This window comes from Protomyctophum parallelum (genome assembly GCF_964188405.1).
Source record: "Protomyctophum parallelum genome assembly, chromosome: 23".
In the NCBI taxonomy this organism is placed as follows: Eukaryota; Metazoa; Chordata; class Actinopteri; order Myctophiformes; family Myctophidae; genus Protomyctophum; species Protomyctophum parallelum.
The window spans coordinates 5,064,914-5,137,002 of NC_139715.1; the positions used below are offsets into that span (position 1 = coordinate 5,064,914).

Sequence of the window (72,089 nt, forward strand, 5' to 3'; positions counted from 1 at the left end):
TCAATATATATATTTACCCAATTAACATGGTTTGGACATCAATCATCAACCTGCTTATAGATATTAGCTGCTCAAACGTGTGTTAATGTTGGCATTAATTTTCTAATAGCCCATGGAGACAGAAAAGGTTTGCCATATTGCAATGAGAGAGCAGCCAATATAATAAAAAATATTTTTGATCGATTTGACATTAAATTGGCCCACTACAAATTGTATCAGGAACGATACCGGTACATTTATTGTGGATATGTATTCCAGTGAAAAACATCTTGTCGGGTGAGTTATGATTCACATGCCAATAAGTGGTGCAGGTGCTTTATATTGTGAATGTGCATGTCCACCGTGGCATCTGTATGAAAATACTAATTTCCTGTTATCTCACTTGAGAAAGCCCATATGGGTCGAAACGTTGCTGTGTTCGTGAATAAAGTCACCTGGAGCATTAACAAATGGGAGGCTGCGAGCCCTTGTTTTCGATTATGATCTGTTTGGCTCAGCACCAACACCGGAGGATGTGCGTTATATTATCGTATTCTCCACCGTGGCACCAACCATGCCTTTGTACCGAATATGATGAATAATGAATTAATAAATCAATCATTGTGTCCGGCTGCCTCAACACAGCTCATCCCTTACAGACACATTTGAAAGAACACAGTATTTACACCAGATTTCAAATTATCCCATATCGGAAAACAACAGTTGTAATGAAAGAATAGACACACGTAGCTGCCAGCCAATTCAAGTTTATTGAAATGTTATTGTAAAATGTACAGCTGGACACAGACAGAAAAATGACCAGCGGACTGAACTGTGTGTGTGTGTGTGTGTGTGTGTGTGTGTGAAACGTTTGTGTGTGGGCCTGTGGGGAGGGGGGACCTCCATAATCCATCCACCGAGTCTCCAAGCTTGTCTACCCGCAGATAGCAACTAATCGTCGGCTTGGTGCCTCAGTCAGAGTCCCGCTCTAAGCCTGGAGCGGAGTGAAGACACGCCCCTCGCGACTGCAGCTGCAGAGATCTATATAGCCACCTATGCTAGCTCTGTTTCACTATGGATATTGCAAAAACGGTCTGATCAATTATTAAGAAAACATAACGTGTGATGGCCGAAATATCGCCGGTCATGGTCGTTAAGAAAGTTATGTATTTACTCCCTTCGTAGAGTGTTTAATATGGTAATTCCCACAGCCACTTTTCAATGTAATCCTATGGGGGCCCGAGAATAACCCCCCTTGATGACGCGCCATATTGACTCGTGACTTTCCGAGGTGAATGGGCGGTGCTTCGGGAGTTGTTACCTCCTTCTTCTGACAGCTCCCAAAGTACACACAATGACACTATAGTTGTATTAACCATTGTGTTCACAATTATTACACAATTAAATTGGAGAAAGTAGTGCCAAAAATGTTACCTACTCTTTAATATGTTGAACATCCCAATTGTAGCTACAAAAAAAAAACCATTACATCGGCATCTGATTAGGTATCACAAAACATGTCAGTATACTACTGAAAAATGAGTGCAAGAGTCAGTGCAAGTGGTTTCCATGACTGAAATACATACAGCCAACTGGGTTTGACATTTTCAGTGACTGAAGCAATTTAAGTCCAATAAGCAAGGCTGGCAAGCTACCATGTATCTGGAATTCAGGATCTAGGACCCAAATAATTTATGGGCCATCCAAATGAATTTGGACTTAAGCCTATATGCCAGGCTTAGTCCGTGGACCAAAGTGTCCTCCTTGCCCTCAACAGGACATCAAAGGAGGCACACACCAACAAATTGTGCTTTTTGCCAATCAAAGGCAACACACCACAGCCAAATGACAAACTGAATCCAACCCCCAGCGCATGCAACCTGAAAAGCACCGCCTGGGTCACCCACAACACATGCAACCTGAAAAGCACTGTTTGGGCCATGTTGTCATTGAACATTTTATTCATATGTTCACAATAAATCCCTGAATTCCCCAAATGCTCACCAGTCCAGTTTTAAACTTATGGAAGACGTTTGTCAGACACTTAAATTGCATAGCCATGTTCAAAATACACAACCCAGTCATAAAACTTGCACCACTCTTATTCCCCCATTCACCAGCACTCCCAGAATCCTCCATGTTAGCCTGTATGATACTCTTCATTCTCTTACAAATGCTTGGGTACTGAATAAAATCTTGTTCAACAATTCAATAGACGGTGACTTAAACTTTGTACAATGGCAGTAATTTGTATTATGCAGATTACCAAAAAGATAGTGTTGGGGCTATAAGGTACAAGGCAAGTGTGGGGCAGTAAGGCAGTTTAAGCAAAAAGTGGAACAAACCCCACCCTAATCTACCTAATGATCCTATATACTACCTACATAACTTCATCCTACGGTCGGCCACTGAGCATGAGGATTTCTCCCCTCCAGCCACCCATTGTGACCCTCAGAATCCGCCGCTACACAAAAACCACACTACGGGTAAAATAAAGAACAAAACAAAAAAACTGATACCCTATCGGCACCAGTCTCTTGGGGTTTGTTCACAAAAAAAAACATACCCCAACCTACCCCTGTAACCCGCAAGTCCCAACACTTACCTCTGGGGCCAAATGCTGTTCCAATTCCAGCTCCTAAAAGGAATTCAAAACCAAAACCAAACTTGTGTGTGCAACTCCCAACAAAACAAGGTACAAACCAATTTCAATCAAAAAACGAAATTTGTTTTACAATCAAACTGACCTTAAGGACGAGCCCCCATTTGTTTTACAATCAAACCGACAAAACCATTTGTCATGCACTCTAGGGCAATACATGACAAAAAGGGAGTCCACACACAAGGCAAACCTTTTATATTATATTTATTATTCTAAGTTAAAATAAGTAAGCAATAATCAAATAAACTGGTATGAGATGTGACAATGTCAGTAATCAATCATGTATGCAGTGTATGGATGTATGGAGTGTGCTGTGTGTGAGTGTTGTAAAAGGTGTGCAACTGCTTGAAAGGAAGGTAAGATAGCTGGCTTGAGAGCATGGAAGGAGAGGCCCTTATATACTCTCCCAGAGACCACACCCCACTCAGGTGTACACAGTTGGCCTGACGGCCTGCTCCACTCTGCCCTAATCACCCAGGCTGCCAGATAGCCTACTGAGCAGAGGCAGAGGGGGCAGGGCCGTCACACCCCCCTCCATAAGAATGTGGTTCCACCACATTATCTACAGAAAACAAACCACAAATTAGCAAACAATAATATAACAAACACTTGTCCTAATAAAAATCAATTAGCCACCTCGTCATCTTTAACTTTATAACAATGCAACAAGGCTTACCAAACAAATGTACACCTGTATGCTATAACCATAAATACCTGCCTCCCCACTTTGCCACACCATCCTGCCCCCAGCCTCAGCAACCTAGTGCACAGGAGCGATTTAAGAGAGCCGGAGACAGGATAGTCTATTGAGGAAAACAAGAAACAAGATATGTAAGCAAAACAGGTTACACATTATTCTAGGGTAACCTTTAATATGTTGAACATCCCAATTGTAGCTACAAAAAAAAAACATTACATCGGCATCTGATTAGGTATCACAAAACATGTCAGTATACTACTGAAAAATGAGTGCAAGAGTCAGTGCAAGTGGTTTCCATGACTGAAATACATACAGCCAACTGGGTTTGACATTTTCAGTGACTGAAGCAATTTAAGTCCAATAAGCAAGGCTGGCAAGCTACCATGTATCTGGAATTCAGGATCTAGGACCCAAATAATTTATGGGCCATCCAAATGAATTTGGACTTAAGCCTATATGCCAGGCTTAGTCCGTGGACCAAAGTGTCCTCCTTGCCCTCAACAGGACATCAAAGGAGGCACACACCAACAAATTGTGCTTTTTGCCAATCAAAGGCAACACACCACAGCCAAATGACAAACTGAATCCAACCCCCAGCGCATGCAACCTGAAAAGCACCGCCTGGGTCACCCACAACACATGCAACCTGAAAAGCACTGTTTGGGCCATGTTGTCATTGAACATTTTATTCATATGTTCACAATAAATCCCTGAATTCCCCAAATGCTCACCAGTCCAGTTTTAAACTTATGGAAGACGTTTGTCAGACACTTAAATTGCATAGCCATGTTCAAAATACACAACCCAGTCATAAAACTTGCACCACTCTTATTCCCCCATTCACCAGCACTCCCAGAATCCTCCATGTTAGCCTGTATGATACTCTTCATTCTCTTACAAATGCTTGGGTACTGAATAAAATCTTGTTCAACAATTCAATAGACGGTGACTTAAACTTTGTACAATGGCAGTAATTTGTATTATGCAGATTACCAAAAAGATAGTGTTGGGGCTATAAGGTACAAGGCAAGTGTGGGGCAGTAAGGCAGTTTAAGCAAAAAGTGGAACAAACCCCACCCTAATCTACCTAATGATCCTATATACTACCTACATAACTTCATCCTACGGTCGGCCACTGAGCATGAGGATTTCTCCCCTCCAGCCACCCATTGTGACCCTCAGAATCCGCCGCTACACAAAAACCACACTACGGGTAAAATAAAGAACAAAACAAAAAAACTGATACCCTATCGGCACCAGTCTCTTGGGGTTTGTTCACACAAAAAACATACCCCAACCTACCCCTGTAACCCGCAAGTCCCAACACTTACCTCTGGGGCCAAATGCTGCTCTAATTCCAGCTCCTAAAAGGAATTCAAAACCAAAACCAAACTTGTGTGTGCAACTCCCAACAAAACAAGGTACAAACCAATTTCAATCAAAAAACGAATTTTGTTTTACAATCAAACTGACCTTAAGGACGAGCCCCCATTTGTCATGCACTCTAGGGCAATACATGACAAAAAGGGAGTCCACACACAAGGCAAACCTTTTATATTATATTTATTATTCTAAGTTAAAATAAGTAAGCAATAATCAAATAAACTGGTATGAGATGTGACAATGTCAGTAATCAATCATGTATGCAGTGTATGGATGTATGGAGTGTGCTGTGTGTGAGTGTTGTAAAAGGTGTGCAACTGCTTGAAAGGAAGGTAAGATAGCTGGCTTGAGAGCATGGAAGGAGAGGCCCTTATATACTCTCCCAGAGACCACACCCCACTCAGGTGTACACAGTTGGCCTGACGGCCTGCTCCACTCTGCCCTAATCACCCAGGCTGCCAGATAGCCTACTGAGCAGAGGCAGAGGGGGCAGGGCCGTCACACTGCCATCCTCAGGTTTTGCAGGACATCTTTTATTGTGTCGCCACAGATCTCGCCGGAGAAAGAAACCTCTACAAAATGCGCAACTAATATAAAGCTTTGGTGTCATATCCTTTTTTTGATTTGCGTTTTACTTTCAGTGATCCAGTTCCCTCCAATAAAACTTCTGCATTGTGTTTTTCGTTGCCTTTGTTCCTTAATTCGTCAAGCAGTCTCTTCCTTCCTTTATCTTTAAGTGGCAGGGCCAAGACTCTGGCTATATCTGCGTTGGTCTTTTCATGTACTTTCAAATGTCTTGTGAATTTGGATTGTGGCATTTCGCAAACAGGGCAATAGTTACGACTTGAAGACGATACCTCTGGAAACTTGCAAGGGTCTTCTCCTGGATCTTGTGGCAGCCTGAGATGGGACAGGGCTGTTCTCTAGGGGATCATCAGATGGGACAGGGCTGTCTTCTGGGCGGGGATCATCAGATGGGACAGGGCGTGATCCTATGGCAGACTGAGATGGGACAGGGCGTGATCCTATGGCAGACTGAGATGGGACAGGGCTGTCTATGGCATAGTTTGATTCTCCCGAGACATCACTGCAAGAACTTGGTATGTAGTCTTCATCCTCTTTATCCGAAAGCTCTTCACTTGACGTATCCTAAAAGAAACAGTGTTTAGTACATTTTATCAAAACGTATACATAGCTTTAATGATCTATTCACATTCGCAATTACCGGTGATGAGGGTTGAAGGACAGCTTTCCCATAGCAGCTACTGTGCCAGGTCCCAGAGCAAACTAGATGAGACATTTATCATAAAGTTACATATAAATCTAGATGCATCTAAAATAATTAACCCTATAATGCAGAACAATAAAGTAAAAAAAAAAGAAAACATTCACACAGGGCTGTAATAACTAGATTGATAGAAGGAAGTTAGACAATAGATAGCATACTCACTTTTACAGACAACTCCAATCCACTTTAAAGCCGAAAAGGGTCCAGCAAATGTCACATTTAACCATGCTGGATAGATCTGCAGCTGCAACATCATGTCTGCAGGTGACTTAAAAAAAAATTAAGAAACTACTCCAGGGGCTTCCTACCAGTCTTTGCCATGAGGGCGTTTCGACGTGTTTTGAAAGCCCTGAATGTCCTCACACCAAACATGTTTTTATGGCACCTCTTCTGGTAAACCTTGTAGGCAATGCCTACGTGTCCCACAACGGGTATCAGGGCTTCCTCGTCCTCTGTCCACCTCTGCTTGCTCCCAACTGGCAACATGAAGGGCCTGTCTCTTAGGTTCAGAACCTCCTCATTGGGGTTGAGGAGCTGTGGGTCCTCAACCTCAACCCCAATAGCTTCTGACCCCTCAATGTCCCTGACCCTAACCCTAACCCTAACCCTAATTTCTCCATTTTTCAAACTTGGGTTAAGTGGCCCTTGGCTTTTGTCCTAATTTCTCCATTTTTCTTTTCTTTCTTTCTTTCAAGAAAAAAAAAGGCATTTAGTGGCGAAGCCCTTGGCTTTTTGAAAAACAAATTATGGAGACTTACGAAGAAGTGGCTGTGATAAACAACACAAACTTGACAAACATGTCCGCTCCTTTTGAAGGAAGCGTGGAGGCCTTCCTCCACAGGCCTGACACTGGGGCAGCCGTGGCCATACACTCCGTCTGTGTCGACGGGACCGTCTGCGAGGACGATCTCCTGTTTGAGTTCGACACAGACGGAGTGGTGGTCGAGGTCACAAAACTCAGTGCAATACAAGCACGTATTCATTACATCTTCATCCCTGACCGTGTCAAGACTGGGCCAATTTCCCACTGGCCTTTCCTTAAGAAACATTTGCCGCTCAAGTTGATAACACCAGCAGTACAGCGAGAGTGGGCAAATGTTAATGGGTCCACCATAGGGTATGCGGATGGAGGGTGGCAGGTTCACCTGACCCTTGCCCCCTCCTCCCATACCCTACCAAGTGGACAATTAAAAACGGCCCTGCAGGGAAAAACAATGTTTCTCCATTTCCAAAAGGCCCTGGCACTGGAGTTCAAACGAAAATTGGCTAAATTATCAATGGCAGACATGGAGAGGCCATCCATACAGAAGAACTGTCTTGTCGACACAGCCAAATTTAATGTTCTTTGGCAGGACCAGTTCTTCCTGTTGGACGTCCTGGACCAGGCCATCAAAGAGGTGTCGACCCCAGCCGGGATCAGAGTGATGCTCACTCTGATCCGGCTGGGCGACAAAAGCCCATGCCCCTTTGTTCTCCATGACCTAATATTTCCTGACCTCCTGCCAAGTGTGACTGCTATTTCTGTCCACGCAGCCGTCAACATACAGTCACTCGATGGGAAGGTCGACCTATTGTGGTCGAGGTATGGGCTGCACCGGGTAATTGGCAGCCAAAGCAAGGTGTACACAGCGTACACCTTGCATGAGGCTGCCAATGCCCAAACCCCTCTCGACCACAATGGGGTTTCAGGCTTGTCACCAAGCTTGTTGGGTGTTTTCAGGGCGGCTGATGTCGGTGCCGTAGAGTTAAACTTCGTTCAACTGTATTGCGATGGGCCGCACCGACATCAGTCGCCATTCTACCGGCACCCAATTACCTCACTGATCCTGTCCATGGGGCTGGTAAAGGTAGAAGTGGCCAGGGCAATGCACAGGAGGGCCCGTGCTTATCTTACCCACTTCCAGGAAATAACCATGAAGATGGGCGTCCTACTGTGCGCCAGGCTGGAAGGGGTGCTAAGAATTGAGAACAAACCAGACCACGAGCCTGTGTCCACTGCCCCAGAGGACCTCATAAACCTTCCCGAGCTCAAGGCTCTGCTGGCAGAGTACCCTCTCCTCGTCCCAGTGGGGAATGCTGCTGGCAAGGGTCTGTCCCCACAGGTCCGTGACGTGGGGACACACCTTTGCCAGCAGCTGGAAACCCTGCTGGAGACGAGGAAGGAGCTTGGGGGGTACGATGCCGCATGGGGGGCCTTCCAGGCCGAATTGGCGTTGGAAGAACTTTTCCACGGACAGCCCAGGGAAAATGCTGACCACTTCTTCAGCATATCCCTGGGCTGCTCCAGTGTAGGGCATTAACATAATAATCGAATAGTCGACTAGTTGACTAGCAAAACACTAGTCGACACTGTTAATTGACATCCGATTATTCGCTAATATTATTATTATTATTATTATTATTATTATTATTTTTTTTTTTTGCTTTTCTACAGCAGACATGCAGGCATGCAGCTGTGAGCTCGGTTGTTTTGTTGGTAGTTCGCCAACTTCAGTACTAATCCATTCTTGGCTGATTGTTTTCATATCATATACAAGCCTACTGTACGTGGGTTTTGCCGTCACCCTCACTCGTGTAGGTGCGGTGGGCGGCGGTGGCACTATAGCAGCATTCAAGACAGATTTTCTTTGGGAAAAGCATATGCGATATGCCTCATAGGCTCATAAGATCAATGGGGACAACTACAGTGTGTAAATACTTTTACTATTGGTGAGTTTATTACTGTAGTTTGTTCAACAAGTTAGATTGGAGACGTGTCGTCGTGTCGTCCGGTACAGTAAAGTATAGCAGGAGTTCCTCCTCGCTCTGCCCAATATTATCCAGTTTGGTGACAGTCAAACTACAGTAGCTCTTGCCGTGATTTCATGTTTCTTCATGCTTATCCAACAAAAGTCCAGGCGTGCCGTGTGTGGCATTATTAAAAACAAACGGCTATGCCGCACGATCATAGTTCTAATAGTCGCAAAAGACTCGCGATGGAGTTAAGTAGTTGATCATCTGATTCATAGCCTGGCAGCCTGCTAGCTAGCAAACCTCCTCCTAACTTGTAGCTCCTTCTAAAAACCAAAGGAACTGTGGTTGTAACTTATTGTTGAACATTTAGGGTTGTATGAAAAACATCGCATGGTTCATTCCTTCTCCTCCTCCCCGCTCCAGTCTCCAGTCACCAAAACATTGTGAACAACGTAACATGCTATGCTGCTCCGTAGAACGGTCTTGCGCATCAAAAATAGCAGATCTACAAGCTCACAACGCGTCCATCCGTGAGTCATTGTGGACTTGCAACTTTGACTTGAAACAGCTGAGCTAATTTCGGCTAATCAGAGCGGCATTCAGCGTAATCTAGTAAGAGTGGCGACACTCGCGTTGACTCCCACTGTAACAATGGAATGCGGAAGTGCTCATTCTATCTCAATGGGATAGTTCCAATGTTTGGAACTATAGCCCATAGGAAGTGTGTCGCCACTCTCTTAGTACTATTCCACACGGCCTGCATTGAGTGCATTCACCGGCTCTGTTTTGCTTCACTCGCTGGCTGTTTCAGAACACGATGTTTTAATGCTTGATTGGATGGAATAAATATCATATTTTACCGCCGACTAATCGACTATAAATCGATTTTGATGGTATTCGAGTCGACTATCAAAAATCACGTTTGGTTAATGCCCTACTCCAGTGTGGCGGCGAGGAGCCTCACGCGGGAAATGGGCTTCCTCGCGCTGGCACCGTTGACCTCGGCCAGTGCGGGGGAGCTCCCCCCCCCCCCATGCGTTTCGGCAACTCTGGCACCAAGGACATGGTCCTGCGGATGTGGCGCCTGGTAGACAGCGTCGAAGCCCAGGACCATGTCCTTGGTCACAGTGCTCTTGGAAGACCTGTACAGTGGCAGCGGCACCGGTCAGGAGAGGCCGTACGACATCGATGCCCTGAGGAATCCTTCGACAAAATATGCTAAGAAGGATGTGAAGGGGTCCCTGACCTTCCAAGCCCTGGCGAAGGAGGTTCTCCAACACAAGAAGCACTTCCGTTTTGTGTTGGGGAACACCTTCGCCAGGGCTTGTGACATCCTTGTCACGCACGGCAAGGATCCTATGAACATTCTAATGGCAGGGTTGATGGAGCACAGGCTGGTCTGGTTCCCAAAAATCAAATACTGGGGCAACAAAAACCGGTATGACGCCTATTGGGACGCACCGGACATGGTGGTCCTGCACCAGTTGGGAACCAGACCAGCGGTCGAGGTGACCCAAACGACCTCCCTCTCCACCGAGGTCCTCGACAACCTGGTGTGGAAGGGAATTGTATTTGAATCCAAGGTGTCCCTCTACCGGGAGAGGGGGATGCCTTGGATGGCACAGGTACTGGACCGCATCCCACAACAAAACATAAACAATACCGATGGAGAGGCCATCTGTACAAAAACATTGTCTTTTCGACACCGCCAAATTCAACATACTTTGGCAGGACCAATTCTTCATGTTGGACCTCCTGGACCAGGCCATCAAGGAGGTGTCGACCCCAGCCGGGATCAGAGTGATGCTCACTCTGACCCGGCTGGGCGACAAAAGCCCATGCCCCTTTGTTCTCCACGACCTAATCTATCCTCACCTCCTGCCAAGTGTGACTGCTATTTCCGTGCACGCAGCAGTTAACATACAGTCCCTGGATGGGAAAGTCGACCTATTGTGGTCGAGGTATGGGCTGCACCAGGTAATTGGCAGCCAAAGCAAGGTGTACACAGCGTACACCTTGCATGAGGCTGCCAATGCCCAATCCCCTCTCGACCACAATGGGGTTTCAGGCTTGTCACCAAGCTTGTTGGGTGTTTTCAGGGCGGCTGATGTCAGTGCCGTACAGTTAAACTTCGTTCAACTGTATTGTGATGGGCCGCACCGACATCAGTCGCCATTCTACAGGCACCCAATTAGCTCACTCATCCTATCCATGGGGCTGGTAAAGGTGGAAGTGGCCAGGGCGATGCACAGGAGGGCCCGTGCTTACCTGAGCCACTTCCAGGACCTAACCTTGAAGATGGGCGTCCTGCTGTGCGCCAGGCTGGAAGGGGTGGTAATAATCGAGAACAAACCGGACCACGACCCTGTGTCCACCGCCCCGGAGGACCTCATCAACCTTCCCGAGCTCAAGGCTCTGCTGGCAGAATACCCTCTCCTCGTCCCAGTGGGGAATGCTGCTGGCAAGGGTCTGTCCCCACAGGTCCGTGACGTGGGGACACACCTTTGCCAGCAGCTGGAAACCCTGCTGGAGACGAGGAAGGAGCTCGGGGGGTACGATGCCGCATGGGGGGCCTTCCAGGCCGAATTGGCCTTGGAAGAGCTATTCCACGGACAGCCCAGGGAAAATGCTGACCACTTCTACAGCATATCCCTGGGCTGCTCCAGTGTGGCGGCGAGGAGCCTCATGAGGGAAATGGGCTTCCTCGCGCTGGCACCGTTGGCACCGTTGACCTCGGCCAGTGCGGGGGAGCTCCCCCCCCCCATGCGTTTCGGCAACTCTGGCACCAAGGACATGGTCCTGCGGATTTGGCGCCTGGTAGACAGCGTCGAAGCCCAGGACCATGTCCTTGGTCACAGTGCTCTTGGAAGACCTGTACAGTGGCAGCGGCACCGGTCAGGAGAGGCCGTACGACATTGATGCCCTGAGGAATCCTTCGACAAAATATGTTAAGAAGGATGTGAAGGGGTCCCTGACCTTCCAAGCCCTGGCGAAGGAGGTTCTCCAACACAAGAAGCACTTTCGTTTTGTGTTGTTCCTACATGTTTATTTTTTTTTAAGGATTTGTATTCAATTTATTAGAAAACAGAAAAGGAATGGCATCAAGGAATGCCCTCTGTCTTAAACTTGAACTAAACTCTCACAACAGGCCCAGCTGGTCATCCTGTGTGGGTCTCCCATTGCCTCGCTCAGGGTCTCAGTGATAGTTTGACGCAGCGATAATGATCATTTCCTCCATAAGCGGGAGAAGCCGAGCATCGATCATGCCGAAGTTGTGGATTATAGCATCAGCAACCTCGAGGCTGTCGTTGACTTCTTCCCACCTGGCACGACGCTCTGCTGGAGTCAGTCGATTCAGTGGATTCCGTGCTTCCTCCATTATAGTGCCAATGAGTTGAAATTCACTGTTAACTAAGGCTGCATTGTGTCCATTGAAATTTGGAAACAATAGCATTGCAGCTTGGTCGATGAGATCGATAAGATCATCCCAGGCTCTAGCTCTTGCCATTCTTGAAGTTTTTGCAGCAGCTCTCTTCTTGAATTCTACGATCGAAAAGCTTGTTCCTACATGTTTGTGCAACTTGGTTCCTCTGAGCAGTTCAGGGTTTTTCGCACCACACTCCTTTGAAAATTCTCTGATGCAGTCCACTCCTCTGTATGGGGTCATACAGTCAGGTCTTGCAAATAGGAATTTGTTTTCTTCCGGGACACCGCACTCTTGTCTTTTCCTTACTAAAAGATCCAGGTCAGAAACAATTTGTGGAGACAGGAGCGCAGGAACCGTTCGCCCCCTCTTCCCTTCCATTTCAACCCGACTGAAATGAGCGCAAAGTTTCTGCTCAAACTTTGTAAGGCCAACTGCAATGTCTTTATGTAGTGCGGCTACATCCCTTTCCAAGTATGTTTTTAGCCGCAATTTTGAAGCCTCTCCAACACGTCTTCTATTGAAAAGAATAATTTGGGTTAACGTTGCCTTGCAGAGTACAGCGTACACACTTGGTGATGGGTTCTCTTTTAGGTTCCTTGATGCCGTTGCTGACACGTTCTCCAGATGCAAATGTAGGCACTTAACATCGTCTGTGGAGGGCAGAGTCAAGGTCTTCGGTCTTCTCTCACTCAGTGTCTTCAAAGCTTTTTTAGACACCCTCATTCCACCTGCTGGTATATAATTTTTGGAACGTCTGTACTGATTTCACCAACTGGTCATCTTCCGCCATCAGAGCCCTGCAATGAATTATTTCACTGATCGTGTTTAACGAGTTGCCCAATTTCGTCGCAAGCGATGGTATGGCGTACCTGAGTGTGTCTGGATTGAATCCTGAAACTTTCTTGACAACATGGATAAGTGTGTTAAAGTTTGATGGTCTTAGTGCATCTTCTAGAGTGGGTATGGACTCGTTCCGTAGTTCAAGGAGTAGGTTTCCAAGTGCTCTGAGCTTATTTCGAATGTATTCATGTTTAGTGAAATCATCTCCTTGTTTGTTGTACATGGACTGGGCCAGCTGAAGGATTGTATAGTCACTGCGCACTGCACCCGCAATGTCATCATCTCTCATTGCACCAAAAAGCTTCCACACATTTGGAGATACACGTTGTTGGTACATAATAGAGTTTGAAATGGTGGTAGAAGCCAAGACTCTTTTTTTTCGTATCCCTGACTCTGGACTGCCATCCTCAGGTTTTGCAGGACATCTTTTATTGTGTCGCCACAGATCTCGCCGGAGAAAGAAACCTCTACAAAATGCGCAACTAATATAAAGCTTTGGTGTCATATCCTTTTTTTGATTTGCGTTTTACTTTCAGTGATCCAGTTCCCTCCAATAAAACTTCTGCATTGTGTTTTTCGTTGCCTTTGTTCCTTAATTCGTCAAGCAGTCTCTTCCTTCCTTTATCTTTAAGTGGCAGGGCCAAGACTCTGGCTATATCTGCGTTGGTCTTTTCATGTACTTTCAAATGTCTTGTGAATTTGGATTGTGGCATTTCGCAAACAGGGCAATAGTTACGACTTGAAGACGATACCTCTGGAAACTTGCAAGGGTCTTCTCCTGGATCTTGTGGCAGCCTGAGATGGGACAGGGCTGTTCTCTAGGGGATCATCAGATGGGACAGGGCTGTCTTCTGGGCGGGGATCATCAGATGGGACAGGGCGTGATCCTATGGCAGACTGAGATGGGACAGGGCGTGATCCTATGGCAGACTGAGATGGGACAGGGCTGTCTATGGCATAGTTTGATTCTCCCGAGACATCACTGCAAGAACTTGGTATGTAGTCTTCATCCTCTTTATCCGAAAGCTCTTCACTTGACGTATCCTAAAAGAAACAGTGTTTAGTACATTTTATCAAAACGTATACATAGCTTTAATGATCTATTCACATTCGCAATTACCGGTGATGAGGGTTGAAGGACAGCTTTCCCATAGCAGCTACTGTGCCAGGTCCCAGAGCAAACTAGATGAGACATTTATCATAAAGTTACATATAAATCTAGATGCATCTAAAATAATTAACCCTATAATGCAGAACAATAAAGTAAAAAAAAAAGAAAACATTCACACAGGGCTGTAATAACTAGATTGATAGAAGGAAGTTAGACAATAGATAGCATACTCACTTTTACAGACAACTCCAATCCACTTTAAAGCCGAAAAGGGTCCAGCACAAATGTCACATTTAACCATGCTGGATAGATCTGCAGCTGCAACATCATGTCTGCAGGTGACTTAAAAAAAAATTAAGAAACTACTCCAGGGGCTTCCTACCAGTCTTTGCCATGAGGGCGTTTCGACGTGTTTTGAAAGCCCTGAATGTCCTCACACCAAACATGTTTTTATGGCACCTCTTCTGGTAAACCTTGTAGGCAATGCCTACGTGTCCCACAACGGGTAGCAGGGCTTCCTCGTCCTCTGTCCACCTCTGCTTGCTCCCAACTGGCAACATGAAGGGCCTGTCTCTTAGGTTCAGAACCTCCTCATTGGGGTTGAGGAGCTGTGGGTCCTCAACCTCAACCCCAATAGCTTCTGCCCCCTCAATGTCCCTGACCCTAACCCTAACCCTAACCCTAATTTCTCCATTTTTCAAACTTGGGTTAAGTGGCCCTTGGCTTTTGTCCTAATTTCTCAATTTTTCTTTTCTTTCTTTCTTTCAAGAAAAAAAAAAGGCATTTAGCGGCGAAGCCCTTGGCTTTAAAAAAAAAAAGAATAATGGAAAGTTACGAAGAAGTGGCTGTGATAAACAACACAAACTTGACCAACATGTCCGCTCCTTTTGAAGGAAGCGTGGAGACCTTCCTCCACAGGCCTGACACTGGGGCAGCCGTGGCCATCCACTCCGTCTGTGTCGACGGGGTCTGCGAGGACGATCTCCTGTTTGAGTTCGACACAGACGGAGTGGTGGTCGAGCTGACAAAGCTCAGTGCAATCCAAGGACGGATTCACTACGTGTTCATCCCGTGTCAGGAGTGGGCCAGTTTTCCACTGGCCTTTCCTGAAAAAACACTTGCCGCTGAAAACAATAACACCGACAGTACAGCGAGAGTGGGCAAATGTGTATGGGTCCACCCTAGGGTATGTGGATGGAGGGTGGCAGGTTCACCTGACCCTTGCCCCCTCCTACCAAGTGGAGAATTGAAAACTGTCCTGCAGGCCAAAACAATGTGCATCAAATTCCAGCAGTCCCTGGCCCTGGAATTCCAAAGTAAATTAGCACAGTTAACAATGGCAGACAAGGAGAGGCCATCTGTACAAAAAAATTGTCTTTTCGACACCGCCAAATTCAATGTACTTTGGCAGGACCAGTTATTCCTGTTGGACGTCCTGGACCAGGCCATCAAAGAGGTGTCGACCCCAGCCGGGATCAGAGTGATGCTCACTCTGACCCGGCTGGGCGACAAAAGCCCATGCCCCTTTGTTCTCCATGACCTAATATTTCCTGACCTCCTGCCAAGTGTGACTGCTATTTCTGTCCACGCAGCCGTCAACATACAGTCACTCGATGGTAAGGTCGACCTATTGTGGTCGAGGTATGGGCTGCACCGGGTAATTGGCAGCCAAAGCAAGGTGTACACAGCGTAGACCTTGCATGAGGCTGCCAATGCCCAAACCCCTCTCGACCACAATGGGGTTTCAGGCTTGTCACCAAGCTTGTTGGGTGTTTTCAGGGCGGCTGATGTCAGTGCCGTACAGTTAAACTTCGTTCAACTGTATTGCGATGGGCCGCACCGACATCAGTCGCCATTCTACCGGCACCCAATTACCTCACTGACCCTGTCCATGGGGCTGGTAAAGGTAGAAGTGGCCAGGGCAATGCACAGGAGGGCCCGTGCTTATCTTAGCCACTTCCAGGACCTAATCATGAAGATGGGCGTCCTACTGTGCGCCAGGCTGGAAGGGGTGCTAAGAATTGAGAACAAACCGGACCACGAGCCTGTGTCCACCGCCCCAGAGGACCTCATAAACCTTCCCGAGCTCAAGGCTCTGCTGGCAGAGTACCCTCTCCTCGTCCCAGTGGGGAATGCTGCTGGCAAGGGTCTGTCCCCACAGGTCCGTGACGTGGGGACACACCTTTGCCAGCAGCTGGAAACCCTGCTGGAGACGAGGAAGGAGCTTGGGGGGTACGATGCCGCATGGGGGGCCTTCCAGGCCGAATTGGCGTTGGAAGAACTTTTCCACGGACAGCCCAGGGAAAATGCTGACCACTTCTTCAGCATATCCCTGGGCTGCTCCAGTGTAGCGGCGAGGAGCCTCACGCGGGAAATGGGCTTCCTCGCGCTGGCACCGTTGACCTCGGTCAGTGCGGGGGAGCTCCCCCCCCCCATGCGTTTCGGCAACTCTGGCACCAAGGACATGGTCCTACGGATTTGGCGCCTGGTAGACAGCGTCGAAGCCCAGGACCATGTCCTTGGTGCAGAGCTGGACACAGTGCTGTTGGAAGACCTGTACAGTGGCAGCGGCACCGGTAAGGAGAGGCCGTATGACATCAATGCCCTGAGGAATCCTTCGACAAGATCCTTCGCTAAGAAGGATGTGAAGGGGTCCCTGACGTTCCAAGCCCTGGCGAAGGAGGTTCTCCAACACAAGAAGCATTTCCGTTTTGTGTTGGGGAACACCTTCGCCAGGGCTTGTGACATCCTTGTCACGCACGGCAAGGATCCTATGGGGATTCTGATGGCAGGGTTGATGGAGCACAAGCTGGTCTGGTTCCCGAAAATCAAATACTGGGGCAACAAAAACCGGTATGACGCCTATTGGGACGCACCGGACATGGTGGTTCTGCACCAGTCGGGAACCAGACCAGCGGTCGAGGTGACCAAAGTGACCTCCCTCTCCACCGAGGTCATCGACAACCTCGTGCGGAAGGGAATAGTTTTTGAATCCAAGGTGTCCCTCTACCGGGAGAGGGGGATGCCTTGGATGGCACAAGTAAAAATAGACAATCCCGATCCCAACGCCCATGAGAGGCTGGTGAACACTCTAACTCTGGTGGCGTGTTCTGGGATGGCAATGAATCGTGGGTTCATTGAATTCACCAAAGTCCGGGAACTCATGATGGACCGCATCATGGTCACACAGCAAACCCTTCAGAGATGGAAGATCCTGAGCAGGTTCACCCAACAAACGATCAAGGACAAGCCCCTTTTCTCCCTGGCAGAAGACATCTTCTTCAAAGTCACGCCTGTGGAACAAAGGAAGGAAAAGCCAGGCAAGAAGGAGGAGCCTGAGGCTGTAGTAGTTTGGTTGTTGACAACAGTAGTAGTTAATGTAATCCTGATTAGTTAAGAACTTGTTAACACTACGAAGTCTGAAAAAATTTCACTACTACTCAGTCGGCTGAACGGTCAAGGGGACCGTGTTTTTGGTGCGATTTGATTGGCCACTCTCTCCCCCACACGTCCCTCTCCAGCTGGAGAAGACATTGTTCAAGCCTGCATCCCATTTCCAACGAATTAAATCATAATATGTTTCTTAACACATGTTTTCACTCCTAAAATGTATAAAACTAATAATAGGCCTACATGTGAAAAATATATATTTTAACGTTGCCCGTTAGTACTATATTGCAACATGCCTTTTGTTGTTCTTTTTTTTCCTTCCAAAAGAGCAAAGATCACTTGTCTTTTCTTGTGTGTTATCGATGTAATTAATATATGTGACCCCACGCGATGTACAGACTGCTTGACTAGGCATGTAAACATGACATAATTGTATTAATGTTTAAGTGTAATGATGTTATTGACCGGATTGTCCGTAGTCCTCCAGCCGTTAGCTTACAGTTGCTAATATTATAAGCTAACAACATTACTAAAGCCAATGTATTGCATTAAATGCGGCCTGTCCGCGGTAAATTACTTATACAAGTGAGTCGCGTTATATCTACCTAAATTACCAGCCAAAGTACATTCCAAATAAACAATTATTAGCCACGTTATGTTGTTATATCAGTTTAATTAATAAAAACATCGTTCAGAATACGGCCGTTAGCACTGTGAATTCAACATCCGGTGAGGAGAGGATACGGATCGTGTATGTGTTGTGTATGGAAATCAGCGCATACGGATGTACCGGATGTAAGCCTTGCACACTAAATGCACACTAAATAGCCTTGCTAAATAGCCTTGCACACTAAATAGAAAGCCTGCAGCCTGGTGATACAAAAAATAAACTCCACACGTGAAATGCCACTGCATGTTGAGGAGAAACCCCAGCTCAGCTGCTGTTTATAACATCGAGCAGTTATTGAATTCATGAACATTTACATGCTTCCCTGAGAGGGAGAGAGAGAGAGAGAGAGAAAAAGGAAAGTTCCACGGATCTGGTCGCTTGCAGAAAAGTTTACAGATAAAGAAGGAGCTGAACTATTTTGACTGACAAAGAGCTGGCGATATTTAGCCTATATGCCAGAATAGGCTGTGGCTGTGCTGTGAAACAAATTCATCCACAGCAGCAGGCCTACATACGTTCCACGTCGCTTGCAGAAAGAACTGTTCTTTTGACTGACAAAACATTTAGCGGTTCGGGAGGTCTATCTGGTTGGAATTATTCCAAACACTTTTTATTTTGTATCGCGCATCGGCAAGCGTTCTCGCTTCATGGAAAGTAAATGTCGGGTCGAGTCTAACCGAGCATTCAATAATAATAATAATAATAACAATGATAATCATTGTATTCATATTCCTATTATCTTATCAAAATAATAAACAAATTCCAAGTTAATTAACCATCCAAACGTATATGATTTAATTCGTTGGACATGGAATGCAGGCTTGAACAACAACAACATCTCCAGCTGTCTGTTTGTGTGCTCTTTTTTTTTCTCCACCTTTTTTCTTTAGATCATAACTCGCTCATTTTTTGCTCATTTAAAAAAATTCAAAATACCATGTAAACTATGGAATTGGGGCTTTCATTTGGTATATAAGGCGCTATATAAGGCGCTCTCTACGAAACGATATCAAGTGAAAAGGAAATGTCGGGGAATCACCATTAACGTCACCATTATCAAGCAGCGCAAACAAAAGACGAGAGGGGGAGAAAGGGTGACGGCGGTCGATTGGGCCGATTATAGTCAGACTGAGTAAGAGATATATGCCTAAAATCATATTTACAAAACGTTTCAAATGGAAAAAAAAACAGAGATGATTTCAATCGAATATTTAGACAAAGTCATGCAAGGGGAACTTTCTCTGGACTCCATGGGCTAAGAAAATAAACGTTGAAATCTCAAATTCGGTCAGAACGGCTGCTCAGACTTCCTAGTGTTAAGACAATGATTACTCGTACAACCGTACAACCAGGTTGTCATCGATAAGAGACCGGTTAACACTGTGGGCAGGGGACAGCTGGCTCTCGGTGTGGGCAGGGGACAGGCCAGAATCCATGTTGCTCTCCTGTGCAAAAAACAAAGAACGATTTATAATACAGAAGTTCTCACTATAAATCCCATTATCAAAATATATAAAACGCTTTGCAGCATGACATGTTGAGAGCTAGTAGATCTTCTTCACATTTTAAGCCATATGATTTTGCAACAGGAATAAGCTAATATAGAGGCCACAAGAGCACTTCAAATAGTAGGCTACATCATTCATTTGAAAATAGCCGACCTACAAGCTCACAATCCCCAACCACCACAAGCAACTTGTTGTCTCCACCAGGCCGAAGGCATGTGGGGAGAGTATGTTTTGCACTCCGTCCGTCCGTGTGTCCGTCCGTCCGTCCGTGTGTCCGTGAACAGCTAATCTCGGCCACCGTTAACCCGGTCGATGCCATATTTTGCACACACACTCCCTGGATGCCAACGAACCTCTGCCCCAAACTTTCCAGAACAGCCTGTTATAGCGCCACCAGGAGGCCGCTTTGTGCAAAACAAGTTTTTGCACAGTACACCTACAGACTTTGTCCAAACATCACGCAAATTGGTACACAGTCTCTCTAGAGCCATTCAACAAAACGGGTCTTTCACATTTATCAGACTCCATCCTGATTGGTTAAGATTGGCTTCCAAAGTTCACAGGAGTGCTCAGTTTCAAACAAAATGCTGCAAATCATGAACACATCGCGTGATTTCCGTGAAATTGTGCACCCACATTCCCACTAGGCCGAGGACAAAATGCCACATGAACAATTTCAACTCAGCCTCAAGGTGGCGCTATAACTGGCCGAAAAGTGTTTTTACCTCTAACTGCACGGATCTGTGGATAACTTTGTATGCCAACTCCCTAGAGGCCAAGGAAAAACCTTTGTCTGGAATTTTTCACATCTGCTCTTTATAGTGCCACCAGGAGGCCGACATATGTAAAACACATTTTCTATTATTACTCCTTCAGATTTTATCCAAATTTCACGCAAATCGGTACACATGATCTCCATAGTCATGTGATCAAGACAGGTTTGTTTGATTTATCATATTCCATCCTGATTTGCCACGATTGGCTCCTACAGTTTTCAGGAGTAGCCCGCTTTGTACAAATCGCCACAACTCCTCAACGCAGCGCCCGATTGCGATGAAACTGTGCACGCATATTCACACTAGGTTGAGGAAGAAATCCTGGTGGAGACCTGTGCCCAGAAGGGCACTTTTTCTAGTTATCACTATTATCAAAGCGCATATCAAATTTAAAACACATTTTGAACTACTGTGATAGAAAAAGTTATCATCAAAGTCATTCTGCACAAGTAAGCCATTTTCATAATACAGCAGCAGACAGTTTTATACGAGTAGTACATTCTAGAATAGATTATCACAGTACACATTCACAACTGGAAGTCAGGCAGTCTAAAAGTGGTAACCCACCTGTCATCTGTCTCCAATCTAAACTTTCTCTGTTGAATAGGATATTCTTCAGAAGGAAGGCCTGCAAACAAACAAACCCTGAATCAAGCACATGCAAACAGGCACATATCTTTGCGGCAGAATCAGAAACGAATGAATTCAATTCACAGGATAAAATTTGGGCCCAATATGATAATAGGTACTACTGCATATAACCGAGGTGTGTGTATTCCTTTCCTAACAGGCACCACCCTAGTATTAGAAATGTTGGAAAATTTAATTAAATCAACAGTGAACTGATCATTTTCTGTTAAGTTACTAGTTAGAACGTGCTCTTCACCACTATATGAATAGCTTTCGGTTGCTATACAATCGATAAACAGGAAGTCTGCCTCTGTCCGCTTCAATGTATTAAATACACCTTTTAAAATCAATGTATGTCGGATTATTTTCCCAGATTCATTCAAAACAAGCTTTATTCACGGCTCATAACTAAAGCGTTGCTGATCGCGAGACTTGGCTCATACCTGAACAGGTGCAATGACAGCACAGGGTCCTCCTTCTAACTGCTTCAGGGCTGAAGGCTCATTCTCACTGAAAACAAACCCTGTCACACAAAAACAACATAATCACAGTCACACACTTTATCACCATATATGGGTCAGTGACGTGACACCCCAAAAAAAGTGTTTTTTAAAAACCATAATGTCCTGCACAATATTCAGAAGGTTTTTGACAAATATATTTTTTATTTATACATGAGTGACACTGAGGACAGCCAGGGACACCATGTCACGTCACCCACCCATATACGAGATTCACACGAGGAACTTTCTCAATGTGAAAAAATATAAATGAAACAATCAATGTGTGATCATCATCAAAGTACACACACATGCTGTTGGGCAGCGGTGGCCGAACGGTTTGCGGAGCGGTCTTGATATCGGAAGGTCGCTAGTTCGTATCCCCGGACCGGCACGTTAAAATTACCACCGCTGAAGTGCCCTTGGACAAGGCATTGAACCCCTACCATGAAATGTTCTATGAGCAGGGCCTGGCTGTAAACAAGTTCTTGAGCTTGGTCCAGTTACCCTGGGTAAACATAGTACCTTTCCTTTCCTTTCCTTTCCTGTAGTGTACATAATAGTGCTAGTTTTTACCTTATTTTTTTCCTCAATTTAGTCCTCATGTCAATTCATTCCTCCCCACACACATTTCTGTGTTGTCGTCACTGCTGTATCCTGTATCCTACTGACTCACCTAGCAGCGGGGAGTCCCCACTGGAGACTCCGTCCTACTCCTCCTGTCCAACACTCACTGCAGTGCTGACGGGTGCTGCCACCAGCCGGTAGGATTACGTGCAGTGACAACTATCACCCTCCTCCGCCCGCCATCCCTCCCCTGAACACGTGTTCAAAGATATTTGCTATACGATTACGTCGTATGACGTTAACAGTTTCCGTGCCGCGAATGGATTACTCCAGGTTAATGTCGCTGCCGTATCGGACATACCCGCCTTTTGTTTTATGTGTTTAATCCGCCGTAATGTAATGAATCAAAAGAAAATCCGTCTTCGTCGCGGAGTATGAGACTGGATGGCTTCGCTGTGATGACGAAACCGGAAATCGTCACATGCTGTGGGCTGCTAGGGCTTCTGGGAAATTGAGGCCAATGGAAATGCATTGGTTGCAACGCCTCATTGAAACCAATCTTGTGTGCGTCTTCCGGGTGCACCAAGATGGTGGATGCTACACACAGATCATAACAAACCACGGGAGCTTTTTTTGATGGATTTTCGCGGATTAAAAGCCCAAATAATTCAGCGTATGCTCTAAAGGTAATACAACAATCTCGGCAGTGAAGGGGGGTTGATTAAAATGCGGGTTAATCGTAAAAAACAGTCAAACTGTTAAGTATATAGGGCTTAAGTGGTAATAAACATCGTACCTTGTGCCCATCTACGGAAGATGGAGGCCGACACTCCTCCACTTGCAGGTCTGCCCCACACCAAATCCACCACCTCTCTATTCAAATCCGACATGTCGGCTGCCACCAAACTACGCAGTCCACCTTCAGGTGCAACAGATGGGGGTGGGGGGTTGGGGCCGGGGGTGGTTCTGAAGGGGACAGGGTGGGGCGGGGAGAGCTCTGCTGAGGACAGCTTTTGTAGGTGTTTGACTTGGCTCTTGGCCAACTGTGAGGCTCCTCTTATTTTGCCTGATAGGTGAGCTGTTGTCATTGGCCACCGGACGATTCCGTGGGTTCTCTCTCCAATGACGGCACCAGAAAGGCAGGTAAGAAGAACGGTCTGCAAATCATCATCACAAATAAAATATATTACATTTACAGCCTAGCCTCGGTCCCAGGCTTACTGGCTGGCTCTAATGTGGTCATATTATTCATCACAGCGCAAAACTTGATAATATTTAACATTCTAATTAAGTTGAATTCCGGCATAAACAGTAACAGGCCCTCTGCTAAACCAGCGGACTTCATTGGCAGATGGGTAGGGGCTAAGGCGTTATATTTTAAAAATCAATCATTTCTGATGAGAAATAAAATTACTGATCACCACATACTTGATATTTTCTTTTGTTGGGATTTTACTTTGAATATTTCTCATGAATTGTTTGTTGTTTTCCAAAAAATAGTCTAAGTGACAAATTGACTACAATGTTTTTGAGGACTAATAGACGACTATAAGACCAAAATAATGTAATAATACAACACGTCAGGATTTGTTGCTGTTAAATCCATAGCAGAAATGCTCGCCAACTCAAAACTACCACTAAAGCGTTATTCATAGTATGGATTTTCGGTGGTGAGGTGACCACCGAACTACAACATGATGTCACTAGCCGCGGTGAAGAGCAAACCACCGCCACTGCCCCAGTCCTTCTCTCTGTTTTTACTCACCACTGCTCCACGTTATTACAGCTCCAGTGGTCAACTCCTCACCACCGGAGCGGTGGTCACCTCAACACCGAAAATCCAGACTATGAATAGGCCTTTAGTTGGACAAATGTATTGCATTGCAACTAGAGACTGATTGAATACTTTATTAGCAGTTTGACTTTTTACTGTGGCCAGTTTCGAATTGCAGCCACCAAGTGCTCTTTTAGTGCGGTTTTGAAGGAGAGTAGGGATAATTACCCACTCCTCTATGACTGTTGATAGGGCGGTCCACATTTTTGTGGCATAGCAGAATGTGATTTGTGGAGCTACCCTTTTTTGCAGTTTGACAGGAACATGGGTGTCTTTGTGGTGTAGTGTATCTTGTAGACCAGGGCAAGCACATGGCCTCTGAGCCAACAGACCAAATAGCAAAACGTTTTGTTTTTGTTGTTGTTTTTTTGGAGGGGGGGGGGGGGGTGTCTGGACTCTGGAGCCTGTTTTTAAGGTTCTTTGTGGTGCTATGGTACCCCATGGGGTGCATGCATAGTCAAAGTGGCATTGGAGTAACTTTAACTGAGAGAAACCCAATCTGCCAACACTGTTCGAGTTTACTGTAGGCCTACCACAAAATGTCAACATCAGAGGTAATATCTTCTGAAAATGTTTGAGATTCTAGTATGCCTAGGCTTAATACATGGCATAGCCATAGGCCTAGCATATATAGGCCCTGCAGAGCTGGAAATCGGATGCCTAGAACTACAACTTGGACTTGGAGGTTGTACTTGAATAAACAAAAAGGGGGCATAGATCGAGTCCACCAATGTAGCAAACATCTTTAGTAGCAAGATGACATTTGTGAAAGTACTGTGCATGACACTGCAGTTAAGATGTGCAAATAAACAAACATGCAACTCAGCAGACTGAGCTTGCTTTGTTGGAATGAATGAAGGAAAGAGAATAGCTTTTTGACACCGACCACAGAGGTGGCTATAGCCTGCAGGGTGCAGTCGAACTAATAGAGCTACGTGATGCAATACACTGACGGAGGATTGGCTATAAAGCACCATTATTCAATTAGCAACAAACACACATGGTACGCATGATAAGCAGCAGTAACGGCTATGTTTAACTGACACAGCGTTCATTCAAGCTAGCTATTAGCATTAGTAAGCATCCTGCAGCTAACATTTACGTTTGTGTCGCCTAAGAATACGTCCGTTGTAACGCCATGGATAATTATGAATGCTTAAGAGTAGCCTTTAGTTGCGTAAATGATTATTACCTTAAAATATCAAGCGGTTAACGAGAGACTGTGGAATGTTTCACTGATATTTGTCATTCGTTAACTAACGTCTCTGTCATTCGTTTATTTACAACAGAAGAAAATATATGCGCGTGCAAGTAACGTCGCTGCCCATTGGTTCAAATACAGAAGGTTCCGGTTGCGTCAAGGGGCACAGCCTCCGCGCGACGTCCCATTGGTCCTCACTGTTGTCAATAACACCCATGGCCCACCCTTGGTACAGTACATACGTTCAGATTTATATTTATATATTATCAATACTTTGTTTGATTGATTGAATACTTTATTAACAGTTTGCAAAGACAAGCACAGGAGAGTTACAGTTCAATACAAGGTCTGGTAGGATTTTAAACCTATAGTAAAGAAAGCACAATGGCTTGTTTCTATTGGGGTCTTTTGACACTCAAATTATGAGTGTTAATATTTTAACTAATAGGCTATAGCGCCTATTAGTTAAAATCCAAAGAAAGAAAGAAAGAAAGAAAGAATAAATACCGGTATATAAAGGATTAAGGGAGAAAGGAAATAGCAATTAACAATTAATAAAGTTCTGAAGAGCAGTGGTTTATTTCAGTGCAATCTGTAGCCTATTTTATTGTCATCAACATACTAAACCATGTCTTTCTACTGTACATGCATGAGCAGATCTAGGAGCATGCACACTGATAGAAGACAATAAGGGGGACGTTCTTCATGGTACCCACAGATTCACAACCAACACATTGGACCCTTTGACCGTTTGACAGTAATAAGTAATATGTAATATGTAAAAATATCTATCTAATATAATATAATAAATTATGTAAGTAAATTCCACTGTGCTAATGTTGACTAGACTAGACTGAGGCTAAACGATTTAAAAAGGACTAAAAGGAGTAAAACTAAACAGTATATTCAAAGGACTATAAGACTAATATAAGACTAAATGAGAATTAGCTAAATTGACTGTTATGGTCCTCTGTTACTTCATATTGGCTTGTCTATGGCTGCTGATACTGCACTTTGCGATACCTTTACCAAAGGCAAAGGGTGCTATTTAGCCCCTGTCATTAAAGGTGTTAAATAGCACCCTGCAAAGGGTGCTATTTAGCCCCTATCATTAAAGGTGCTATACCCTTTGGCAAAGGTACTATATAGCACCTTTAAAGATTGGTGCTATATAGCACCTTTAACAATTGGTGCTATATAGCACCAAAAATGGTTCCCCTATGAGCCAAAAAAAACGCTTTTGGTTGTATACACCACCGTTTTTTTCTTGTGTGTAGATTCCTTATGTGAGATCTGTGAACAGTGAAGAGGCACCTGTTACCTCCAGCCTTCATTACAAATATACAACACAGGTCAAACATTTATCATAAAAGAAAATAATATCTGAAAGTAGAAAGTAGTAGGCCTACAACCACGTGTGTGTGTGTGTGTGTGTGTGTGTGTGTGTGTGTGTGTGTGTGTGTGTGTGTGTGTGTGTGTGTGTGTGTGTGTGTGTGTGTGTGTGTGTGTGTGTGTGTGTGTGTGTGTGTGTGTGTGAGAGACACAACTTGGCCTGTTGTAGTGCCACCATGAGGCTGATTTGAAAACTGTCAAGTGGCATAGGTATAGGCATGCACGGCTTGGGAAGCCGTGGATATGCACGGCTTCCCAATACCTTTTCCGTTTCTTTATACCTATAACTGGCAGGTTTAGTGCTCTGAAAATATCCTCTTTAATGAAACTGCAGGTGCTATACCCACATCTAATAGGCACCTGGCTACTTAATTGGCTTTGCGTTGGTGCATCTATCCAAATGGTAGCTGTCTGCAGTAATACTGTAGGCCTACTATTGTCAGAGTTGCTTGCTACATAGTCAAGATCTGGAGTTTGGTTGGCTTCCAACTCTACTGCTCCAGGGACTACGACATCCCCTGTCTCTTCACTGCTCTCAGGTAATTGCTGCACAACATTAAGGCATACACGGTTATAAAGTAAATGTATTATAACATCATTACAAAAAAGAATAACTCTATGAAGTGGTGCCCTGGCCGGCTTAACTGGCTAAAGATAAGACACAATACGATCTACCCCTGAGGCACAGGTAAGAGTTGAAAACAAATCAAGATAGATTCTGGTATTAAATTCTGTATCTGTAATGAATTGCTGTGTGTGTGTGTGTGTGTGTGTGTGTGTGTGTGTGTGTGTGTGTGTGTGTGTGTGTGTGTGTGTGTGTGTGTGTGTGTGCGCGCGTGTGTGCCTTTCCTCTAGCGCCATCCTAACCTGACGCTGCCAGATGCTGTGTTGGGGAACATGGTTACCCAATACCGCCCCCATCTGGCAGTGTCAGGTTAGCGCCATCCATCCTTCAGCCAAGAAAATCAGCTGGGTGTAAGGAGAATCATGGCTGGCCTCTACTAACTCTAGGCTGCTAGTGGGCCTTTTAGACTCTAGTCTTATTATTTGAATTACAGTAAGTTACACAAAGTGTAACCCATATTGGGTTATATTACCGAATTGTAGGCACAGAGCTGTGATAGAACTCCTGACTTTCCGCTCACCAACCCAGTGCTCAATGGGCCACGGCAGGAGAGCTAGCTCCCTTGGAGGAGCGAGTTATGGCTGGGTCTTTTGTGGGATTGCAACACTATGGTTTGTCTGATATTGTGGTATTCATCTAGATGGTATGCGTCTATGAGGATCTGTATCCCATAATCCATGTGGATAATGACTGATGGTCAGTTGGTCACTTCCTGTTCCCTTGCAGCGAGGCAGAGATGACCTACTCCCTGCAGATCCTGTTAGAGTTGGAGATCGACTGTAAAGGAAGTGGAGCCAACCCCTTTGCCTCGCTGAAACCAGAAGTAGTGGGGATGTGTCCCAACAAGCCAGCGGTCTACTCTAACTCGCACTACTTCACCTTCCAAGGACTGCTGGACACCGCCGTGGAGTATGAGGAACACGACGAAGACTGAAATGAGTTCTGTAACCCCCTACAGGCTGTCAGGACTGAAAGCAATGTCAGGGGGATGACAACATCCCATCTTCAACTAAAACAAATTGTCATGATATTTTGGCGAGTGACACTGCCGAATTTTGTTTTGTTGTGATAATCCTCTCTACTATAGAGTGTGCTGACCATATAAGGAGTTCCTCACTGTCCCCAGTTAACCCCTGGGGGTCAAAAAACCTTAGGTTTCGTTTTTGGCTCTCTATCCTGATTGGATGAAAGGCTTAGGTCCCAGCCAAAAACGAAACCTACGGTTTTTTGAGTGAAATCACTGAATATACCTTTAACATTGAGGTTTACAGTAGGTGCCAACAAGTATTATTAGGTTCCCAAGTTGTATCGTACAGCATATATAGACCCTGAAGGCGCACCATTCCACCCAGCTCTTATCAGCCACCTGGGGAAGCTACAACAAAGGTGAGGCACTCACTCAACTTAAAAGAAGATGGGATCATGTCTGGACACTATCAAACACTCTGTTTCAGGCAGTGTTTACTCCAACCTCCCTGATATCCGTCAGAGGGACCCTGCACATGCTTCAGATCATCTTCAGTGTGGTTATATTCGTTCTGAGCGCCTTGAGATTTACGAGCAGCTTCAGCTACTGGATTTATGCTATGTTCACCTGGGCCTTCTGTCCCACCGTGACCCTCATCATTACCATTGTTGAAATGTTCAAGCTCAACATCCCCTTCAGCATCTTTTGCATGGACTGGTCGGACTTCACCACTGGCATGGCTATGACCTACAGCCTAATGACCTTGTCCGCCGCCATCATTTACGCCAACTTATACCTCTGCATCTCATGCTTCTATGCCTGGGTGGAGACCGCATTCGCTTTCCTGTGTGGCGTGGCCTACCTTGTTGAGGTGCTGTGGGATAAAATCTGCAAAAAGAAAAAGGGGACCTATCTGGCTGCTTTGCCTGGATTCTGGAAGGTTATGGAAGCCTTTGTAAGCTGTATCATTTTCATATCACTAACTGGGTATCATGGGATGCCAGGTCTAATCGCGTGCATTTCGGCATATGTTATCCCTCTCCCCATCATCCTGATGATCATAGTTGTTAACATTCTCAAATAATTGAGGAACCGTTTACCCTTTAATCAGGAACGTTTTGTGTTTACATTTCTGATAATCTCTGTAATTATTCTGTATGTATTATTTTGTTAACTTTAAAATCAGTGGAATAGAATTGGCATGCAAGGACATTTACCTGACATCGTAACAAAATAATGTCATTGTAGTGTGCATGTGCATGGGTGTTGTGTATTGGATATTGAAGCCATCAAGTCAGTTTCTGTTGTTCCACAGTGCTGTATAAAATGTACGAGAAACATGCCTTTGCTTTCACTGCACTGTGGCTATGAAGCAGTCCTCTTCCACTAGTCTTGCCTTTGAGACAATTTATTGTCCTTTATGTCATCGTTTTCTTCCCATTTTTTATGCATGTATATATTCATATGATATAATTTTATTATTTAAGTTGTTCAATACTTTAGCTTTGTTAATAAACTTTGCCGTGACTTGACTCACCACATTTCCCTTATAATGTATTATATAAAGGTAATGTATTGTAAAGGCAGTATTTGACATATATTTAGGTGCTAAACAATGTGATTAATTAACTTTGAAGAACTTTGGATACTGTCTCTCATATTAAACGTTTATTTTTCTTGATTTGCATTTTATTCATTTTTCACAAACAGGATCACGTTACTGAAGTAAAAACACACAAAAATAAATTAAGGGTGCTGACCTAACTGGTCAACATGTAAGCATCAGTTGATTTTCAAAAGAAAGAAAGTCCGAGGACTAACATTTTCAGTCAGATATATTTGCAGTGCAAATGTCAAACATGGATTAACATAATGTACAGTACAGTACACGTCTAGACAGCTTCGCCCACTTGATGCAGTAGGAAACAAATATTTGCTGCAGTTAGGCTAAATAAGTAAGACTTCCTACAGTATGTGACAATTTTAAGGAAAGACATTGTGAGAATGTCTGGGCTGCAGGTAAATAATCTGTTTCAAATCTTCAAAACCTTTAGAATATAGTAACTAATTTATATTCTTAAACAGGCCAGATTTGAGACTATATTATAGTTGAATAGTCCAAATATGAATACAGTGGACAGTAACAATGTTGATATATTGTAAATAATTTACAGTTGTCTTCGAGCAACTTTCCAATGCCTTTGAACGTTGCAGTTACAGTTATTAATCCTCAATTAAAAAAATATTCGCAAGGGCTGTAATATTTTAATTTATTTAGTTTATGCCTCATGTAAAGCACTCAATTGGCCTTTGTGTATTAAATACTACTAAGGAGTAAAGAGCATTGTATTGTACATGGCAGATTGTAACATTAAATCAGCTATTTATTTCTTCTAAATGTAAAAAATAAAGCATTTGGAAAATGGTCTGAAGTAATACGTAAAGTATATAGGATTTGAACATGCATGGTACATAATTAGCAGACCTAAATGTATCCTTCAACTATGCCCCTAATGACTGGCTGATCACAGGTTTTGTAGCAATTTGTTGCAAGTGTATTCTTAGGCCTTAAAAGTCTGTTCTCAGCATGTTCAAATCCTATATACTTTACGTATTACTTCAGACCATTTTCCAAATGCTTTATTTTTTACATTAGAAAAAATAAATAGCTGATTTAACATTGAGGCTTACAGTAGGTGCCAACAAGTATTATTAGGTTCCCAAGTTGTATCGTTCTCAAATATGCCCCGGTGGTGGTCATGTGTGACAGCTCGCAGGTCACCTCCAGGTCAAGGCCGTCTTGATCCTCAGCAGAGTGGGACCGTTCTAGGTGTGCCTCGTTCTACAGACTCGCTGCGTTGGAGGCACAGCAGATCTTTCCCCCAACGGAGGCTTACAGTAGATACTATGATGGCAGGCTCAGAGGTGTAGTAGTAGCTATGGCATGGGGGAGTCTGCCAAGGATCCCTCGCTGAACTCCTGGGCTCCACCGGATGTCTCACCGATCCATGAGGTCCGTAGGGTGCTTACATCACCCCGGGGTGTCAGCAGGTTCTCTTCAGATGTACTGAAGTACTTTGAGCCTACAGAGATGATTGTGACAGTAAGTACCGTCAGCCTAGGATCATTTGCAGCATTATGTTGAACATCTAATTCAGTAGTTCTAAAAGTGGGGTCCGGGGACCCAAAGGGGGTTCCAGGGGGGTCTCCAATAAAGATAACAAATTTGTTAATATAGCATAAAAATCTGTTCAACCACTAATACATTGGCTATTGACAATATCCGAATCTACAAGGTCGCAATACAACAACGCGTCACAATGTAGATTTCCCATTTCCAAAATAAATCTGGAAAAGGTGAAACATTTTGAATATTTTTTAAACATTTGAACAGCACAAATCATGTACGGATGGAGGTACACAAATACTTTCAGATGGATGTCCCTGGCCAAATACATATTCATTAAGGATCCTTGACAAGAAAGGTTTGAGAACCACTCTTCTAATTCTATCAAAGACGATTTAGTTATTTATGGATACTCACTCTTGGACTCGCTTCCCTTACCCAGGAAAGCCTGGCTGAAGTCTTAGTCGTATTCAGGATTAAGCACATAGCAACCTGTGCGCTTCCTGAATCTGAATGATTTGCATCTGTGAATCCAAGTTGCAAATCTTGTAAGTGTCTTATTTGCCCTTTCTGCTCTCTGTCCTACGGTGGTGTTCTCCTCTCTGTCTTGAGGAGGCAGTGGATCGCTGGTCTCACCGCCAAACATGACTGGAACTTTCTCCAAGAGGCACTGTGGTAACACACCTAAGAGCACAAAGGAGGTCATTGATTAGTTGATCAGCACATATTATCAAACTAAGTACTAACTGTTAGTAATCAAATGTGTTGTATGTTGGATGTATCATGTAAAAGTTTCAAATATGCACTATAACTTTACTTTACCAAATGCTTCTGTTTCTATAGAATGAAAATGTGTTTTTGTGGGTTCCAGTCCAGTACAGAGCCCCTGCCTGATGACTGAAAGTCTAATCTCTCCCCCTGGCGGAGGCAATTACTTTATTCTAAACAAATAACAGGTGATGAAGTATATATAGGGATTTAAGTGGTTAACTGTCATAAATTTGAAATGAACTGTGGCGTCTTACCGAAGTCCTGAGCATTCTCTATGAAGCACTGAATGACTGCTCTCTGCAGCTTGAGGTGGGTTTCCAAGTTCTCTGCAGTTCCCGCTCCAGATGGAAGGAGGTTAGGGGTCAAGACCACAGACAGGTTATTGCTGTCCATCTTGTTATCTGCACTCCTAGGGTAGAAACAAACGGCAATCACAATCACAGTACAATTACAATCGGAATCCTTGTATTTGGCGGTGCATTGATCACATAGTAGAAAACACATGAGCATAAATCTGGAAGTTGGTTGAAAAAGCTGGTGAACACACTTACCTCTTGGACACACTGTGGAGGAAGTCAAAAAGGTAGCGCAGCACGCTGATGTTTCTGTCAGGCAGTTTGCAAGACAGCAGCAGTGTGGCGGCGGTTCTGTCTGCCTCACTGGTCAGCTCCTGCGCCTTCAGAAAGGCATCATGCAGCTCGGTGGGCAGGATGGGTTCTGGCAGCTCTCTGAAGAACTGCTTCACCAGGCCGGCCACAATATGGGGATTTGCTGTGGACAGACACTCTTCCTTGCCCGCATCCAGCTGGACCTGAAGAAACAATGCGAAAGTTGTGTTTAGACTTCATTTATACTTACAGGCACTGTCAGTATGGGCTCTCACAATCATGACATCTTATTGTTGGTTAATTGTCATATATAAATAATTGTGATTAATGATTTAATTGTGTTTTTAGCATTAAACAATGGTACCCTACATCAGTGGCGGAACAACACTGGGCCGGGCCGGGGTGTGAGACAGCACGACCGGGCCTCACCGAACATGACTCCCAACAGCACCCCCCTCCCCCCCCCCCCCATCGGGCAGGCGTGCATGAACGAGAGAGGAGTTGTGTGTGAGGAGATGATCACAGTCACAGATAGAGGGAAAGTGTTATATTTTGCCTGTTATTTATGCTATATATTATTGATCGCGTCTGTGTCTGTGACATTGCGCAGCAGTGCACACACGAGAGAGAGAGAGAGAGAGAGAGAGAGAGAGAGACGTAGAGAGAGAGAGAGAGGTGCCACTGCTGCGTAAAATAAATAGGCTATTACTACCACCACTAGTAATTAAATGCCAAAGAGAAAAGGTGTTTTGGTCTGGGTCTGTAGGAGCTGCTCTGCTGCATGGGAGTTCACATAGTGATGGAACAGGTCAGTCTTCAGACAAGAAGAAAAAAAAAGATATCGCTGGCAACCAAAATCAATTCTCCGCATCGCAAAAATAAATCTATAATAATAAATAATAAACTTTATTTGTATAGCACTTTTCATACATAAAATGCAGCTCAAAGTGCTTCACAGGGCAGGACACAAAAATAAAATACAATAAAACACAAGTAGTTAAAATGATAGAACAATAGCAGAGAACAAAACCGAATATAAGAACATAAAATAAATAAAAACACATAAAATAAATAAATAAAACTCAACTAAAAGCAAGGGTGAAGAGGTGAGTCTTGAGTTGAGATTTAAAAATGTCTACAGATGGTGCGTGTCTGAGCTCGAATGGAAGTTTATTCCAGGCTGTTGGGCCATAGAAGCAAAAAGCTGCCTCACCGTACTTTTTTGTGCACATACCTTTAGGCACTTCAAGTAGGCCAGCGTTGGAGGACCTGAGGGGGCGGCTAGGGACATATCTAGGTAGGCAGTCACGGAGGTACGGAGGTGCGAGACCATTGAGAGCTTTATAGACAAGTAACAGAATTTTAAAGTCAATCCTGAAAACAACCGGAAGCCAGTGCAGTGATGCCAAAACTGGAGTAATATGTTCTCTCATCCTAGTTCTAGTTAAAACTCTAGCTGCTGCATTTTGGACAAGTTGTAATCTGTCAGTCGCTTTCTTAGGGAGTCCTGAAAAGAGTGCATTGCAGTAGTCAAGCCGAGAAAAAACAAAGGCGTGGATTAGCGTTTTTGCATCGTCCAAGGACAAATAGGATCTGATCCGTGCAATATTTCTAAGGTGAAAAAAAGCAATCTTGGTAACATGATTAATGTGTGAATTAAAATTCAATTCAGAATCAATAATAACCCCCAGGTTCTTTACTGTACTGTTACCTTCTACAGTCAGGTTGCCAAGTCTGCCAATTATTGATTCTCTTTGCTCGCTAGAACCGATTATGAGAACTTCCGTCTTATCCTCATTCAGTTTGAGAAAGTTCTCACTCATCCAACACTTGATGCCAGACAGACAGGTCAACAGCGGGTCCAAAGCACAGGGATCGTCTGGGGCCACAGCAAGATATAGTTGGGTATCATCAGCATAGAAATGAAAATTGACTCCGTGATTGGTAATGAGTTCACCCAATGGCAGAATGTACAAGGAGAACAGCAGAGGACCAAGAATCGAGCCTTGTGGGACACCAGAACTGATGTCGTGTTTGTCTGAGTCAAACTCGGCTAGATTGACAAAGTAACTTCTGTTTGAAAGGTAGGAGGAGAACCAGGACAGGGCCGTACCGGACAGGCCTATCCAGTGCTCCAAACGCTGTATTAAAATTGAATGATCAATCGTGTCAAATGCAGCCGTTAAATCTAGCAGTAGGAGAACGGATACATGTTTCTTGTCAGCAGACACCCTAAGATCATTCATTACTTTTACAAGGGCAGTTTCTGTGCTATGATTTTTCCTAAAGCCAGATTGGAATTTGTTGTGCACATCATTGCTCTGTAGAAATACGTCCAATTGATGAGAGATGCATTTCTCCAAAACCTTGCCCAGAAAGGGCAGATTCGAAATGGGTCGATAGTTACCCAAAACAGAGGGATCCAGATTATGTTTCTTTAGTAGGGGCCTGACTACGGCCGTCTTCAGAGAGTCTGGGAAGACGCCTGTCTGTAGAGAGCTGTTTACAATTTTTAGGATATCTCCAATCACACTGTCTAAGACCTCTTTGAGAAAGGTGGTGGGAATTGTATCCAATGAACAGGAGGAAGATGTCATCTGTGATATGGTTTTGCGGAGTTCGTCTTCATCAATTGCGCAAAACGATAATAGGCTCCCCCTGGAGAGATCTACCCTGGGACCGTTAGCTGCTGTTTGAAGGTTTGCACTAGCAACAGCACCATTCAAAATATCAGCTCTAATGTTAAAGATTTTGTTATCAAAAAAGCATGCAAACTCATTACACTTAGCTTTAGAGGCCGGGAATGACTGCTTGTAGGACTGGGGGGGGTTTAAAAGTCGATCAATGGTAGAGAATAGGACTCTGGCATTTGTCTTGTTCTCGTTAATAATGCCAGAGAAATATGCCTGCCTTGCTAGACGCAGGGCTTTGTTATAGGCGACTGTTGACTTTTTAAGAATCTCTAGGTGGGTGGTGAGTTTATTTTTTCTCCAAGCTCGCTCGGCTCTACGACATTCTTGCTTCAGTGAGCGTGTATGCTCATTTAACCAGGGTGTTACTCTGGTGTTATGTTTCTTTTTTGTTTTCAAAGGAGCCACTATATCAAGAGCTGACTCTAGTTTAAGATTAAAAATTTGAACCAGATCATTTACTGGGGGAGTATCGTGCAGGGGGGGGCCCAGATGACGAGGGAACTCGTCAGCTGCAGAAGAGCTAAAAAAGCGCTTTGTTATGGTATATTCTGTGATGTTTTCCTCTAGATCAGAGGCAGTCATATTAAAACACAGCAAATAGTGGTCTGATAGCTCAGGCCTTTCAATAGTCCTTTCCACAGTGATGTTCACCCCTCTAGAAATCACCAGGTCCAGAGTGTGCCCATGTTTATGTGTAGGCCCAACAACATGTTGGATAAACTCAAAGGAATGTAATAACTCTAAGAAACCCATAGCCACAGCATCTGTAGCATCATCCAGGTGCAGATTAAGATCACCTGTGATAAGAGTTCTGTCATAGTTAGTGGAGCAGATAGATAAAAGTTCTGATATTTCTGTTAGAAATATTGCTTTACTGCATTTTGGCGGGCGATAAATGCTAATCATTGGCTAATCATTCGTGACATTAGACTCAGCCAATATGCACAACGCAGAGCATGAGATTGCAGATCTTTGAATTTTCGGTTTGCACTGAGCGCACTCACCATGTGAATCACCAGGTCCTCACAAGTATAATGTACACCGCCAGGCTCCACAAGGTTCTCAGCGCAATGGCGTGTCGATAAAAGTTGGGATTTTATAGTGGCATTATTCAGGCAATACTCAACAGATTGTTATAATTCCAAGTTTATATTTTCATTTGGGTGTAAGTAATGTTTTTATATGACTTATCAAACATGGTAGCCTATATTTAATGTCCACTGAGCTGTGGTGCGCTTGCCTACATTCTCAATTAGGGATTTTCCCAGCGGTCATTTTCACTCTCGTGTAGCCTATAACCTTTATTCAAATAGGGTATTTTAAAATGCAACCATACTATATAACTATATACAACTATATATTATTGATCGCGTCTGTGTCTGTGACATTGCGCAGCAGTGCACACACGAGAGAGAGAGAGAGAGAGAGAGAGAGAGAGAGAGAGACGTAGAGAGAGTAGAGAGAGAGAGGTGCTGCGTGTTAAAAAATAAATAGGCTACTACTCATCTTTGTGTTCTGTTTCACCTTAATTATTGCTGAGTGATCGCACACAGGGAAAAGCAACAAGAAGGGGTTTAGAATCGAAACAGTCCGTTGTGGAATCACACAGAGTGATTAGCCTACTAATGTGACAGGTCTTGGCTGGACCCTGGCTGGACCGCTTACAGCGACTCTCTCTCGCGGTAAATTCTCATCAGACAGACATGATATTTTGTTAAAGTGTAGGCTATTATAGGCTATATAGGCTCTGTATCTGGTTAATTCAAGATTCAAGATTGCTTTATTTGTCATTCTTTAATTCCAACTGCAGCAGCAGAAAAAAACGAAATTGCGATGTGCTGAGTGCACGGGCCGCAGCAGCATGGGTCGCGGCGTTGCGCAGCTCGCGCTGCCACAAACTTATCTTTACATCAGAGAGAAAAAGAAGAAAGCGATCAGCGGGGGCCCGTCGCTTTCTTCTTTTTCTTTTTCTTTTTCTTGATTTTATCAGTCGTGAGTGACTGTGTAAAAAATCGTCCATCGATCATCTGACAGCCCGGGCCCTCAGGAGGTCCGGCCGGGGTGTGACCACCCCCCCTACACCCCCGGTAGCTCCGCCCCTTCCCTACATATGAATACAAATTCATTTCTGTTTGCCTATTAGGCTTAAGCAATGACAGCAAAGTCAACTAGAGCCATTACTCACCCTGAGTGCTTTTTGTCTAGTAATGGAACCTGTTATTCTGAATAGGCCCTCTTTTTCAGTGTGCTCAAGCAGCATGGTACATGCACCCACCAGAAACCTGAGAAAGCAGAGACATGAAATGAAATTAGCAAAACAATTAAAAATAAACACCATTTGAACAGTAACATTTAACTGACATTTGCTGGTTTTCCACTGGACACTCACCTTGGCACATCCCCGTGGTCAGTATGATGACACTGTAGGCTCTTCAGCGGTGCTCCGAAAACCTTCACCTGAGAGAGGAAAAGTATAGTAAAGCAACATTTAAGATTTCACAAAACAAATGGACAATCTTGTGGTCATTATTTTTTCATCAATTAGCGAGTAAAATTACATGGCTAACAAATTAACCCTGGCTGCTAAAAACCCCAAAGATTTGCAAAAGATTAGATCCAATGCGGTGATCCAAGGATGAATTGAATGAATCCATGGATGGTTATGCATTGGTAATGCACTGTGCACATATCATATGGCAGATGATAAATTCAGAGAGCTGGCCTGTTCTGACATCACAATGTTGTTAACCGATGTAAAAGCTCACACATGTCATCATGATGCAATGCCACACATTGTGAGCATGCATGTAGATCTGCTATTTTCTAAAAACTATTGAAACATTTTGAACAATTTGGAATAATTATACATTTCAAGTTCAACAACACAAATCTTGTATGGGGGTACTTCCTTGGCACAATATATGTTCAGATCCTAACCAAACCCAAACATGGGGTCGTTGGCATTAAAAAGGTTTAGAAGAACCATAAGAACCACTGATTAAAACAGTGAAACAGCCATATGGATTAACTGTAAACGTTTACATTTAGCCTCAGGTGCATAATATTTGAACCAGTGCAGTTGGCTAAATTTGTACAATATCAGAGTTATGCTGAACACTATCTGACAACAACCGTTTGAAAGAGGCAGTAGCCAGTAGGCCTGGCTATAGGTATACAATTGAACTTCTTACAATTTGCAGACGGTCATATAATATGACCGTCAACAAATATGTCGACAAATATGACTGATATTTGTCCACAACGAGTGAAAGCGAAGAGTAAATATCAAACCTTGTCAATGAATGAGCGTGATTATGAAACCGAACCGAACCACTCTAGGGATAGACCGTTGCCGTTAGGAACCTCACCCACCGCGACATTCCAAACGAAACGTAGCCTCGGTCCCAGCTGGCTTACTTATCTGCGAAAAGAAAATGATAAGGAACGAAACGGGTCTTAACCGCTGCGGTGGGATCCATAATAACACCACGCGTCAACGACATTTAGAGCAGAGCAAACAAACATCAGGGAAAAGGCTCGAAACGTTGGCAACGTTTCGACGGTTAAACTTCATCATGATTCCCTGATGAAGGCTTAAATGAAATACTGTGTGCAAAGAAACGTTGTACCATCGAAAGCCTTCATCAGGGATGATTAACCGTCGAAACGTTGGATTCATTTCTGTCTTACCTGCTGTCCTAATACATATTGGCATTCTGGCTATTGGTGTGTGCGACCACCTTCTTGTTTTTTCAATATCTCCTCTACGAGGAACAAAATGAAACATTCCAGTAAATAATGCGTTCTAGGTTTGTACACTCACCTTATTGCGCCTGTTGCTCCAGCATGTAGACATCTTCCTTCCTTTTTCCGTTTTGCGGCAATCAGGCGTTATAATAGTGTTGAGCTGCTGCTCAGCTACAACACCACGGTCCAAAATACTCATACACATAACTGTAAGTATAGTATACAGGTCCTGTAACTGCCAGTGTCAGTTGGTTCTTTTAACTTAACCGTCTTCCTGCCATTGCCGAAGCCCTTCGGCAATTGAAGCATTAATTTGATATTAACGCTTGCTGCCATTGCCGAAGCCCTTCGGCAATTGCCCTTTATTAGTGCATATGATTGATCAAGCCATAATGCTACTCACGTTAGCCGGTTAGCTAGCACTGTTGTTAGCACTGCACTGGATCGTTCATATTAATTCACCGTCGCCATAAGAATCCATTCTATCCGTTTCTTTCAATCGCCTGTATCTCCTATTCCTTGTCCCAGATGGCATTTTTGGTCAAAACAGCGTTTCTTTGACGGCACGAGCCGACGTTGTGGAGTGCAAAAATGTACCGGCATTTTTCGATCATGTAAACAAAGGTTGTCTTGGCAACGTAAAGCTGGCAGGGATAAGCTCACTTCCGGTTGAGGCAAAATGTGGCTTTTCAAAATAAGAGCTCAAATTAAAAAAATGCTGGCATGAATTAGGTCCTAATTTCTCAATAAATGGCAGCAGTAAAAGGGTTAAGTCAGGTCTTTACTTTTGAAGTTTGTTATTTTTCTTTGTTTATTTGTGTTGTCTTATTTTGACACTTCCTGTAGACTTAGGATACCTTTATTGTGAAACTTCCTGTTAGAGTGCATATATAGCTGAAGCATGTTGGCTTCACTCACCTCAGAGACACTCAGCCAGAGTGACACAGTGAGACACAGCATGTTTGAGGCAGCAGAGCCACATGGTATGAGACTTGTTTGTTTGGAACTTCATGTTTAACCCAGTTGATTTGATATTGTTGAAAGGTTTTGTAGATTCAGTATGTGGTTTTGTAGATTCAGTATGTGGTTTTGTAGATTCACTATGTGGTTTTGTAGATTCACTATGTAGGTTTGTAGATTCAGTATGTAGTTTTGTAGATCCAGTATACAGCTTGTAGATTCAGTATATAATGTAAAGCCGTTTATATTGTTTACAGTGCCTGCTTTTGCTGTGTCCGATGTGCCAAGTATCGGTTATCCCAAGATTGTTGGTATGAAGTTCAAGGTGGCATTCGATTCAACCCCTAGCCCCTCGATTAGCGGAGCGAGGTATATGATTTGTTTGTTCTGTTTTGGGTTCATTCATTTACTTTAGGTCTAATTAATTGTATTGTGGGTTGATGGTTCGTTTGATATATCTCTGTTATGGACATTCTTGGTAATTTATTAGTCTACTCTTGAAATGTTTGAGTTGTCGTATCACTGCATTAATTACGTAACTTAACCATTTTATTTATTGTACTATTGAAAGTGATATGTAATGCACAGATTTTATTGTTGTTGAAGACTATGAGAAAATGTCATGATTGTAATAGTATTTATATTCTATTTTTGTAGTTTTCACGGTGTACCAGGGAACATCTTCTGTGCTGAAGACAAATAAACTACACCCGTTGAGACCATCCACTTCTCATTATTTCATAATTCGAGGGCGCTTACAGGTCCTATATAGTAAGAGTTATGTAACCGTTAACCGCAAATAAGCTGTTTTGTAACTGTGCTCTGTCCTCTGCTCTGCGACTGCGTTGTCCAGTTGTCCAGTTGATGTGAGAGAGGTTTGCTGAAAATCAGTTGAAAGTACCAGTTACTAAATTAGTGCACACGGTGTGTACACGTGCACATCAACAAACGACGTTCCCATACGCCGGCTCACGACAATGGGCGGGGCCGGTTACTGCTGATTTGACTGACTGGCCAATCACAGAGGGCCGTGCTGTCGCGAAATCAGCCAACCAGATAACAGGTGTATATCAGATGACGTCGGATTATACTTTCAAAGTGCTCATCTCTTCATTCGCTTTCACTCACACACACACTGCCAAGTTTTTACCAACAACTGGACGTTTATTGAGAGGAGCCAACGCAAGCGGACAGTTACTTCAAGTTCTACCAAACGAACGTTACGAAGAAGATGGAGACGGTATGTAGGCGTGTTTATTAATACAATAGTATGCACTGTCAACGGTCAACGATCGTAATAATGTTATTTAGTGACGGAATTGTTTACAGGCGGGTTTGTTTGACCGTGCCAAAAACGCTATAGTTAATTTGAAACGTTAGCAGTAAATAGCCTAGTTTGTTTGCTCTGCTCTAAATGTCGTTGACGCGTGGTGTTATTATGGATCCCACCGCAGCGGGTAAGCCCCGTTTCGTACCTTCTTTTCGCAGATAAGTAAGCCAGCTGGGACCGAGGTTACGTTTCGTTTGGAATGTCGCGGTGGGTGAGGTTCCTAACGGCAACGGTCTATCCCTAGAGCGGTTCGAAGTGGTTCGGATTCATAATCACGCTCATTCGTTGACAAGGTTTGATATTTACTCTTCGCTTTCACTCGTTGTGGACAAATATCAGTCATATTTTATATTATATGACCGTCTGCAAATTGTAAATTGTCAATTTTATACCTATAGCCAGGCCTACTGGCTACTGCCTCTTTCAAACGGTTGTTGTCAGATAGTGTTCAGCATAACTCTGATATTGTACAAATTTAGCCAACTGCACTGGTTCAAATATTATGCACCTGAGGCTAAATGTAAACGGTTACAGTTAATCCATATGGCTGTTTCACTGTTTTAATCAGTGGTTATTATGGTTCTTCTAAACTTTTAATGCCAACGACCCAAGGTTTGGGTTTGGTTTAGCCCTGTAAACATGACTCTCGTATTCATACGAGAGTCATGACGCAACTTCACCCTGGTCTTTGCAGACGCTACATTTACAAATAATTAAAATATATAAACATTCGCATTTCAAATATAAAGTACTCACAAAGTGTCCCACGGGTGTTAGTTAGTAGCAGCGCCAGCGATTAGAATTTCTGCATCCCGCGTTGTTTAATAAAAAGCATTTTTATCCGAGGTGTTATTTTGCCATTGGCTTTCAACTACGCGCCCCTATCGGTCGGGAGGAGGGTGGCACTCGGTGTGTTCGATATAGGTACGCTGACCGCCCTGCCAATACAGACTAATAGGCGAGTGCGCTCCCGGTGTGCAACTGTGGATTTCCCAAACGAACCCCGTTTGAAAAAAGTAGCCGGAGAGCTCGGACAAAAATGCTTTTTATTAAAGAACGCGGGACGCAGCAATTCTAATCGCTCGCGCTGCTACTAACTAACACCCGTGGGACACTTTGTGAGTACTTTATATTTGAAATCTGAATGTTTAAATATACGGAAATCTTGTAAATGCAGCGACTGCAAAAAACAGGGCAAAGTTACTGCATGACTGTCATGATAATTATCATGGCAGTCATGTTCCAGGGCTAGGTTTGGTTAGGATCTGAACATATATTGTGCCAAGGAAGTACCCCCATACAAGATTTGTGTTGTTGAACTTGAAATGTATAATTATTCCAAATTGTTCAAAATGTTTCAATAGTTTTTAGAAAATAGCAGATCTACATGCATGCTCACAATGTGTGGCATTGCATCATGACATGTGTGATCTTTTACATCGGTTAGCAACATTGCGATGTCAGAACAGGCCAGCTCCATATATGGAGATCTAGGGGTGATCAGGTGTGATCAATTGGCTAATTTGGGCCCTGTCCATAGCCTGGGCACTGTGGGCAGTGGCCCTATCCAGAGACCGGACATAGACTTTTGTGCTGGTTCTGAACAACGGTGTATCCCACCGACTCAAGGCCCGGGCACTGCACACAGTGTCAAACGCGTGTGTCAAATTTTTGACACCAAACAGGTGTCAAAAGTCGATGGGGCGAACATTTCTTGAGTTACGTGGATTACAAACGTTCATACACACTTACAGAGACATTTATAGATGAACAGTTGATGTAAACTGTTACAATTGAACAATTTTAATGTAAATAACTAACTGTATAATTGTTCATCCATCCTCAACTGCCTATCAGGAGTCGGATTGAGGGGTCAACAGTTCCAGCAGAGAGTTCCAGACTTCCTGGACAACACAAATTGCCTGCCGGCGAGTTGTGCGATATTAGTCTGGCTTATTAGCCAGGCTATAGGGAGACGACCAGAGGCATTCGTACTAGATGGCGATGCCTGAACCTTTTACACGCGAAGGAGCAGTGGCTCCTGGATATGTTTCATTTCTGAAATTCATTTTCAAATCAATTGTTTAAAAAATGCAATGTCGTTCTAGTTCCTGCAGTTCAATGAATTAAGGAAATTTGCTTAATTTACTAATCTCTACATTTTCTCCCACAGGATTCTACAGATGACAACTTCACCTTGACTTCTACCTTGATCCAGGACCCCAACAACCGCAGGGTGGGGGTGGTTCTGAAGAGGGTTAGGACTGAGCTCTTTCGAGTAAGTACATCCTTCCTTACTACCAGTGGTGGAAACTAAAGTAACTAAGTTGATTTATTTATTTAAGTACAATTTTGATGTTTACTTTCCTTGAATATGTCAATTTTTCAATACTTTATAGTTTATACTATACACTCCACTACATCTCTCAGGCAACTCCACTACAATTTTTTGAAAACTTCAAACTTACTACTCTGTAGATTATTATTCAAAACATGCATTAACCACTTATAAGCCCTATTTTTTTACTGTGTCTATTAGAAAATAACCGATGAGATGCATTGTGAGCTTGTAGATCGGCTATTTTTGAAAGATTATTTGATAAAGAAAGCTTCCATGAGTTTATCTGTAGGAAGAAACGTTACAAAATATTATTAATACGAATTACTTCACTACTAACTACTTCAATTTCATGAATTTAGATTTATTGAAGGAAATTTGCTGAAGTTACAATTGTCTACATTTCCTCACACAGGACCTGGACCTAGACAACTGGACCTGGAAATGCATCGATGACCCCCAAGAATTCCAGGGTGATACTGAAAGGGACAGTGAAGGCTTCACAGGGAGAAGCACCCAAAGACCCACAAGATACACAGGTGAGTTGGTTTCCGTGTTTGACAGACGATTCCGACACGGAAACGGACTCCCCTGTGTGTCCTCCACCAAGGCAGGTCACCCCCAGGAAGAGGGTCACCGTGGCCAAAAAGAAGCGAGGAACTGGATCTGCTCAGTTCAAGTATGTATAGATACATCTTGGTCACTGGTTTTAATGGTTTTGTTACTTTAATTGATTTGTTTTGCTTGACCACAAATGTTTAGATAGTATGTTGTTTAGACATGCTAGGTTCATTGTTTACCTTGAATCTTAGTTTCTTTGAGGCACCACATTGTTCTCCCTGTGCTCTATTTATGTGACTTTGTTTATTGTCTGAGTTAATGCTTACTCTCCTTATTCCCATCTCACACTTTTTGCAGTAGCATGCAAGCCTTCCTCCAGAAGAGAGTACAATCTCAGAGCAAGGGAAACAAGAGGAAACCACCACCCAAGGACTCAAAGGAAGACCAGGAGGAAAACCACGGTGAAATGCCAGTGCCACCACCAGCCAAACGCCTAAGAGTGAGTACAACTTTACTACATAGTATACAAGGAGTTAGGGGTTTATACTTGGCCGCTCCTAATTTCCCTCTGCACTAAATCTCTTTGCTAAAAAGAACAGATCTACAAGTTCACAACACAGCATGTTGTGAGCATGTAGAACTGCTATTCAAAACCAAATCACTACCTTTTCTCACACAGGAGGTCGAAGCTGACAGCCCCCCCAGGAGGATGAGCACCATCCTCATCGATGCCCCCAGGGTGGTCCATAGGAAGGTGAGTTGGTTAAGGTTGTGAAGGAGTGAAGATAATGACATGGCAACATGGTCTCATTATAAAACATACAATTGATACTTAATCCATTATAATTATGTATTATATCTGCAAGGATACAACTCAAATGTTGAGTTGTAGTTATAAAATTAATGTTGAGATCATTTTGTGACTTACATTGTTGTAATACGTAATATACATTATGTTACTAATTAGTAACTACATGGCAAGATGTAACTTACTATGTACATTTGGTTATAATTAGCAAGATATGTATGTTGATTTTCACTAACATGTGTTTCTTCTCCATGTGCAGAGACAATCTTCTGCCTCCATCAGCACCAAGAGACCTGGACCAAGGCAAGGATGAAGGTTGACTGTCAACGTGTGCCAAGTAAGTAAATACCAGTACATCTTTACTAATAGAGAATTTAGCCACTTAATAAATACATCATAATACATTGTTTAGTTTAGTTAGACCATCCATCCATCTACAGTATGAAGAAGTTCTTTACTATTAAGAGGATCTGATGCTTGATCATCCAAGAGTTGAGCTAAACTAGGCTACGCTCCCATTCAACAAACCATTTATACTTAGTCGACCAAGGTGCCCCAGGCCTCCATACTAGGTCCTCCTTTTTCGCCCTACACTACATTTCTTTACCAAAAAAGCCAATCTACAAGCTCACAGCGCCTTGCATCGAGACTAGGGATGTTCCGATGAGACATTTTGGCCGATATCGATATCCAATATAATTAATTGCTGTTATGGCCGATAACCGATATTACCGATGTCGATATGATCTCATTCTGTATTCAAAGATTATAATAATATTGTCCATTCTGAAAAATGCATGTAACAGGGTATCTGCACTGCAGGCTTAGGGAAGTCAGATTTAACTTAAATACCTTTATATTAAATATTGTGAGCTTGTAGTTCAAGCTGTTACTTTGGGTTTCTTTATCTGTAAAGACAGGCCGATTAATCAGACCGATTAATTACTCGGGCTGATTGATTAATCGAACCGATGCAGATTAATCTAAAAACAACTCAAATCGGCCGATACCGATGTGTTTACCGATTAATCTCTCATCACTAATCGAGACTCATTGTGAGCTTGTAGATCTGCTATTTGTGCTGAATGTTCATCCCAGAAAGAATAGGGGCATTAGGGTTCATGTGGTTAAACTGCAAGACATAAAAAAAAAGTCTATAAGAAACAATTATAAACAACAACAATGCAGGAGCAATTTCCTGCAATTAAATGTATCAAGTAAATGACCTAAAGTTACTTATCACTTATTTTTCTCACACAGGTCCCTGATCCATCCCAGCAGGACGACACACTCTCTCCTCCTCCCACCTCAATCTATCCCACCCATCACTCCCCCCCCCTCTCTCTTTCTCTCTCTCTCTCTCTCTCTCTCTGTGTATACATAGTTATGCTTGTAAATAGTTGTTACTTTGAAATGATAGTATGCTACACTGAGTATTATTTCTCTTTTGTTTAATAATCTGTAACAGTTGTAAATAATAGTGCAATAGTTTCTTACATTAATTAATGGTTAAATTTTTTGTTATTTTGTATTTGTATTTTAAAGAGATTGTTGAGAAGTATGTTTCATATTGTGTTATACATCAAACGTGCTTCATCCTATATGTTATATTTAAGTTTGATTTCATAATAATAAATAATATATTTTATTTGATAATCATATATCAAGCTTCATGTCTTTATTTTCTTCTTTTAGTTTAAATATAACTAAGCTATGAAAAACTCAGGCTTGAGGTTTGTACAAAACAACTGTAACCGTATTCCCATGATAGTGAAATAGTAGACTAGTGGATTAGAGTCTAATCCACTTCATTTGAAATTTCATTTGTAACATCTATATGATCTATATAGTCTAATCATTAGACTATATAGATGTTACAAATACAATTTCAAATGAAACTTTGAAGCTGAACTGTGAAGTTCAGGATTGATGTCAGTGTCAGCTACAACAGTGTACACTACGTCTGTGACACCTGAAGTAAATATTGAAGGGAAAAGCATTCACTCATTATCATTTTGATTGAAGGAATTCAGTTTAGATGGTTTAGCAAAGGAAGCAGTGTTGGGCAAGTTACTTTGAAAGCGTAGCTTGTAAAGCTACAAGTAGCTCACCATGGCAGTAGCTTGATCAAGCTACATAGCTACCCCTGGAGAGATGTAGCTTGTAAAGCTACAGCTACATGGAAAAAGTAGCTCAAAGTAGCTCAGCTACTTTTTATTTTTCAGCGTTAAATTGAGAATGTACATGCGGGAGACCCCTCCTCCCCTCTGGGAGACCCCTCCTCCCCTCTGGGAGACCCCCCCACCCTGCTCCCCTCGGGGAGACCCCTCCTCCCCCTGCTCCCCTCTGGGATTCCCCTCCCACCCTGCTCCCCTCTGGGAGACCCCTCCTCCCCCTGCTCCCCTCTGGGAGACCCCCCCACCCTGCTCCCCTCTGGGAGACCCCCCCACCCTGCTCCCCTCTGGGAGACCCCTCCTCCCCCTGCTCCCCTCTGGGAGACCCCCCCACCCTGCTCCCCTCTGGGAGACCCCTCCTCACCCTGCTCCCCTCTGGGAGACCCCCCCACCCTGCTCCCCTCTGGGAGACCCCCCCACCCTGCTCCCCTCTGGGAGACCCCTCCTCACCCTGCTCCCCTCTGGGAGACCCCTCCTCCCCCTGCTCCCCTCTGGGAGACCCCTCCTCCCCTCTAGGAGACCCCTGCTCCCCCCTGGGAGACCCCTCCCACCCTGTGATACCAGGGCCAATCAGAGGCCAATTAGAGGCAGCTGTCAAGTGCTGATATGCCCTCAAAGCAATCAGAAAAAGGAACAGTCCTTGATTTTTCAAAGGGGGTTCTAGTACAAGAATTAACACAGCAACCAATGGTCAAAATTAATATATTTCTTTCATGTTATTGCCCAAAATTGTAGCTTGTAACTTGAGTAGCTAAGCTACAAAAAATGACCCAAAAGGTAGCTGAGCTACTTGAAGAGGTACACAAATATGAATGTAGCTAAAATACCACAAGCTACAGCAAAATGTAGCTCAGCTACGTAGCTCAGCTACATGTAGCTTAATACTCCCCAACACTGAAAGGAAGACATAGATTGTGAACAAACTCTTGGTCCACACAATGATACAGATGAGGAAAATCCAGTCCTGCATTGTGAATCACAATTGTATTAATTGGCAGCAGCTATGAACATACTGTATACAAGGAATGTCTGAGGTTGTTACATTACACTGAAAGCAACAGAAGCATTCAACCTGGGACCATCAGGGATCCAAATCAAATGAGGGTGCCACTATAATAGGCAAATATAATATAATATAACATACTAATGTAAATGTATAGGCAAATGTAATATAATAGATACAAATGTTAAGTTATATTCATTCAACTCTTCAATGTACATTTAAATACACACATTATTATATTTTACAAAAGCCAGATTATGTGCCTTTATTGTGAGCATAAAAGTACATGCTAACTTGACCAAAGAACCTGTACACATGGGATGTGTCACAGACTCACATTATATTACATTTTATTTCATGCAAGTAAATTTGACTACCGAATGTAGTTATTTACATCCACGACCAGGGGACACTACTGGGTATCTTATTTATATGGTACATTGTTCTATCACAATCATCAAGTGAAAGTTAATGCTAATGGTAAACTTGGACAAGAATACAGGATTATTATTAAATTGTGACTGACCTCAAAACTGACATTGCATACAGACAACATTAGAAAGACTAGCTGTTAATGTACTATTTTTCTTTTCAGTGAGTCTGGCTCTGATTGATAGATGAAAACTAACATAACTGCTTACTTAAAATGACTAAGTTACGGTTGCTGAGACCACAGACCTGTCAAAACATTCCCCTTTAGCAGGGCTAATCTTGATTCAGTGGAAATCTGTAATGCACTTTAAACAGTTCCAATGTCTTCATTTTTGTCTCCACCAGCCGAAGGCATGGGGGAGAGTATGTTTTGCACTCCGTCCACGTGTCCATCCGTCCGTCCGTGTGTCCGTCCGTGAGCAGCTAATCTCGGCCACCGTTAACCCGGTCGATGCCAAATTTTGCACACACACTCCCTGGATGCCAACCATGAACCTCTGCCCCAAACTTTCCAGAACGGCCTGTTATAGCGCCACCAGGAGGCCGCTTTGTGCAAAACAAGTTTTTGCACAGTAAACCTACAGATTGTGTCCAAACATCACGCAAATTGGTACACAGTCTCTCTACAGCCATTCAACCAAACCGGTCTTTCAGATTTCTCAGACTCCATCCTGATTGGTTAAGATTGGCTTCCAAAATTCACAGGAGTGCTCAGTTTCAAACAAAATGCTGCAAATCATGAACACATCGCGTGATTTCCGTGAAATTGTGCACCCACATTCCCACTAGGCCGAGGACGAAATGCCACATGAACAATTTCAACTCAGCCTCAAGGTGGCGCTATAACTGGCCCAAAAGTGTTTTTACCTCTAACTGCACGGATCTGTGGATAACTTTGTATGCCAACTCCCTAGAGGCCAAGGAAAAACCTTTGCCTGGAATTTTTCACATCTGCTCTTTATAGCGCCACCAGGAGGCCGACATATGTAAAACACATTTTCTATTATTACTCCTTCAGATTTTATCCAAATTTCACGCAAATCGGTACACATGATCTCCATAGTCATGTGATCAAGACAGGTTTGTTTGATTTCTCATATTCCATCCTGATTGGCAACGATTGGCTCCTACAGTTTTCAGGAGTAGCAAACAACTCCTCAACGCAGCGTCCCATTGCGATGAAACTGTGCACGCATATTCCCACTAGGCTGAGGAAGAATCCTGGTGGAGACCTGTGCCGATTGGCACTTTATCTAGTTTTTTATGTTTTTATCATCTTTTTTACCTAAATTTAACAAAATCTATGGCCAATTTCAGGGCCTCAGACCCAGTACCACGCGGTCCAGTTTCCTCAAAGGGCCCCTAACAGCCAAGGGCCCCGGTCACACTGGCCCAATAGCTAATTTGGCCCTGGGATGGATGATTTCACATACCATATTAGCCTTTGGGGTCACTTGGTGGTCACTGTGGTCAGTAAGAAAGGGGTATACCTACTGTCACTCCCAACGGACTCAGAACGAGGCAAGGTAGTTCTTTGATCACTGGTAGATTTATTGTCTGTCACACAATCAATCCACAACGTCAAACTGTTGTAAAATAAAGCATAAAACGAACATTCAGATTAGAACCAAACTATACCGAAACATTATCATAAGAAACAATAACAAATGCAGAAAGGAAACAAACACACCTCACTGGCGCTGCTGCGTAAACCGAAGGGAATGAAAGGACGTCTTTGCCCTCTGAAGTGCCCATAAACACAGCAACACTGTTGGTCAGCAACACGCTGTAAACAAACCGCCCGGCATCTCTACGGAACGGAAGTGGAACAATGATTGTGAACCATCAACGATGCAAACCATATATGGGCATAGCACCGGAAATGACGGAACTTCAACTCATAAATATACCTTTTACTCAAATATATATTAAGAAAATAATAAACTTAGAAAACTAACAAATTGCATAATAATTACAACATGACAGCAGTAACACCTACTGCCCTGTATTTATTAACTGTTATGAAGTAGCCTATTCTGTTAATAACAACATAAGAGTTCTGATTCTGAATCTGAGTTATTTAAATGGGCACAATATTTAATTCAATTGATTCATTTATATTAAATACATATTTTTTAAATTGTAATATTTATTAGACTTCATTAATAAACAATCAACCATAATAGTCTACTGAAATAGTTTGGCTATTATTCCCACATCAGCAGCCATTGGCTATTGCATGGGCAGGACAATAGACCAAATCGATCTACAGTCATGAAGAACTGTGACACTTGTTGTCGGTTGTTCTGTGATCATGCTGTTGATCCCTGAAGCATGCTGTTTGCTATCAAACAGTTCCCCATGCGCCACAGAAAACATACGCCGACATACTTTGCAATTTGCTTTATATTAATCTCCCGTGACGCTGTCAAGCTAGGGATTTGCTAGCCTGGGTAAACCCACTCCCCCTGCTGGACAACATTTCATTCTGCCAGGAGGGGTGAGTCTGGCATAATCGCCTGTGTGGCTGTTTAGCCGTGGGGCGGGAGAGTAGCGTTGACGGACAACCCCTTCAGCCAATCAGCGTATATCAAAACAAGAGGCGTCATCTAAACGCGTTCCGTTCCTACTTCCTCATTCCCATGTTTGTTGTTGTGAATGAGTCGAGGAGTTCACACGTCATCAACTGCTCAAATCGTTCCTGATTGGCCAACGTGCGCTGTCAATCACAGAGCCCTGAGCTCGGTCGCGGATTGGCTCGTACCAAAGCTGATACAATCTTAAGGACTTTGTATTACCATTTAGCCAGACTCACCCCTCCTGGCAGAATGAAATGTTGTCCAGCAGGGGGAGTGGGTTTACCCAGGCTAGGGATTTGCCTCTTCCCTGCACTCACGTCTATATTTTTAAGGCGTTTTCTTTTTGAGACGCTGGAGAATCTGCTGTTGTAGAACTTCTAGTACTAGACATTTTAAACAGCGCGGTGCGGCCGGCCGGCGAGACACGCACTGGATTCGGCACGTCGCCACAGCGCAATTGAGAGCAACAGCAGAGCACACCGCACACAAGCAGATCAGCAGCCACGGGGAGGTTTTTGTTTATGCTCGTGGGAGGTCCTGCGTGACCCCCGCGCCAGAACAATTGTACTGTCTTTAATATTTCCTGTTTTATTTTGTTCATTCTTAACACACAGGCTCTGTGTGATAATAATCCTGAATCACAGCGCCAGCCGGGCCGAGTGTCAGTGCGTGCATGCGTGCATGGAGCGGAGGAGGAGGCAAAATAATCAAACCATGGCAAATGGCAACACAACGAGGTTGATGGTGTAATGCGTCCCAAAACTATAAAGTGCGTTTTAGGAGGCAAAACGCACCCTAGTTACATCACTGGAGATACATACAGTTAACCAAAGTTTGGCAAAAGCTGCTGCACAGTGCACACGTCCGTCCGTCCGTCCGTCCCCCAAACAGTAGCCAGCCTACAGCTAATGAATAAAATGAGCTAGAAATCTTCCACGCATGCAGACAACGAATGCAAGCATACTGTCCAATGTGCATGCATCTGAAATGCACAGCCTTTCAAAGTAATTGCATTTCAATGACAGACTTTTGACTTAGTCAACTTCTTTCTGTCCGACTCCTTGATCACTCCGAGTCCTCACAGCGCTGGGAAGACGAATCTTTAAGTGGCTTCACTGGCTTGAGCTGCTGTCGCAGGTAATTATAATCAGTGATTGATTGCAAGGCAATTGCTACGGAATACAGCCTCTGCTCTGAGCCACATAGGCTACTAGGCAAGTTAATCTAAGCCAAAAAAGGCCTACATAACCCAAAAGAAATTGCAATAGTAATGTGAGTTTGTATTAATGTACATTTTCAAATACCATGGATGAAATTAAACTTCCTCTATTACATTGATATGGAAACAGTAGGGGAGGATGGGGTAAGATTAACCGTCAGGTAAGTTGAACCACCCCCTGTATCTTTAAAACTACACACATGAGTTGTCATGTGACCTCAAAATCGGGACACACCCACCATTTCAACCTGACTGTGAAGATGAGAGACACATGGACAAAGTGGAAAGTACATTTATACACTAAAAAGTGTTTTTTGCTGGTCAAAGTAAAAAAATAAACTTTTCTGGAATAGTAATTTTTATGTTAAAGCAAAAGCACCCAGGTCTAAACTTATATATCATGCATGTTGGTGATATGTATAAAACCCATGTGAATCATTTAGCTAAACATTTACCTGGAGCATTACGCTAGCCATGTTTTGTCAAAAAGTGGCCATGGGGCAAGTTGAACCAATTCCTTGGGGTAAATTGAGCCAATTTTCTTAATGTGAATCACCATTCATATTTTTGTATTAAGTATTTGCCACTCAAATTATACTGAATGACCTTTAATTTGGATATTTGCAAATGTTTGCAAATGTGCTATATTGTATTAACAATATTGCAAATATAATAAGGTTCGGAATAACAAACTTTATTTAATTGTCTGTATATTGTTTAAATAAATAAACAGATAAACAAGACTATTTGCAAAAGGGAAAACTGTTATTAAATTATTTTCAATAAGTGAATACATTATCTGTTCAAGTTTAAGCTCTTTACATTAAAATATCATGTGGTCCAATTTTGGATCAACTTACCCCGGGCCCTTACCTGGGCAAATTGAGCCACATGACCAGTTTTTTTTTTGAAAAGGTCATATTTTCATGGCCCTTTGTCATAGCTGCTTACTCATCATTTCAATTGTTAGAGGACATCCTAAAATATGTGTAGATCATTAGATTTGACTGCCATCTCATTTTGCCTTGCTTCCAGGACAACTTAAGTAAAAAGTGGTTCATCTTCCCCCATCCTCCCCTAGCCCATATGATGTTATTTGGATATCTGGGTCTATTATATCAGTGCTTCTCTCAACCAGTGGTCCAGGGACCACCAGTGGTCCTTGATGGGGTTCCAGGTGGTCCCCAGCTAAATTATGGAGAGTGGGTAACCAATATTTATATAAAATGAAACCAAATAAAGCCAAATGGACCCGTTGGGGTTGATTTTTGGTAGACTAGGTCTGTGTGAAACAAGATCTGTATGACGCAATAATGCAGGAAACTCAGATTTTGTCCTTCACCTGTCCGTCAGAACAACTCACTGTTGCAGTTATGTAAGCAGGGTTCAACTGCTTCACTTCAATGATTGTCAATTGAGGAACTCCCTTCCCCTCCACCACTGAGCCTGCACTCTATATCTACATGCACTCTAGCCACAACTGCAGCCTAAATGGGTTGGTTGAAGCAGTCTGAAGTTGAACAAGACCCATGCAGGTTGTTAATGTGTGGATTCAACATTAATTGTACTACATTGCACTAGTATCCATCTCTATCTCTAGTATCCAGGTCTATTAGTTGAATAGGTCACTTGTCTAACAGTCTTTTTATGATTACAATTGTTTTCTTAAAACTTAAAAAATTGTAAGGCCAATAGCAACATCCTTATGTACAGCTGTTGTGTCCCTTTCAGTGTAACTTTCCCAACTTCTCATCCACGTCTTTGGTTGAACAATATTAGCTCAGCATAGACATAGTATTTATACATAGGCCTATAGGGTGTCATCAAGTGGTAGAGCAGTAAGTTTGTGAATGGAATTACCCAGGGACTACACCCTAACTTGGAGTTGCCTACCACCTAATCTGCGTCAGAAACATCAGCCATTATTCAGATCTCACCTGGCTATCATGAAAATTATCAATATTAAATCCACATGCCCACAGAGTACAGACAGTAATTGTCCATACAAAATACCAGTCACATAATAGAACATATCAGACACAGTCAGCTATACAGAGTGTACATTTAAAGGCAAAATTAAATTTAAATAATAAAAAACACACCTGTGTGAAGTGAGGGGCGCTAATATATTAAAGTCTAAAGGCGATGGTGGCTCAGGGGTAGAGTAGCCGGTGGTAACCGAAAGGTTGCCAGTTCGAACCTGGGCTCCCCCAGAGTTAGTGTCGAAGTGTCCATGAAGACACTGAACCCCTAATTGCTCCTGATGTGCTGGTTGGTGCCTTGCATGGTTTCCGCCGCCATCTCTGTATGAATGTGTGAATGTAATGCACAATGTATGTAAAGCCCCTTGGATAACGGTGCTCTATAAATGCACCATTTACCATTTAACGTGTGAGGACAGCGGAGAAACTTATCGGGACATCACTGCATTCCATCAAGGACATAGCGCACAACCGCTGTCTGTCTAGGGCCAACAACATCAGAAATGACCCCACCCACCCACACCAGGGACTGTTCACTCTGTTGCCTTCTGGCAGAAGGTATCAAAGCATTGGAAGTAAAACAGCAAGATTCTCCAAGAGCTTTTTCCCCCAAGCCATCAGACTTTTGAACACGTGCAATATCCCCTAACCTTTCCCCCTATATGCTGCTATAAGGACTCCTGTTGTGAAATATCTTGTCTCCAAATGAACTAATGGTGCTTTTAATTTATTTGTTTTTAAGTGGATTTTAGATTTTAATAGTATTTTAGCTCTTTTAACTAGCATACTAAAAGCCAGTGAAACGACATTTCGTTCTCTTATGCATTTTATGTATCTGCTGAATGACAATAAAGCTATCTATCTATCTATCTATCTTAACTCATGTTGATTAGGTGATGTAAAACAAATGGTGCCAACACAAACATTTAACGCCATTAACAATAAAGAGACAATATGACGTAATGAGGTACATTAGGATGTAAATGTTCCCTTCATTGTCAATGCCATTTACAAAACAAACATTGAACTAAAGACAAACATTAAACCTGTGTATAGGAGGGGCTGGCGCCCCCAAAAAACATGTTACAGGAATCATCATGTTACAGGAAAGGTTGAAGTCCTAACCCATGAGGACCATTGTGCTGAGATAATGTAAATAATACATTTTTCTTTGTAAAAGGTGGCGCTCCCGATTGCCTCGTTGTTCCACCTTTTCATATTAAATGCATATCTTTTCATATTTTCAACATACCTGAGAGCATGACTGATGCTGTGGCCTGCCTGTTAAAAATGCATGGCCACGGGATTGTGTTCATCCCCACAACTAATATTAGACTGGTGGTCGCTGATGCAGGTTCAAGGGGGTCTGTTTGGTTAACCTATATACCCTAAACTAAGAGTGGGCAACTTGGTGATGGAGAGGGCATATTTCCACACTCACTCCATAGGGCCACATTGCATGTCCGCTTATATCCGTATTTGACCTTGTTTCTAATTAATGCCCTACTTATCATTCTTACAAAAGTATCAAAAATAGCACATGGACTAATGAAAGAAGGGAACAACTAAAAGCATGACTGGACTGGACTGATATGGGACACTTTTAGAGATGGTTCATTAGATGAAATCACTATGGTTACAAATGATTATATTAATTTCTGTGTAGATCTGGTTGTTCCGACAAAGATAGAAATCTACCCAAATAATAAATGGTGTGGGAGTGTGGGACACAATGAAATCTATGACAGGAATGTCAGCCCCAACCAAACCTATTATGACAGATAATGAACTTGGCCTTGCTGATGACCTAAACACTTTCTTTGCCAGATTTGAATCATTGGATAATTCTTATAGGTGCACTGACATAATCATAATCAGACAGAATCATCATCACTGAAGAGGATGTCAGTAAAGTGTTTCAGTGTACCAACACAAGGAAAGCTAATGGGTCGGATTGTTGGACAACCACTTCAGCAACTTTATACATCCACGTATGATAACAGCATCTTAAGGTTAGCAAGGAATATCACCTCTAATACTAGCCATGTTTTGTATGGAGAATATTCGTCGCTGTCCGATGAAAAACACTTATCTCCAAAAACATAGGTTTTCAGGAGCATGTAAAAACAGTTTTTCTCAGAAACGAACTGGTCAAATAAACCTAAAACACTGTTGTTAAACACATTTAGCACCACAAATAAAAATATAAGTGTACAAAATCTTCAGTCAACAGTTTAAGGATTTCAATGGACTTACAGGGTTTTCTTGTGAGATACGTGGAGATACGCAAAACTTTTCTGTTTTTATGGCCAACTCAGATGGCACACGCACGTCAATGAGCTGATCCTTGTTTCCCTAAGTCGTACTTCTGAGTTCCCTCTGATAAATGTCACATGAAAGCAAGGCTATATCTGTCATGTTGCCATATAAACACATATTGGGACTTGAATCTTACGTTTTTAACCATAGAGTAATGTTTTTAACCCTGGCAAACAAGCTAAAAGTAACAGCATGCCGGTGCCGTCAATCGACTGTCGTAACTTTTAGCTGTGACCTTGCGTCACCAGGCTGTCAATAGATCATCTCAGTCGTTGCCTTGATGACATCTTCTTGGGACCGATTATTTTACCAGTAGCAATCAAAACAAGCCCAAATTGATTAAATCAATTACCAGCTGCATTATTATTATTATCTGTGGGTCTGCTCTGCTGCTGACGTTATGCCACTTTTGTGACCCTAAAGAATTCTGAGGCAACATGGCTGGAGACGAGGCAGCCAATCAGAACTGCTCGACTAGCCATTGACATGCAACGACAACTTTCAGCTGTCTTATCAGCTCATATTGGTTAAAAATCAAAAAACATCCAAAGCTATCCTTCTGAATTCCTAGCACCCATGAAAGTTAAAATGCACTATAGAAACCAACCTTTTTACCAAAACAATCTAGGATAAATAGTGTTTTAACTATTGTTTGGGATTGAATAACAGATTACAGTGGAAACAAGCTCTATAGGCTTTAAATACCAATAGCATAACCTTTGACTGTACTGCCTGTATTATTGGAAATCTTGCAAATAATTAAATGCCTAATCTTGTTTACTATTTAAACCAGCTGATACTATACCCAAACTAAATTAGCATTAATGTTTCAATAATAATGTACAATAGCCTATCATCACAAATTTGTGCAGACAGTGTCGTCCACATTAGGAATACATGTATGTGAGTGAACTCTATTACTCCAACAGTCAAAATTGCCCAGAATTGTTAAGCCTTAACATTTAGGCATATCATTTAATAAATTATTAGACACTGGCTCCAGGCAGTTGGTGTCAAGTCAACTGCAAATAAATAAGTCAATGCATGAATAAATAAATAAATACTGAATAGATTAAATACTGAAACATTGCACTGCCCAAAATGTTGTACAGTACAAACAGTAACACCACACAGACAGAAACATTTTAACCCATTTTGGGCGGGAACCCCTTTTGGTGTTTTAAACATAGTTATAATTTAGCTATTTTTGAAGAATTGAGCACCCCTAATACAGAAACATGTCAGAAAACTGTCAGAATTTAGATGATTTTTTTAAATTTCGATGTCAGGCCTAAATGGGTTAATAACGCAACGGGAGGAACATGAGAACCCAGTGGAATGGTGGTAGGTGGTGGTCATCACTCCTCCGACTGCTCATGGCGGAGGGCATCGTAGAAGCCGTGGAAATCTTTGGGCAACACCAGCTTCATTTCTTGCAGGTGTTTGAACTTTAGTGCCTTGATGATGCGCCTGGAAGTGTACAGCGGGGCCACTGTGGTGACGTTGCTCTTCTTCCTCAGTGATGGGGACTCGTAGGGCTTCCAGGCATCCGAGTGGTTGATCTTGTACTCCATACTGCCATCCATGTTGTACCTAGGATGAACAGAAGTCATGAAGAGAGGGACAGAGACAAGGGAGAAAAGTCAAGTTTTAATTATTATTTTTTAAATGTAGGGATGTGCTGAAACGGCCGATAACGATGTGTTTGCCGATTAATCTCCACTCACTAGTTTTTATTACACTATCTTTGAATAATGTTTATTGTTATGGTTTCCACACCTATGTACGTATGTCAGTATTCAAATACCTGATTGCTCGGAGGTCATGCACGGTGGGATCCCCAGCGACCTTTCCCGGGCGGATGGATTTGCAGAGGTTCACAGAGCTGTGAAGAATGTGTGGTCCACATACTTCACATGGTACGGCGTGGGATTGGAGCGAGCTTCCCGGATCGCAACAGCATACTCAGCCGGAACGCTGATGTCTCTGTTCCTCAGTCTTCTCTCAATCACACTATGCACAGAGTCGCACTCCATCTGTGTGTGACCTCTTTCTAGGAACTTCTGTGTCACCATCTTCTGTGTCTCAGTTGCAAACTTGAGGAGGGCATTGCTCAGGAGCATGTTCCGATTCTGGTAGCCACATCCATCACTCCACAGGATGTACTCTTCATACGAGGGATGTTCTTTGAGAAAGTGCACGATGCATGAAGCAAACTCGTTGGCAGAGATACCAGCTTCACCCTCGTGCCATAAGTAATTTGATGCATCATGTGAAGTCATGTCATAAACGGTGAAGTTATGGACACAGAGCTTGGTCTTGAAATAGAGGGATGAGGCTTGTAGCTTGGGGCAGAGCAGGAGCCCCTGTAGATCCATGCATGTCACCAAGGTCTTCTCACCTGCCTCTTCTTTGTCCTTCTGCTTCATGGCTCGTGCAGTGTCCTTTTTGGTGCAGTGCTCCTTCCATGCGGCAGCGTCAATGTTCCCAGCTTTGAATGCACAGCAAGTATCGCACTGGTCTTTCTTTGGGTGAAAAAGAGACAGATTTAAGTCCTTAAACATTCTGGTGAACACTTGCCTTGACAGAGCCTGGATGCCATTCTCTGCACTGGAATGAGTATACTCTGCATGGAGGTGATTGATGGACTTGAACACAGGCTCCAGGTACATCTTAGAGGATGAGGACCTACAGTAGTGTGAGGGAACTTCTGGAAGGTCCAGAAGGAAGGTCTTCAAGAACTCCACCTCCTCTCTCCTTACAGTCACCCTCTTCTTCTTATCTTCCTTTGTAGGACTTTTCCCTCTTCTTCCTATCCACTTCAAAAGAGACCACTGCTTCAAGCCTAGGGTTGACAGGAACATGCGCTGGCACACTCTGAGTCTTCTACCATCTACTACAAGGTGATAGAAAATGGTTGCCGACCTCCTGGATTTCTCTGATTCTGTCCTCCGTCGCTTTACACTGCTCACCTCTACCAATGACTTAACATAAATCTTCCTCTCACGCCAGTCTAATTCCTCCCAGAAGTACTTGAAGATCTCTTCTCGCTTCGACTCCTCTACTTCCCTGCAGTGCAGTTTAGTGGACTTGTGGCAGGCTGCAGACTGGCATGACACACCCATTTTTCTTTCCTCCTTTAACACAGACTCTCGATTCTTCCTCCCAAGATATGACTTGCCACTCATTCTCCTCCTCTTCTGGATGTTGCTCTTCCAGTTGTCTGGATTTCTCCTCTTCCTCCCCAGACCAGCATCACCACATGAGGAGTCCTCTTCCATCTCAGCTCCTAAATATGGTTACAAAAAAATTCAGACTGTTAAGTGTGTGAGTCTCTCTCCCTCTCTCTGCATGTGTGTGGAGCCCCTCGTGTGCATTTATGGATGTGTAGTTGAACGAAGCATTAAATTAGCCAACATGCACAATACCACATTACACACATGTGCATCAATGTGTCCATATTAATAATGATAATACCTTCATTTCCAGATTCAGATTCACCTGGAGAATCACCATTATGGTCAAGTTCAGGTGTCCAGGTTCGATCAAGTGGATCTGGGAAAGAAAGAGGAACAAAAACTGAATGCAATGTTGACATAATTCAGTGTTGCCAGCATTTTGCATTTCTTGCTCTGGCTAACTTAAGCCTAGTGTTCCACAAACCTTCTTCTCCCCCACTTGAGAAGTCGTCCTCAACTCCGTCTTCATCCTCCACATTCGAGTGATGCTCAACTTCTTCTCCTGAACAGAAAATAAATATTCAAATGTGAGTGAGGGTCTCTCTCTCTCCCTCTTGTCATGTATGTTTGTCTGTGAGAGACAAAATTCCAACTAGCTAACATGCAGCATTCACATCACCTCTGTCATTTTACATAAAGGCTAATAATACCTTCATAGCCTGATTCAGCAGCACCAGGAGAAACACCACTTTGGTCATCTTTAGATGTCCAGGTTTGATCCAGTGGATCTGGGAAAGAAAGACAGACAAACTGAATGCAATGTTCACACACCTGTTATTCAGTGTCACTAGATTGTGCACCCTTTGCTCTGGCTGACTTAAGGCTAGTGTTCCACAAACCGTCGTCCCCACTTGAGTGGTGGTCATCCTCAACTCCACTGCTGTCCAAGACTCTACTCAGTCTACTGTGCTGCTCAACTCCTTCTCCTGCAGAAAAAAAATCAAATGTTCCCTCTCTCTCATCATGCATTGCTTTGCGTTCACAATATTGCAAAGCATCACATGATGTATTGTGCATCATGTGTGTGTACAGAATAAGGCTCTAAATAAATAATAATAATACCTCTGGATTTATCAGCACCAGGAGAATTATCCAGCTCTAATTGAAGTGTCCATGATGAATCAAGCACATCTGAAAAAATAAAGAGGAACACAATGTACAATGAATGCAATTGCTCTTAATCCTCATTTTACCACAAACCTTACTTGGTGAGTCTTTGCACCGGTCAGCTAGGAAACACTGAACCCCCCCCAGCCATGACTAGCCCTGTGTGTGTGTGTGTGTGTGTGTGTGTGTGTGTGTGTGTGTGTGTGTGTGTGTGTGTGTGTGTGTGTGTGTGTGTGTGTGTGTGTGTGTGTGTGTGTGTGTGTGTGTGTGTGTGTGTGTGTCAAACCTTCTATCTCCCCGTCCCCAATTGATGAGTCTTCCACAGCTGCTTCTGAAGAAAAACAAGAAAACAAATGTGGTTAGCCCCCCCCCCCCCCCCCCCCCCCCGTGTGTGTGTGTGTGTGTGTGTGTGTGTGTGTGTGTGTGTGTGTGTGTGTGTGAGAGAGTGTGAGAGAGTGTGAGTGAGTGTTTCAAACCTTCCATCTCCCCAATTGATGAGTCCTCCATAGTCGCTTCTGAAGAAAATAAATGTGGTTGATCTCACATGAATGATATAAGTTGACATTATTGTGATGATATACAGCAGATATGTCCATTTATGTTTAAAAAAATGCCATTTTATCATGATTATTAGTGAAGACCTATGAAGATAGGTTGAAAAGTGGTCCTTTAAGGTAAATAACACATTTGCAACTAGTACAGCAGGTGCAACAGCACAGAAACACATGGTGTGGGTCTATGTACATTGTGTGGGTCTATTGTGTGGGTCTATGTACATTGTAATGGGCAAAAACACACGACCTACCTTCATTTACAGATTTAACAGCAGACCCAGCACCTTCAGAATCCACTTGGTCACATACAAGTGCATCTTCTTGGAAAGATACAGTTTAAAATATTAGTACACTGAATAAATCAGCTATTTGTTGTCATTCATGATTTTTATTTCCAAATGAATTAATAAGTTGGCACCTCAACCTGATCATCTTGGGGGGGGGGGGGGGGGTAAATAAAAAACATGTTAACATTACACTGAATACTAATTAATAACTAGACCTCTTTATCATGTCTGCCCCTGACACACTTGACGTTAACTATGGCACACAGCTCCTCCATTGAATACATCATCAATGTGAAATATAATACTGAAAAGTAGATTACAGCGTTGAAGAAATCAGTGTCCATTAGCTCCGGAGCTAAAATAGAGGGGTTGAGGTCCCAAACGTGGCTATGTTTAACAAAAATAACAATTCACATGAAGTCTAGGACAATCGTGAACATGGTCGTTAGCATAACCTAACATACAGTTGTCAAAAAACACTTTTGGTGGTATTTTACCTTGTAATAATGTCAAATTCCGTGTCCGTAAAAGTATGCTGTCCTGTGTCTGTGAAAAGTTTCGCCCCTTTTTCTCCCGCGGTTCAATACGTGCGGTGTGATGGACAGGTTGAACATCCAATGGGAATGATTGTTTCAGCGTATCTCCACACCCCTTTGGATACGCGATGTGATGGACAGGTCCCACGTCCAATGGGGATTTTTGTTTCAGCGTATCTCCACTCCCCTTACATACGCGATGTGATGGACAGGTTGAACATCCAATGGTGATGCGTGTTAAATAGATTGTTAAATAAAACACCTTTTCATTGGCCATTAACGCATCAACGGAGACCAGTAGAGAGAGCAGAACGGCTATTTTCCAACTATAGCAAAAAGTGAAAATCATAAAAAATGGACATACGTGTTTTTCATCAGACAGCGACGATTATGTAACATTTGTGTACTGTTTTGTGTGTGTGTGTGTGTGTGTGTGTGTGTGTGCATCCAAAGACTACGCCTACGAATCGACTACAATTCTCAGCCTTAGCAATTAGTCTAGCTAAAGACTACATACAGATACATACAAATCTAACATGAATGTAAACTGAACATTTGCTCACAAAACTGAAAGAAAACTAAATGATGGAGTTTGTAGGCAATTGGACAACTGGTCTGCTAGGAGAAGTGTTGAGCACACACACACGCACACACACACACACTTTCATAATTATAATGATGATGATAATAATTGTGTTTTTTTTGTTTTGTTTTTGCAGAGCATCCAGAGGCTCTGTCATGCCTGCTCCTGCAGCTACGCAGAGAAAAGTATGATTCATTCACACCTAATGTTTTACCCGTCAACAAAAGCAAATCTGTATCATTTTAGATTTTTTTCTTTAACTTCGACTATTTGCTTGTACATCTGCTATTTTTTGTAACATTGTTTTGAAATATCTTGAAAGTGTGAGAACTAATGATTTAGAACAGGCGTTCATTTTGTAGAATTGGCCTCAGGTCTTAACTGTCAGAGTTTCTCTAGAACAGCACAGAATATCTTGTTCCATGATTATGTAAACGCCAAATATTGCAAAAAAAAAAAAAAAAAGTCTATTTTCATCACGGGGGGAAAAGTGTGTTAACGCAATGATCCGTTCTTTATTTATTGGCAGTTGAATATAGCTTGTTTTCACCAAAAGAGGCGTCTATAGACATCATTGGCAATTTGTCAATGAGTTAGAGGGAGTAAGGCTTTTATTTCCTGGGATTGGTTAGAGCCAGACGTATCACAATGACGTGTGTGTGTGTTTGTGTGTGTGGCCATATTTGTAGATATATTTACATTATTTGCAACGAGTACAATAGTCAGTTAAAAATCTCATTCCTCCAGATTTGTAAGAAATGTGTTTTTTAATGCATTTTATCTTCAACTTCTGCTTGTGTGTGTGTGCGTGTGTGCGTTCACACGTGTGTGTGCGCATACATGTGTGTGCGTGTGCGTGCACACCCCAGGCCCACGGAGGACATGGTGCTGAGTCGGGCGTGCCACCCAGACGACCAGTTCACCACCAGCCTGCTGAGGCACTGGGCCACCAAGCACGACGACCTGCTATCGGAGCACATCAAAGCACAGCTCATCAAGAACAACAACCAGCCGCGCAAGAGACAGAGGTAAGTAAAGCAAAGTTACTATGTTTACCCAGGGTAACTGGACTAAGCTCAAGCACTTGTTTACAGCCAGGCCCTGCTCATAGAACATTTCATGGTAGGGTTTCAATGCCTTGCTCAAGGGCACTTCAGCGGTGGTCATTTTAACGTGCGGGTCCGGGGATACGAACTAGCGTATATTTTAAGGGACATCTGTAAAACACTGGTACAGTAGTCAAGACTACTTTTGGACTTTTTCTAGATTCCGGTTGGATATAAATCATATGATCTGACTTTGACTGTGCTAATGTGGCTGGCTAAAGTTCTGAGGCGTTCTGAATGAGCTGCAATCACCTGGTATACTTTTAGGGACATCTGTAACAGTGGTACACTGGTACAGTAGTCAAGACTACTATTGGCTATTTTTCTAGATTCCGGTTGGATATAAATCATTTAAATGCAAATGATTCCCAATCCTATACATGTTCCTCCCCATTCACACAATACTGTAGGAGTAGTCTATATGCACTCTACTTATCACACTAAAAGGATCACATGCAAATGGGTTGCTTGATCCATTCAGCAATAGGGTTACACACCCTAACCCATTATCACCTGTCCATTAACAATGGGACAGACATGCTCCTAAACATTCCACAACATTCACAACCCATGTCTTCTAACAAGGTAGATAAAGGTGGAATTCCCACATCCTACGACTAGAAATAATGGAATAATTTGTGTTACAACTGGTATTGTACAGTGACATTATGTTTATTGTATGTAAACCACACACATCTACACACAGCAGACTGAAGACATCAAAAGTAACTGGTCAATCTGAAAGACATGTTTGACATTTTTCATTCATACAAATTGTCAGATATCAATTCACTTCATGTCCTCAACTAAGATTATTTTGTCATAGTTTTACCATCATCACAGTATGACTAAGGGACCATCCTTACACAGAACTGTTATAACACTTCTTATTATACGCTAGATGTACAAGTAGTTACAGGATAAGTACAATGGACAGTATGACACACTGTAACATTAAGACTTGTCATGTTCATTGTAGCAATAGTTAAATGAGTGTGGACTGTAAAATGATACTCCCACTACTCCCAATACTATCCGTTTACTGTCCGTAATTAAAGGAGATTAAACTAATGTGATGAGCTTTCTCTAATGAACATGCATGAAGGATATGTAGCTGTCAACCCTTTATTTGTAAAAGAAGACATTCTGGACAGTGTTTTTGTTTTACAGGTATGACAGAGTAAATATTTACAATGCATTAAATTAAGACAAAATAATACAGAGAATCTAAACAAAGGATCAAACTAAGCGATTAAACTATGAGTTACAATTGCAAAGATAGCCTGGCATGGTCAGCCTAATATCACTGCGTATAGACACATTTTTCTTCTGGTTTGTCTGGTTTCCAGGCTACAATTGTACCACTAGTATGAATATTAATGAATGTGACATTTTACATGCTGACGAATGTGGACAACCACTGATTCTTACAATGTTATATCAGTATCAGCAGGTATCAGTATCATACAAGTTGAAAATCGTTAAAAAAAATAATGTTATAATTCCAGCTAATCATGTATTATACATGATGGCTGGACAAAACTGCAGATAATTGTGTCAATAATTGTCGACACACTTAACTGCAACTCAACTATATTGCCTTCTTGGGGGGGGGGGGGGGGGGCACTCATGATTTAAAAGCTTTTTCCACTGTGTGTCTTCATGTGTGATTTTAGACTACCAGTATGAGTAAAGCCCTTTTTGCAGATTTTACACTCAAAGGGTTTTTCCCCTGTATGAGTCCTCATGTGTACTTTTAAATCCCCAGTGTGACAGCAGCCCTTGCCACAAACTGTGCACGTAAAGGGCCTTTCCCCTGTATGTGTCTTCATGTGTGATTTTAGATTCCCATTACTAGTGCAGCCTTTGCCACAAACGGTGCACGTAAAAGGTTTTTCCCCTGTATGGGTCAACATGTGTAATTTTAGACTACTCCTTTGATTAAAGCCTTTGTCACAAACTGTACAAACAAATGGCCTTTCCCCTGTATGAGTCCTCATGTGTCGTTTTAGATCACCCTTTTGACTACATTCTTTGCCACAAACTGTACATGTAAAGGGCTTTTCCCCTGTATGAGTCCTCATGTGTACTTTTAGATTACTCATTTGACTACATTCTTTGCCACAAACTGTACACATAAAGAGTCTTTCCCCTGTGTGAGTCAACATGTGTAATTTAAGACTACCCATTTGATTAAAGCCACTGTCACACAATGTACAAACAAATGGCTTTTCCCCTGAATGAATCACTGTGTGCCTCTTCAGATGTGCCTTGCGATTAAACATTTTACCACAATCTGCACAACTAAAACATTTCTTACCTGTGTGACTCCTCATGGAGTGACTTTCTTTTGGTGATTTGAGGTCATGGAGCAGCTTGTTGCTCAAAGACAAACTATTTCCTCCCATGTGTTGTGTATTGTGAGATTTCAGTGTGTTTAAACCAGACTGGTCACCCGTGGTCTCATCCCACTCATCACTGTCTTCAGTGATGTCAGATTCAGAACAGTGTGAAGAGAGGAGCTGATCATCACTAGTTGGTTGTGATGTTCCACAGTCTTCTACATCAGCTTGCGTTTCCATGTGTTTAGATGAGGTGCTGGCTACTGGTTCTGTTTGTATTTTTTCATCACCATCTTCGTGTTTCACTGATAGTAATGTCTCTGTTGATCCACCATCCTGAAGTAGCTCACCATGTTCCTCTTTAATCTGTAGAGAAACCAGAGACTCTGGTTCCTCTTTGATCATACTGGAGGTTATCTCCTGCTGTTCATCTTTATTCTGTAGAGACTCTGGATCCTCTTTGATCAGACTGGAGGTTTGCTCCTCCTGTTCGTCTTTAATCTGTGGAGGCTCTGGATCCTCCTGGACCAGACTGGAGGTTCTCTCCTGCTGCTCAGTGAATACCTCCTCTTTACACACAAGGAGATTTATGGAGTCTAGACAGAAGATAGAGAATAGAAACACATTATGATATTGTTTGAACAGGACTTACATTCTGTTTTACGGTGTCTTTGTATTACAATTTAGGCATTTAGCAGACGCTCTTAATCCAGAGCGAATTACAATAATCAGGAACAAAAGCATGGGAATACATCACAAAAGCATTTATCATAAAACATGCGTAAGCTAAGAAAGTAACAGTGGAATATCTATATTATGAGACTATACATATAAGCTATATATATATACTACTATGCTATACAGTACATATGTACTATGGCGTGCTATGACTATATACAATGCAATTATAGTGCCGTCTACATAACATGCTATAAGTCTGTATCAGATGCTATCTAAGTCTACAGAAATGCTATCTAAGGGGGTAGGGTAAGTGCTATGGGCCATGATGGAGTCTAAAAAGGTGGGTTTTCAGACTACGGCGGAAGATTGGGAGTGATGCTGCAGTTCTGACTGCAATGGGAAGTGCATTCCACAGTTTTGGAGCTAGAAGGGAGAAGAGTTTGGGACGTGTGGAGCGTTGTCCCGGAGTTTTTAGTGAGGGTACTTCCAGCTTCCCTGCGTTGGCTGATCTGAGTGCGCGGGAGGGTTTGTAGGGCTCAATCATACTTGCAAGATATGGGGGAGCCATACCTTTGGTTGCCTTGAATGCCAGCATCAGAGTTTTGTATTCTGTGCGGGCAGCGACCGGGAGCCAGTGGAGGGAGCGGAGCAGGGGGGAGACATGTGAGAATTTTGGCTGGTTGAAGACCAAGCCAAAATTGGTTAAGGTATTGGTCAAGATTAGATGTGTTCAACCACTTATGTAGTTGTGGTTGGAGGAAACTTCCACTGTTCCATATCTGTCCTAATGCTGTTTTGATTCCAGTGTGAAGGGTCACACAAATTATTGTTTCTTGCCTCAACAATTTCTAAAACAACTCCTTGTTTCTCAAGTATAATTTCTCATTAAATACAACCTATTGCTTTCAGATATATCCACAGATAATGTTTTTTAATGCAACCTTGCAAACATTTGCAAAAACAGTTAACGTAGTAAAGGTTAACATAGTAAACGTTTTACCAACCTGCACTGTGTAGTTTGAAGATTGGTTGTAAAACCATATCCAGTAGTCTGCGTTGGAGGTCAGTTTCTTGCTTGATGTGGAAAGCTTCATCCTCGTACTCTGTTAGAATTCTTCCAACGACCCCAAATATCTCTTCAGCAGCGGCAGATAGTCTCTGGTTGACCAAGGACTTCAATGTTTGTAGTAAAGCCATAACTCAAAACTTGCCCAAATAAACGCTTCAGCTAGTGCAGAAAGGAGAAGTTCAGCTCTTAACAACTAGCAGAGATAAAGTGACTCCAAGCAGAACAAACTCTTGTTAAATACTATCAGAGGGCCCTGATGCTCCAATCAGATTGAGGGGGGGGGGGGGAGCGGGACACACCAGCAATAGAACAAAACTGGCCAATCACTGCTTCCAACAACAAGGCAACTCAATGTCTTATCAAACATTATACAATGACGATCAGATTCAGTAAAACATAATAAAGTTAAAGCTGCATTATGTTACGTTCCTATTCTACCCTGAATTTGAACCTTGTTGCCTTAATTGAAAATTTAAATAATAACATCTCAATGAAAGGAAGAAGCAAATGCATGTTTTTAACTATACATATCTGTGTAAATAACAGTTGTTGCAGAGCTTTTCAGGGAGTTTGTTTCGGAACTCAATTCTACGTTTTTATTCTAGTGTCATAGTAGTTTCATTGTTTCATTAAGCAAATTAAACATTATAAAAGGACGATCAGATTCAGTAAAACATATTGAAGTTAAAGCTACATTATGTAACTTTCCTATTTTGCGCTGAATTTGAACCATGTTGCCTTAATTGACAATTTAAATAATCACTCAGTGTAATGAAAGGAGGAATAAAAATGCATGCATGTTTTTACAATGTAACATGCTGTGAGCGTATGGGTGGGGCTTATTTATTTATTTTTTCCTATACTGACGGTTGTTCCTCTCAAGGCCTATTCTATAATGTGTTGTAGATTAGGAAAATAGCAGATCTAGAAGCTGAGAACATAATTGTAAATGTACCAGTTCCACCTGTCATCAAAAACAGGAAGAAAGTGGCTGTCGATGTCCTGCACATGTAGTTTCAACATGGTCTGTAGGCTACATGTAGTTTAACATGTCCTAGTTAAAAATCATTCTCTACATGGCAGTACTAGAGAGTAAAATAGGTGTGGGCAGAAATTATATTCAACCCTGTCACAAGTTTAAACATGCATGTCTGAGATATCTATTTGACCATGAGAGAATGACTTCATACAATGACTGCATATATCGCTGTGTGCAGTTGATACCGTGATCTTAAGGATGCTTAACCTTGTAAAGTCCAAATGTAGGGATGACCAGTATGCAATCTCTTTTACGTTGCTTCTGTGCATTTGTGTTTTGTTAATAGTAACTTTGAAGACGTGATTCTGCCACTCTATTTTGGACCCTTTTTGTGAAGCCTCAGTAACGTTGATAAATAATTATATAAATACTTTGGTTTAGATAGGTAATTCACATTAACAGTTGATAGAAAAGGTACATTTCATCGTTTGCCAAAGGAAAATGTGTTATACAAATAATATTAGCCTTGCTTGTTATTGTTATAATGATACAGTACAGATACAGTAACAAACATTCCATTATTGGTTCAAAAGGATAAAATGTAAAGGTTTTGTCATTAAGATAATTCATGATCCAGTAATTCATGTTTTGCACTCAAATGGTTGTCATTTTGGTATAAATAGTACCGTTCATGCTGAGCAATAGTAATTCAAATGTCAAATGTTATCGATTTATTTGTGACTTTGATAGTACAGTATTCATCTTTGCTACTGTATGGTTTGTCAATTGTCTTCGTCAGAAGCCATATATGTAACATTTGTGTACTGTTTTGTGTGTTTTTCCAAATCGACTACAATTCTCAGCCTTAGCAATTAGGCTAGCTCAAGACTACATACAGATACATACAAATCTAACATGAATGTAAACTGAACATTTGCTCACAAAACTGAAATAAAACTTAATGATGGAGTTTGGAGGCAATTGGACAACTGGTCTGCTAGGAGAAGTGTTGAGCACACACACACACACACACACACACACACACACACACGCACACACACGCACACGCACACGCACACGCACACACACACTTTCATAATTATAATGATGATAATAATTGTGTGTTTTTTTGTTTTGTTTTTGCAGAGCATCCAGAGGCTCTGTCATGCCTGCTCCTGCAGCTACGCAGAGAAAAGTATAATTCATTCACACCTAATATTTTACCCGTCAACAAAAGCAAATCTGTATCATTTTAGATTTTTTTCTTTAACTTTGACTATTTGCTTGTACATCTGTTATTTTTTGTAACATTGTTTTGAAATATCTTGAAATTGTGAGAACTAATGATTTAGAACAGGCGTTAATTTTGTAGAATTGGCCTTAGGTCTTAACTGCCATATTTTCTCTAGAACAGCACAGAATATCTTGTTCCATGATTATGTAAACACCAAGTATTGCAGAAGAAAGAAAAAAAAGTCTATTTTCATCACGGGGGAAAAAGTGTGTCTACGCAATGATCCGTTCTTTATTTATTGGCAGTTGAATATATAGCTTGTTTTCACCAAAAGAGGCGTCTATAGACATCATTGGCAATTTGTCAATGAGTTAGAGGGAGTAAGGCTTTTATTTCCTGGGATTGGTTAGAGACAGACGTATCACAATGACGTGTGTGTGGCCATATTTGCAGATATATTTACATTATTTGCAACGAGTACAATAGTCAGTTAAAAATCTCATTCCTCCAGATTTGTAAGAAATGTGTTTTTTAATGCATTTTATCTTCAACTTCTGCTTGTGTGTGTGCGTACACATGTGTGTGTGTGTGTGTGTGTGTGTGTGTGTGTGTGTGTGTGTGTGCGAACATGTGTGTGTGCGCGTGCACTCCCCAGGCCCACGGAGGAGGACATGGTGCGCATGGTGCTGAGTCGGGCGTGCCACCCAGACGACCAGTTCACCACCAGCCTGCTGAGTCACTGGGCCACCAAGCACGACGACCTGCTGTCGGAGCACATCAAAGCACAGCTCATCAAGAACAACAACCAGCCGCGCAAGAGACAGAGGTAAGCAAAGCAAAGTTACTATGTTTACCCAGGGTAACTGGACTAAGCTCAAGGGCACTTGTTTACAGCCAGGCCCTGCCCATAGAACATTTCATGGTATGGGTTCAATGCCTTGCTCAAGGCCACTTCAGCGGTGGTAATTTTAACGTGCCGGTCCGGGGATACGAACTAGCGTATATTTTAAGGGACATCTGTAAAACACTGGTACAGTAGTCAAGACTACTATTGGAATTTTTTTTAGATGCCGGTTGGATATAAATCATATAATCTGACTTTGACGGTGCTAATGTGGCTGGTTAAAGTTCTGAGGCGTTCTGAATGAGCTGCAATCACCTGGTATAGTTTTAGGGACATCTGTAACAGTGGTACACTGGTACAGTAGTCAAGACTGCTATTGGACATTTTTCTAGATTCCGGTTGGATATAAATAATTTAAATGCAAATGATTCCCAATCCTATATATACATGTTCCACTCCATTCACACAATACTGTCGGAGTAGGCTATATGCACTTATCACACTAAAAGGATCACATGCAAATTGGTTGGTCGATCCATTCAGCAACAGGGTTACACACCCTAACTCATTATCACCTGTCCATAAACATTGGAACAGACATGCTCATTAACATTCCACAACATTCACAACCCATGTCTTCTAACATAAAGGTGCAATTCCCTTATCCTACGACTAGATGCACTGGTATTGTACA

The 72,089-nt window shown here is 42.7% G+C and overlaps 1 protein-coding gene and 1 pseudogene across 2 annotated transcripts; one reads left to right on the top strand and one right to left on the bottom strand.

The window, feature by feature from the left end:
- Positions 1-19,511: 19,511 nt before the first annotated feature.
- On the bottom strand, positions 19,512-23,057 carry LOC310853853 (ubiquitin carboxyl-terminal hydrolase MINDY-3-like; the record flags this gene model as incomplete). Its single annotated transcript, XM_083758329.1, has 4 exons — positions 22,961-23,057; positions 21,541-21,620; positions 20,991-21,095; positions 19,512-19,628 (listed from the first exon to the last, which is right to left on the bottom strand). Exons 1-4 carry the CDS (start codon positions 23,052-23,054, stop codon positions 19,512-19,514), a joined length of 396 nt encoding a protein of 131 aa, XP_083614455.1. The 5' UTR covers positions 23,055-23,057.
- Positions 23,058-28,151: 5,094 nt separating this feature from the next.
- LOC310853855 (myeloid-associated differentiation marker-like) lies at positions 28,152-31,013 on the top strand (annotated as a pseudogene). Its single transcript has 3 exons — positions 28,152-28,160; positions 28,671-29,327; positions 30,954-31,013. The product of its transcript is annotated as a myeloid-associated differentiation marker-like (transcript).
- The last annotated feature ends 41,076 nt before the right edge of the window (positions 31,014-72,089 follow it).